This window comes from Xenopus laevis, chromosome 7L (genome assembly GCF_017654675.1).
Source record: "Xenopus laevis strain J_2021 chromosome 7L, Xenopus_laevis_v10.1, whole genome shotgun sequence".
Classification (NCBI taxonomy): Eukaryota; Metazoa; Chordata; class Amphibia; order Anura; family Pipidae; genus Xenopus; species Xenopus laevis.
The window spans coordinates 5,752,333-5,821,392 of NC_054383.1; the positions used below are offsets into that span (position 1 = coordinate 5,752,333).

The window sequence follows — 69,060 nt, forward strand, 5'->3', positions numbered from 1 at the left end:
ATAACCATACATAAATCTGATGGCAGGCACTCAAATAAAGGCAATCTTCCAATAAATTGTAGAAATTAAGTAGAAAAGATTTATTGTGTCCTCCGCTTTACACGTTTCGTGTTACAAACACTTAATCATAGTGATTAAGTGTTTGTAACACGAAACGTGTAAGGCGGAGGACACAATAAATCTTTTCTACTTAATTTCTACAATTTATTGGAAGATTGCCTTTATTTGAGTGCCTGCCATCAGATTTATGTAAAATTCTGTTATAGCCTCTAATAAAAATTTTTACTGTCAACTTAAAGCCATTCAGGCCAAAACTTTCAGCTTTATATCACATGGGCTCTGCTTGATGACTTCTATTTGCCTCCAGTAATGGCCCTGTAGATCAGCTGATGGCTCCTGAACACTTTCTGTCTTTTTTTAAATGTACTGAACTATGGGCAACACTTTTATGATTATTTCACCTTTTCATCCTTGCTCAATCATGTTAGATACAATCTAAAATGAGTTAAATTTGAGTCCTGTATTGGTGGTCCCTTCCCTTTGGCTTTTGGGGCTCCACCAGCAACCGTGTAAGTCATAAAACCTAGTGGTGGAACTGATGCACAGACAGCATGGTAAATAACATGACAGCTTTTTGCTGACCATTAATCAATCATTCAGTCTAAGGGTGTTGTATACTTCCAGTATTAAAGGGATGTCCTCCAAGCCCTAATTCCAATGCAAATGGCTACACTTCATTCTGGGAAATTCTCCATGATAAAGTTTACTGAACTTAGAACATACAGCAGCGCAGTAAAGGATATATAAATAGATCACTGTTGCTTTTTGTTCATTGGGACCTTCCAAGCAGCATAATAATTTGGGATGCACCAAATCCACTATTTTGGATTTGGCCAAACCCCCCGATTCCTTTGTGTAAGATTGGGGCGAATACCTAACCAAATCAAAGCCCTAGTTTGCATATGCAAATAAGGGGTCGAAAGTAAAAAAAAGAAAACAACGCATGGCTAAATATGTTTCTACTGCCGTGTTTTGTGACGATAAGTCACATGATTTTAAGGATTCGGATTTGGTTCAGCCAGGCACAAGGATTCGGCCAGATCCAAACCCTGCTAAAAAAAGGCTGAATACTGGATTTGGTGCATCCCTGCTAACAAAAAATATACAGTATATGGGGTTAGACCAGGTGCATACCTACCTCTTGTCATTCCCAAGATCCTTTGCATCCTTCAAACCAATGCACAAGTCCCATCATTCATTTCAATAAGAAAACAATTCTTTAGTAAGAGCCAGAAGTCTGAAATTCCATCTGCAATATCTCCTTAGGTTAGACACCATTGCACCTTATGTATTTCTTTTTCTCTTTATATACAGTATGTAACACCTATTTGGGCTATGCTGCCAATAAAGAGTTAAGGGTGTCCAGCTAGTGGAGTGAGCATGGGTTACATGTGAATCTACACCCAGGGCAGAGCCTTCGCCAAACGGAAGCTTCCCCTTTAAGATGTTGTAAAACTACAACCCACCTGCTAATTAGTGCAAAAGTAGATGAATTGGACACCAGAAGATTCTTGGATAGTAAAATGGGTGAACAGGTTTATTATGCCAGAGGCAAATGACATCCGGTTTACTCACAAGCACTTGCAGGATACAACAGTGGACAGAGTAATGATCACAGTCAGGCAGATGTAACTCCTTAAGGTATCAGCAGATAGGTGTACATCAATTCTCTTTTAACCGACGTTGCCAGTGAGGGGATCGGGATCGATCAGGTAGGGTACAGGTAGTCCTTTGCTAACCTAGATGCCTGAGTTCCCTGCTCTAAAGGCAAACAGGCCTTGTGGGAAAGCTACTTCCTTCTACAAATCTTTGTTGGAGCGACAACTGCTCTTACTGCTAAACCTCTCTGTCTCACTCTCCTAGAGAGTCTATTACAGGAGCTTACAAGCTAGCTGTTCCTCATTCATGGTGTTGCCTGGTCCCCGACTTCAGCACCAAAGGTGTCAGATCCCTCTGGGGTAAATGGCTTACTGGGGCCTATGGTAATCCCAGGCTCAATGGGGATTCACCTAGCAGCAGCACCAGGAACCAAAGAGGAAGAGACCACTCCCTGCACAACACTATATAGCAGTGTGGCAGGAAGTGGTATTACACTCTTTGGCCTATAGCTGAGGTTGTTACACTTAGGGGCAGATTTACATATGGTCGAATATCGAGGGTTAATTAACTTTGAATATCGAAGTCGAAGGATTTACCGCAAATAGTTCGATCGAACGAACGATTTTTCGATTTACAAAGCCTATGGGGACCTTCCCCATAGGCTAACATTGCACCTCAGTAGGTTTTAGGTGGCGAAGTAGGGGGTTGAAGTTTTTTTTAAAGAGACAGTACTTCGACTATCGAATGGTCGAATATTCGAACGATTTTTAGTTTGAATCGTTCGATTTGAAGTCGTAGTCAAAGGTCGAAGTAGCCAATTCGATGGTCGAAGTAGCCAAAAAAAACATTTGAAATTCGAAGTTTTTTGTTATTCTATTCCTTCACTCGAGCTAAGTAAATGGGCCCCCCAAACTGTTGCTTTGCCCAATAACAAAGGATAAGAGAACTACATAAAGAAGGTAGGGGATTAACTCTATAGGGATAGGATATCCTATAAGTCCCTACAGTATATTTGTATGTTTTAGAAACCGAATATTGTTTCTTCTTGATTTGTTCGTCCAAGCTTCTATGAAGGTGTTACTGGCTCCGTTTGCTTTTTTTAGGCTTTCCTATATTATTCACAAATTGGCTGGTCATCAGAGCCTTCTTCTCCCATAACCCTCCTATACTGTTATAATGCTCTTACCCAAGGCCAACAGGGGGCATTAGATATTGGCCAGGATGGAATATGATGTTAGTAGTGGTGGCGGTGTCATTTACAGCCATAATTCTCTATATATATACAATATAACGGTATAACCCACAAAAATACATTACAGAGAGACACAGTGCCCATATAACTGTATTACCCCCAGAAATACATGCAGAGAGACATGGTGCTAATATAAATGTTTAAATACAATGCAGAGTGATATATTGCTCTTTTAAATGTAAAACTCCTCGTTAGCACATCTCAGAATGATACACAAGTTATAAATGGTATTATATCTCCAGAATGACTCATTAAATGGATGTTTCCCCATAAACACATGGCACAGTGATGCAATTACATAAAACAATAATTCGTCAGACACACAGAACAGGGTAACAGTGACCCATTTAACATTTTAAAGGTTTCCAGAAGGCATGAGGTAAGGCCCACATCCAGGCTGAATGCATTTATTGCGACATCCACCAGACTAGCATGCATGTGGTGTGATAATGGCAGCAAAAACAGCCTCCTATTAAGCATTACGTAACAGCTCAAAGTGCCCCAAAAATGCATTACATTGCAAATACAGTGTCCTGAATGTACATTACACGCCATGCTATTCACCAGGAATGCAGAGAAATGCATAGAGAACTACTGTTGGAAAAATATAGAAACGACCCACATTTACTGCTTATTCCAGGAGTACAAAAAACAAGTGAACTGTTGCAATGCCCCCCAACCTCCAGATGGTCTTAGGAGAGGGAAGGGGATATCAGATTTAAAAGAGGCAAAATCTTGACTCTAGGTTCACAGAAAAACTGACTTCATATTAAAGCATCAGGCACAAACCACAGTGAATGACTTTGTGGTGTCCTCATAGGACATGTAATAGTTTGGGTGGGGTTTCTTTACCCAGTACCAACCAGTACCAACCAGTGGTTCTTAATCATAAACTGAAAAGGGTACTTCCTCTGTGCAATAGATCCAGCAATACAAGGTCAGGCATTATTAAATATTCACACACCCAGTAAGGTTAGAGACAGGTTGGACATCACATAGCATTAGAGTCTCCACCAGTAGAAGACTATTAGGGAGTCCCTTTCCAGTTGTGGTTCCTACACTAGGTGAGTGTCACCTGGGGGAATATTAACCCCACTAATTCTCCTTGGTGGAGCACAGGACTGTCTTGCTGACTAGCCCTGACTATCTTATGCTCCCTGGGTGTAAAATCACAGTCAGATTTGCTAAGCCTCGTTAATGGGATCCCTGTTACCCCAACTTCATTCATTATGGCTACCTTAGGTCATGGTCTTGGAATTCTGTACTATGGCCTACCTCCACCTCAGGCCCTCTAGTCAGGGAGTCCCCAACCTTTATTACCATTGAGCCTCTATTTTATGCAACCAAAAATTGCTTCCAAACCATAAATTTAAAAATAAGTACCTGCTTTGTGACCACTGAGAGCAACATCCAAGGGGTTGGTGAGAAACAGGTTGAAGAGCAAATGGTTGTGGATCACTGCTCTAGTCCATCCACTTCCTGCTACAGTAGAGTATAGAATGGGAGAAAGCTCCATCCTGTTATATAAATTGTGGACAGAAGCTGATTCAAGATCACTGGGATAACTGTGAAGACTCACCAACCACAGGACAAAACTAGAATTTCCTAAACAGTAGGGAAGATCAACTCTTTGGTCCCCTACATTTACAAATGAATGCAACTTTGCCACCTAAATATTAGTGTCCCTGGTGACTAAAGGAGTGGGCTGAATGTTGCATCAAATTGCAGCAGGTCCAGTGCCACTATAAATGGGGTACTACTTTGACTGCTGCTAGTAAATAAGACAATCATCTCATATTCATATGCCTGTGTAATTCCCTGAAAATGTGCATCTTTGGTGGGTCTTGTTAGTTTAATCTGGGACTTTTTATGATCAAGAAAGACCAACACAATGTAGAAGTGGAAGGTACAATCATACTATTATGTCATGGCCTTCTGGTAATAGAAGACCTAGTGCATACCTTAAACAAACCACCCATTAGATGAAAAACAACTGATGAATGAAATACATTAACATAAATTAAAAGGTGTCCTTTTCCACCTTCTCCGTTCCAACATGACGAAAAATATCCTGTATTCTGCAGCTCCACCTTGTTATATAAAGTCCACATCTGTTCTACACTTTCTGTTGCCGATTAGTCACCATTATCAAGGCCAGAAATAGAATCTATTTTTTTCTTGTCCCAAAAAGGGTACTTCACTTCCTCCAGTGTTTCTAAAACAGGTCATTCCCATTAAATATGCATTCTGGGTTCTCAACACAATTAAGATGCCTCCCTTTTTTCAGGTATATAAATACATGTGGCATTGGAGCACAGAGTTGGCACAGGAACCAGCAGAGACTGGCACCATGTTGCAACAGAGGCTTCTAATGTGTGTTTGCTTTCTGGGTCTCATCACTGGAGTAATATCAAAACCGTAAGTGGCCAATTAAGGTTTCTCTTCAATATTATAGTAGCTAAGGTGCCCACTTTTGCCTATATACATGTAATGCTATGTCATGCAGTGTGTCATTATTATTATTATGTTCTCATTGCTCTTTCCTCCCTGTATCATATCTATTATGCACCCTGTTGTGTTACAGTATGACTGCCTGATGGAAACATCATTAGTTCTTGTTCAGGATGAGTAGTGCAAAAGAGAAAAGTGTCTGTATCTCTATGTATAACAATATGTACAATATGTACTATATACATTAAATGGACCAATGATAAAGCTGGAGGTTTGGGATAGAAGGTAGGGTTATGCAAGTAAAATGAACAAAAATAAATATAGAAAGGCTGCATAATAGAATTAAGGTTCGTTGTAGCCACACACATATAATCCAACATTTAAAATAACAATTATAATCCTGGCAGGGAAGGGCACCCAGTATTACTTGTCTGGCATCAATGACTGTATTACATAATGCTGGAACAGACCCAAAGTATTATCCAAAGAAATTAATCAAATGAAACTGGGTCTCATAACCAGGGGTGTCTTTGGTGGGTGGGGTTCATATAGCAGCAAAAACTAGTCCTGCACATACTACATCCTGTAAAGTGGAGTGAAAGTGACATCAATAGCAGGGCAAGATGGAAACATTAACACTTAGGGGGTTATTTATGAAAACTCAAATGTTTTTGGCTGGGGAAAACTAAAAAAAACTCAAATCTTTTGAGATTTGATACTCCAGGGTTGCTAAATGTCTGGATCTGAATATAATCTATCTCAAGTCAATGGTATATGTCCTTTTTTCCAATGTGATGATATCATGGTCTGTGCTGGGTTTGGTAGGATAATCCAAAGAATTCTGGCTTTTTGGGCAATATCCTGAAAAAAAATCAAGCGTTTCCGTGGTCAAACTCGATAAATTTGTTTTTTTTTTTGCGCGATTTGAATTGACTCTTACATTTTTTGAGTTTTTTCTCAATCCAATTTTTCAGTTAAATTATTAGTAGATAAGACAATTTCATGGATGGGAGTTTGGCCGAGTTTTTTATTCTTAGAACACGAGAAAAATTTGTATTTTAGTAAATAACCCCCCAAGATTTGCCTGAATCCTAAGCACCTCCTAGAAATATTGGGTTCTGTCAAGACCAGACCTCAGTCCTGGATATGGTGCATCTGTAAAGGAGAAACAAGATTCACATGACTGACTTACGTGTCTTAATGGGCCAATGCATTGTGTTATACAAGTTACTGTGACACCCACTTGGCCACCCCCCTGGTGCCAAGGTTGTACCATGCTTACCAACTCAGGTCCTGAGTTCCCTTTGCAAGGTGAAAGGTACTGGGAATTCTTCTCGTGGCAGTGCCTCCACCTAATGCGGGAATGCACCTGTGGATGGCCCCATTAGGAAACATTCAAAACTCACACTTTATTCTGTGTAACAAATAACTCTCTACAAGATAAGTGCAGATTTAAAGGGGAAGTAAAATTCAATCATATCACAATATGCATTTAACTAGCATGACCCATTACCCTGGGAATCCTGTGCCATCCTGGCCCTCCATGCCAGGCAAAGTCCTGCACTACTCATTGGCAGATCAAAGACTCACTTATCCCAAATGAGCACACTTGGTCCCAGGCAGCACTAGCAGCCCAAAATACCTTTCCCTCCGGTTAGGTACTGGCTCCCACGTGGCAGGCACACAAAAAGCCTGTGACACCATGGAACCCCGCTGGATCCTTTCCCTTTCCTCTACTCTCCCCAGGCAGACTCACCCGAGGGCTCACTCCTTAGTGAAGTACAATCAGCAGAAATCCTCCAGCAGTAATGGCTGTGAGCACATGGCAATCTCCTTTTATAGGGTGCAGCAGCAACACCTAGTGACTTCTTTTGAGATCTGATATGCTGCACCAACACAAGGGCTCTGCCCCTTAGGAAACCCTGTAGTTAGTCCCAAACAGGGTTTCTGCACCATGAGGCTTTGACCGGAGGGGAATTAACCCTAAGGGTTACCAAGATAACCAAGATAAAATGTGGCACCTGGACTCAAGGAAATCATTAAAATGTAACATGGAAAGGGGTGATCAGACATAATAATTATTTTAATATGCTTGCATGCCCTTAACATGAAATAATATGCACTAGGCTCTGTTGCAGAACGATTGCAACTACTCTTCTACATTCACAGTCCAGAGCCTTCTACATCGGGGTCAAGAAAGAGGGACAATATTATGGAAGGAATTTGCCCTGGGCCCATAATATTTTCACACTGCAAATGTCAAATATACACTTTATTGTGGTCTATAATTGGCAGCTCGCCACATATTGGGATTTTTCACCCTACTGAAGACCCCTTCTTCTATATCTCCCATACTGCCTGATGGTTTACTATAAAGCTTCCCTATGTGTGTGTTTGCAGAAAATGCCATACTTGCTCAGGGGTTTGAAAGGATTCACTAAAAAGTAGATGGTGCTCTGTTCCATTATTTGGAAATGTTGAGATTGTGAACCACAGCCATTTCCAGAGTTTATATTGATATCAAACCAGTAGATATGTATCTTATACCAAACAGTTCCAGAACTAGGAGTAAAAAACTGGCACCATTGACATTCCTATCTGTGTATTTCTTTATATAAATAACCAAATTATAAATATTTTATTCCTTCTTATGCACAAGTATCAGGCTTTGGGGCAGAAAACAATAAAATGAGGATAAATAAGTTTACAATAAATATAAATATACTGCAGTGTTTAGTCATAATTAAAGAACATTTTCACAATAAAGTGACACGATCTGTGGCTACGAGAGTGTTTGTGAATGTTTGGCCAAAGGCATAAAGCAGCTTTTACACTCCTTCAATCTGTCTGTCCATTTGTTCTCAATAAAGAGACCCCACCTACTTACTGTACATGGCATTATTACATTCAGTTGTGCCCCATTGTGTAACCTCATTAATGAAGGAGCTCGTCCCTACCTGTTTAGTTAGTCTTTGGACTTTTGCCCAAAATCGTTCTAGTGATAGAAGCCATTTCTATGAATTCTTAGCAGTACCTAATTACGTTGTAGTAAAAGAGAATCCCAATTGTTACAGTTACTTGAACAGAATTCCTGTTTTTATATATTAGTGAACAGTATCACATTTTAATTTGAAGTCCATGTGGGCCATTCAATGTGTCTATATCAATGGTGCTTAAAAATTGCAGTAGATTATGATCTACCAGTTGGTGACTAGTAGGACTTAAAAGTAAAACATTGGCTACAGACAATTCCATTCAATGAATTCAATATAAAATAGGCATCTATGAAACTATACAGACTCCATAAGCAGGGTTTAAATCCAGCATTAAACATAAAACATACATAGACCTCTGAAAGTTAGTGCCTACCATCTACTGTCTGGGCAATGACTTTGCTGAGGCTTTCCCTTGTTTGAGGTTTCATTAATACAATATAAGGAGAAAAAAATCAAAGTTTTCACATTGGTTTTTATATGATTCCATGTTAAGTTGTGTTTGTTGTTGGTCTGTGTGCAGACGCTATGCGCTGTCGGTCCCTGTTGTGCTAAAGAGTGAAGAGAACACAACGGCATGCATCAACATTTTAGATAATGAAGGTCCTTTGCAACTGGATGTTAATATTGAGGTCAATGGAGTGAACTACACCATCTTCAGTGAGACAGTCCAAGCCAACACAATCTTCAAATGCAAAGATTTCCCGGTGAGTGAGGGCTTTAGTTAAATTGATTGTGCCACAAAAAATGAAATATTTACCAGGGAACTGAACTGAAGAATCTATGTTTCCTATATGACGTGTCTTGATGGACATGGAGTCAAAGATAGCTAGAGAAAGAGAAGGAGAGAGAGAGAGACATAGATAGACAGAGATAGATAGATAGATAGATAGATAGATAGATAGATAGATAGATAGATAGATGATAGATGATAGATAGATAGATAGATAGATAGATAGATAGATAGATAGATAGATAGATAGATAGATAGATAGATAGATAGATAGATGATAGATAGATAGATAGATGATAGATAGATAGATAGATAGATGATAAATAGATAGATAGATAGATAGATAGATAGGTAGATAGGTAGATGGTAGATAGATAGATGATAGATAGATAGATAGATAGATAGATAGATAGATGATAGATAGATGATAGATAGATAGATAGATAGATAGATAGACGATAGCAGATAGATAGATAGATAGATAGATAGATAGATAGATAGATAGATAGATAGATGATAGATAGTCAATAGATAGATAGATAGATAGATAGATAGATAGATAGATAGATAGATAGATAGATTTGCAGTTGACAATTCCTTTGCCTTAATCTGATCTAGATATTTTGTTCCGTTTTGGAGCCCTTTGTAAGATTACTTGTTTAGCAGGATGTGTACTTTCTTACTATTTGTTTTACTAACAAACACCATTGCATATGGATCTGACCTCCCATAGGTCCCAGCTGTGGCCATGATAGTCCCAGTATTCATCACCATGGTGGCTACTGGCCAGACAGACACCTATGTGGAACGTAGGGCTGTGGTGATTGATAAGATGGAAAACATCTGCTTTGTGCAACTGGATAAATCTCAATACAAGTCTGGACAAAAGGGTAAGCATGGGGTTTCTTATCATACAGCCTTGTCTTTCTATTAGATAGAACTGGCCTGAGGCTTTTAAATTATGGTAACAATTTCATGGTCCCATATGTTTTTCTGTGGAGTAGCAAACTAATTTGAATTTCAAACTTTTTAGTCCTTTTTATCCCAGTTGGCTTTGCTGTTTGAAGACAGATGAGAACGCTTTGGATTCAGAACCACAGTGGGGCTCATTTATAACCACTGGCCAAATTTGCACCCCGGCAGTAACCCATAGCAACCAATCATTTATTAGCTTTTTTCAGCCACCTGCAGGTTGAACATTGAAAGCAATCATCTGCCTTGGGTTACTGCCCAGGAGCAAATTTGTCCAGTGTTTATAAATGTGTAACAGCAGGAAGACAATTGTTGGGAGGACTAGCCTCTGAAGTGTCCACTCCCCACAGTTGTATTGAGTATTAATGGACCTTTAATATTTTGCACAAAAAGGTTTTACTAGGTCCACTGTCCCAGGGACCTACATGGTAGCACATCGAGAAGCACATGGAATTAGGGACATGACAAGGCTAGATATTTTCTTTGCCCCCTTCTTTTTTTTCCTTCTTTATTCCAATTGGCTCTTTTGGAAACAATAACTCACATCCACTTGAACAGGCTGGGAAAATATAGGACTAGGTATTGTGCACATAAATTGTCATCTTCTCACAAAGAGACCCTGTTTTTTTCTCTGCAGTGCGGATTCGTCTTATTTCACTAAATCCTCAGTTGCTTCCAGTGCAAGAGACGGTAAGTGCAAATTGGCTTCTCATTGGCTGCTGGGGAAACTGTACTGAATTTAGCAATACCTGCTTTTACTCATGTTGTTGGGAGGTCATTTTGTATTTAGCATTACTTCCTGCTTTTACTCATGTTGTTTGGAGGCCATATTGTAGTTAGCATTACTTCCTGATTTTACTCATGTTGTTGGGAGACCATATTGCATTTAGCATTACTTTCTGCTTTTGCTGTAGGGACGCTATGTTGGGTTTAGCAATCATGTGCATAAAGGCAGATTATTTTCTATGGAAATTACAGTACTTGTTTATTTAAATACTCTTCTGGTTGCTAATAATGTATTATTTTCAATTCTAGTACCCTGCCATCTATGTATTGGTAAGTGCAATCATTTCTATTAATTTACAATTAAAGAACCTACTTATCACTGCAAAGATATAAACATGTGATCTTGGGGGACAGAAACAAATAAATATCTAGTCTCCCTATTTTCTCTCTTCTAGGATACTTTAAGGAGTCGAATGTACCAGTGGCTGGATAAGACCCCAAGCCAAGGAGTGGTGGCCCTGGAATTTACTCTGCTGAGTGATGCACCCCCAGGATTGTATCAAGTAGTAGCTGAAAGAACATCAGGGACTGCAGTTTCCCAGACTTTTGAAGTGGCTGAATATGGTATGTATGTAGAACAAAATCTTGACCATATTAGGGACCATTTGTTTTACCATCCCACACAATATTTTTATCGTTTGTGAATTTTTTTTTAATATAATAATAGGATATGTGCTGTCACTTTACGGAATGTTTAGATAGGGTCTTCGGTCACCCAGTTTTATCTTATATTTTGCAATCTGCTGCATGAGAGAAAAACTATATTCACAATCTGTTATCATGTAAGCCTAATAGAGTCCACTGGGAGTCTCAGCCAATGAAATCAAGTGTTGGGTTCATTGGAGATGCATAGCACAACATGTTTCGGAATATCTCAACATAACTTTATTTGTGTGACACTATATTCAGTACCCATTGGGCAGCTACTGGTAGACCAGCCAACAAGACCAAGAATGTCTCTGCTGATAGCATCCATCCATCCAATAGCCTACATGCAAAGCCTCATTTTTGCCAAAATTTTACACTGTCCCTTTAATGCTATATCCTTGCATAGGGGCTACTGTCCTTGGGAAATCCCTACCAGACTCCCTTACTCTTTCACTTTACTTTAAGAAGACCATTGAGCTAATTATATCATGAAGTTAGCAGATAAAGAGATGATGTGTTGTTGGCTGCAGGCTCGCCATCAGGGGGGCACAGGAGGTACTACTGTAATGGGCCCGTGCCTAAATAGCCGTGCCCACAGTCTTCTGTTGTCCCGAACCACCAAAGAGCCGAAGTCGCGAACAGCCGAAGTTGAAGTCCCACAGCCTTGAAACGACCCGAAGTCAGGAAAGGAGCCGAACTTGAAGTCCTGAAGCTGCAAAAAGACCCGAAGTCACAGAAGGAGACGAAATTGAAGCACTGAAGCCGCGAAAAGAGTCGAACTTGAAGTCCCAAAGCCGTGAAAAGACCTGACGTCACAAAAGGAGCCAAAATTGAAGTCCTGAAACCACAAAAAAAAGAATCAAAGTCACGAAAGCAATCGAAATTGAAGTCCCGAAGAACCGCAAAAATACTGGAAGTCACGAAAGGAGTTGAAATTGAAGTCTTGAAGCCACGAGTTCAGTTCTACTGAACACCACTGTGTGTTTTCTTCTTTTATAAAACCCCATGGCCACCAATGTATTATTTTAATACTCTATAGGCCCCTGCCTATCTTCCCTGGGGCCCGAATGTTTCATTTTAACTTGTAAGGGGGGCCCTGGTGCCAATGTTTTTTTTTTTAAAAGAAAACTAATATGGAAGGCCCTGGCATCAAATTTTTTTTTACATATGGGGGGCCCTGACCACAAATGATTTTTTAAAAACTTTTAATAGGGGCCATGGCACCACAGTTTTTTTTTTACTTATAAGGGGACCCTGACCATCAATGGCTTTTTATAACCTGTGGGGGGGGTTTCCGTTTTTAGCACTGATGTCTGTGTGGTCTTTTAACTATGATGTGGAGTGGGTGGGATCTAGAGTGGGGCTTGGGGGCATGTACTGGGCCCACGTGATTTCTAATGGCGGCTCTGGTTGGCTGAGAGGGCTACCCCAAATATATTTTTTGCCATTTATAACAGTAGAGTTGGAAGATATCAGTTGATTTAAGAAGAGAAACATGGGTTTTATGATGTGTTGCTTTTTATTTATATATCTTATTCTATATCTATTACAGTGCTGCCCAGATTTGGGATGACTGTAGATGCTCCCAACACTATATCCATACTGGATCAGACTATCACATTTAAAATCAGTGGCAAGTAAGTCAGTATTACTATTTAAATGTCAGTGAAGTAATGTTGGTATAATAGTTGCAAAGAGTTTAAAGGGTGTCCAATTGCAGGGTTCATTAAAACACAGAGTTTCTCTCTTTGCGGTGGGGAGCGATGGAGAACCCTAAGCACTGCAAAGTGCCTCCAGCTCATGGACTACCAGGATAATATGCAAACTACAGATCATGAATCTAACTCCCACAGCCCAAAAGCCACTGCCCTCCTTCCTTTTCAATTTAAAATTGTGCCATATATCCTGTGTTTACCAGAATCACAATTCATGATGGCTTCATCTATAGCTACCTCATAATGCTATAACTTCTTTCCTGTAAGCAGAGGTGTGTCCTTTTTTGCCCCCTCATTGGGTCACCATATATTTAAGAAACTTGAAGCTTCTCACTGAACAAGGCTTTGAACTGAAACATATGCTCCTCCAACTGGCTTATTTGCAGGGTTCCTTATTACTGCATTTTGCCTTGCCTGTATGTTCCCTAACTCCTAAAGTCATTCTGATTGAAAGTCCCCTGAATTAACTTGCAGTTGAATAAGTAGTTCCATGTACAGATCTGCTGTCTCAATGTTTTTAAACATTTCCATATGCCCCCCCAAAGCCTAAAGTTTAGACACCATCATTTTCACACAACCCCAGAACTGCTTTCTCTTAGACTTGTAGGTTTTCTGGACAACCCAGAGGCTTCTTCTACAGCTCATCAGGTGGCTCATCTTCTTCCTTATTTCTCCTGGCAGGTACACCTATGGCCAGGGAGTGCCAGGGAAGCTGTCTGGCAGACTTTGCAGGCAATATAGTTCTTCTTACCCTGAAAACAGCTGCAACAGGAACCCTGAAGGCCTCTGTCATTACATTGTTGAAGATGTGAGTAGTGTGCCTGAATAGGTCTTCTTCTGTTGTGTTTATAGCCCTACAGAAGAAATATTGCCCTTAACTTTAAAACATTATTTTTTTTCACTATTTTTATTTCCATTATGCCTAATGATAAGGCAACCAGAATAATTACAAACAGTGAACATTTCCATTAAATATTCATGTTTCACCTGTTTTGACTGTTGCTAAGAGTAGAACTATGCTGGGGGAAACCTTTTCAATTAAAATATTAATTGAAATTATAATATTTTATTTGTAAAACAAAACAAAATTGTGCCACAAAACACATAAAGCATAGGGTTCCATTTTACTTACTTTCTCATACAAAATGTTTTAATATTTTGCAAATAAAATTTGATATTTTAGCTACAGAGCAGACACTTCGGTGCTCCATAAGATTGCCTCTGCCACAGGTTAAGCAACACCACCTGGTGGCCCAGGGTAATACTGTTGGTGCCAGTTTGCCCATTGTAGAATAGTTCAGGGTAATGTTCTCATGCAATTCAGTATCAAGTTCCTTCAAACATGAAATAATTGCAGTAAATATATAATTACCGATTCAAGAAGACCATTCTGCATTCCAGGTGGATTCCAGTGGCACATTGAACTACACTGTTGACTTGGCCCAGTTCCAGTTGGATCGGAGTGAATTTTCCATGGATCTGAACCACCAGATCACACTGACAGAGAATGGCACAGGTAAAGGCCTTGTATGAAGTTAAAATGAATTGGCCGGAGGCTACAGTGTCAGTCCTGGGGGAGAAAGTTGCATTACCATTTGTGCAGGATTCAGCCAGTAGAACTGGAAGAGCCAATAGGAGTAACATACAATAATAGCAGCCTCGTACTTACTGTCTGTTCAAGTCAAGTACAAAGTACTTCAAGTACTACAGGACTGTAGTGCACCAGAGCACCAGTTGTATGTATCAAAGCAAGTATAAACAACAATAAAGACACCTAGGTTAAAGCACACTAGTCAATGACAATATGCTAGATTTATTTTAGTGCCTAGTCTCAGCCTCTTTCCACACTGGATTCGATATTTACTGTGCTCAACTCTACTTCTCTGTTGCAGGAGTCCAAGTTACAGAAGCTGGTTCTGTTTTCATAAGCAACCAAATAGCTCGGGTTTCTTTTGACAACCAAGCCATGCAGCCGTATTACAAGCCAGGAATTCCTTTTGGTGTTGCCGTGAGTTACTTTCCACTCTGCTTTGCTATAAAGTCATGCAATACCCCAGTGCAATACTACAGTGATGAATATGGCAGAATATGAACAACATCTTGACCTTGTCCGTTTTTTTTATGACAGTATATATGTCTCTGTGGTTGAAAGGAGAACTAAAGCTTAACAAAAATGTAGGGTAGAAATGCAACACATTAATCCTGTACCAGCCAGAGGCCTCCTTTATCAGTAAATATCTGTGCCGGGGAAGATGCCCCAGTAGCTCTCCATCTTCTTCATTATTTATTAGGATCAAGGTAACATTGATACAATATAAAATATGATATATTCTACAGTATTTGTAATGATACAGACAAGGCTGGGCTTTCTCAAACAAACATATTCACAAGCTGGACACTTTTGCCCATTTCTCCAATCCACCCACCACACCCAGTTAAACAGACATGAATTTAATTCACCCAAAGCCCCACCCATTTTGGGGTCTACAACTGGGAACCGTCCATTGGATGTATGCTCTATATGCATTTTGGGAAACACCCTTGATGTTATCACCCAAGGTTGTCATCTGGTGTGTGTATGAGCTAGAAATGGCACTAAGCCTCACATTAACTGCTTTCTCGGCATTACTTAAGCAATTCAGTCAATAAATGGTGGCTCAGTGAGTGCCTACCCTAGTGTTTCATGTCTGTGTTTCATGTCTGTGTTTCAGGTGACTTTGGTGAATGCTGTTGGAGATCCTCTCAGCAACAAAACCATAGAGCTCCTTGTCAGAGGAAATATTGTCCAGAATCTGACCACAGATAGAAATGGCAAAGCTTGGTATGAGATTGATGTGTCCAGCTATGATCAACCTCAGCTGGATATACAGGTGAGAAAAACACATGCACACACACGTCTACTATCTCCTTAATTAAATTCTTGTTGGGATTTAACTCAAGCTACAGGCACCTATCTGCCCATCCATTCCTTATTAGCTGATTTCAGACGTCTCTTTTGCCTTGAGACTATTTCCGATGATATCTATCTCCCCATCCATTCCTTGGTGAATGAAGAACAAGTATTTATATAAATATATATTTGTAAATAAATACTTTGGGTAGTAGATGGAAACAGCCCTTAAGACGGGTAATGTATGGGAAACCCCTGGAAGTGACTAGAGTGAGGGAGACTCCAGGCTCTGCATCAGATGTTTGTTTTTAAAAAAAAGTGACTAGTAAATACAATTGGCTGCAAGGGGCTTGACATTATCATTTTGCCCTGTTAAACAAAATCCGATACAACTGAACAGGGTTGAGGGCACATTTTCTGATAGGAGTAAAGGATTAACATACATATATATATGGTATCTTTTAAATTTAATTTCTAGGTCTGTGAGATCCTGTGAGGTCAGCCCTCACTACTTAATGTAAATATATGATCATCATCATCATGGTCAATGCTTGACTAGTTACCATTGTATACTTTGCACAGCATATAAGTCTCTTTCTGTCCACTTTCAGGCTATTTATAAGAACACTGAGAAGTGTCACGACTCCAACTGGGTGATGCCTGTTAATTCAAATGATTTTTACTCAGTTACACGGTTCTACTCTCGCACAATGAGCTACGTGGAGATACGTGCTCCTCAACAGGAATTGAGCTGTGGGAATAGTTACTCCATCAAAGTCTATTACGCCTTCGGCCACAAAGTTAACATCGGCAAGGTTTCTTTCTACTACCTGGTGAGTGATGAGGAATGGGGAGACTGAAAATAGTAAAATAAGATAAGAACCAGAAACCAGTCTGTTGCTGCAAAACTAACAGTGAATCTGCTACATACTGTGTAACTGTTCTGTAATGGAGGCCCGATCCAACAGTGTTAGCAGCTGATATAGAATCTGGATACTTTTCTAACATGTTGTCAAGAATTAAAGTAGTCTAATAGTGACAATGACATATATAAGAAGCTATGAAATGCTGCTTGTATATTATGGGTTGAGGGTATCTATTACTATATGACTTCAGATAAATATTGGGGTTGTCTGATGCGTAACTTGCCTTTAACACTACAGGTAATGTCCAAATCCAAGATCGTGAAATCTGGGGAAGAGTTGGTGACCTTAAATGGATGTGAGTATCCCTGCCTAGAACTCATATTTACATACCTTTTGGACTTTTCTTTTCTCGTGCACACATAGTGGACATTAACAATAACGAAGATAACCCTAAAACTTGAAGTGACATTACCAGTGTCGGACTGGCCCACAGGGATACCAGATTCCTGGTGGGCCCAGGTGTCAGTGGGCCTCTTGCTTCTAACCATTTGGCCTATTTCATGGTCATTCTCTATTTCTTTATGAGAACAAAGAGACTTAATAATGGAAGAATAGAGTATAGTATGTAGAGAAAAGAGACTAGTAGAATAAAGAGGTTGAATGAAGAGTTGAGGTGTAATAGGTTGGAGAGTGGCCCTCAGCCTAAGGTTTTCTGGTGGGCCCCTGGCATCCCAGTCCGACACTGGACATTACAACATGCTTCTTATCTGGGAACATTGAGCTCCCTTCTGCATACTGCTAACTAGAATTGCTTAAGATTTTGTCTGGCTTTCTATCAGTTCCACCTTGTGGGGTTTGTTCTGGGACTCATTTGTAACTTTTTCTCAGTGTTTTTTTCTACTTGACCATGGTGTCTAGCTTCTAGAATCTTCCTTCTTCACTTCTTACCTGATAATAAGTTTTTTTTGGAGCATATTTAAATGCTCTTAGCTGGAATAAAGTTGTATAAAAAACAGGATGCCCCATAAAAATGACCTAACATACATAAGTTTTTATTAACTACGTTGGTTTCTGTCTTACTAGACTTGAATTGGTTCCTTCTCATAAAACGCATGGACTTTGTGAGCGCCAATAAATTGCATTCATTTGGTGTAAAATTTTGATGTACAAAGCATGGGCTTTGTGTGAGTTTTTCTGCACTTTGGATCTTATCCCACTTCACACTGCAACTCTTTGTCCATCCAAAATGTTCTATGGCATGTCCATATGCCATCGACTTCCCAGGACTTGCTTCGGACTTGCATCTTAAGGTGGCCATACACAGGCCGAAAGTCGGCCAGATCTCGATCGGATGGGACAAAAAATCCCGTTGCATCTATTCGTTGATGCCCGTGATCCGACCGCCCGTTAGGCATCGTTAGGATCCGATCATTGGGCCCTAGGGCCCACGATCGGATCAGCCCGATATTGCCCACATATCGGAGGGAGATCCGCTCGGAGGGAGATCCGCCAAACGAGCTGATCTCTCCATGTAAGGCCTCCTTTACACAGTTAAAATATTGGTCCTCCCACTTTACCCATGGAACTCGCCATTGTTAGTAGTTGCATTGCCCTGTTTAATTTATGAGGCAGTGTTTTAGTGGTCATTCATAGGTTGGGGTGTATGACTGAGGCATCGATCACAGTGGCAAATTACATGGTGAAGCATGCCTAGATAATAACAGACTTGCAAATTCATTTTATTTAACTATGTTAAGCGCTGAAGGAAAACAATAATTTCAGAATGCTCATTGGTTTCACAGAATCCTCATTCAATTGCCTCTTTCCCTCTTGTGACAGCTCCACATGGCGCCTTCAGTTTAAACCTTACGGTATCTCCAGAGTTGGCTCCTGGTTTTGATGTTATTGTATACATCATGTTGCAATCTGAAGTCATAGCTCACAAAATCAGTCTTAACACAGAGAAGTGCTTTAAACACCAGGTAGGCAAACAAGCACAATGTAGACATGTACTGCATGCCAGATTTTGGTGTTTCTTTGGGTCTTCTTTCCAATTAACAATAAACCAGTAAGGTTAGTAGTTGTTAGTATTTGTTAGTATTAGTATATGTCCTTTAAAATGATGCTGATGACATCATAGATATAAAAGCAGAGGTGTTAGCAAAGTAGGTGTTAGCCTAAAATAGGATAGCTGGAGTTGATAGCATGTAAAGAAAATTATAATATAACTGGTATTACTGGTGGGATGAACCATGTGACCAGGTTAAGAAATAAGATGGTTACACTCTTTTGAGGAGGGACAGAGGGATTAAAAATGGTGAAAATGTTTATCTTTATGTAAAGCCATACACTATACACAGGCAAATTTCAGCTGCCGATTCAGTAGCTTATCTGCCAGTGTATGGGGCCCTTCAACGGGCCTCCCAGACCGATATCTGGCCAAAAATTATCCAGATCTCAATGGAGGAACACATCAGCTATTTGATGTAGTCCTCATCCCATCAGATGGTATTCCCATCATTGTAATCTGATAATTTAGCCATTGGGCCAAACAATTGGATTAGCCTGATATAACCAACCTTTTGGTGGCCATATTGGGGGAAGATCCACTTGTTTGGCAACCTTATAGTGTTTGGTCAGTTTAAGGACAGCACTAAGGAGGGTATAAAGGCTCTATGGATAGCGAGGTGGACATTTTCCAGGTTTGGAAGATATGAGCATCAATTATGTTTAGAGGGCTGTATTGCAGGGGAACCACCCTGGAGAAAAAAAACCTGCAGATTATAGGACATACTACTAACAAACTGCTAACATGTAAACTCTTCTCTACATTAAGGTTTCCCTGAACTTCTCATCCTCCCAAGGAACTCCAGGATCCAATGTGAACTTAACACTAAGTGCAAATCCAAGATCCCTGTGTGGGCTCCGAGTCATTGATTCCAGCCTTCTGCTTCTTGGACCAGACAAGCAGTTGACAACTGAGCGTGTGAGTGAATGAGATGGAATTGATGTATAGGAGAAAAGAAAGAAAGTATCCCCGTCTTCTTAATCAGAAAAAACACAAAAAGTTATATATAATCACTGTGTGATTTGATTTCAGTTAAACCGTCTCGTGATCCGGTAACTATAGGTTCCCCCCTTAATAATTCATCCCACAAAGTGCTAGTGCTTAACCTCAATAAAATAACATTAAATAGGGTAAAACTAAGACACAATTAATTTTCCTTTTAAATATTGTGTATACTTAGTGATTTCTAACTCATAAACAATTCATTTAACATTAATTAATGAATTACTAACAACCAGCTAAAACACCAATGAGGATGGTAAAGTGCCACCAATCTAGGTATACACAATACTTAAAAGGAAAAATTAATTGTGTCTTAGTTTTACCCTATTTAATGTTATTTTATTGAGGTTAAGCACTAGCACTTTGTGGGATGAATTATTAAGGGGGGAACCTATAGATACCGGATCACGGGACTAAATGGTTTAACTGAAATCAAATCACACAGTGATAATATATAACTTTTTGTGTTTTTTCTGATTAAGAAGACGGGGATACTTTCTTTCTTTTCTCCTATACAAAAATTGAACACTGACAGAAGTCACATCCCCTCTTTTTAGCCAATTTTATATATCTGAAGTTAGATCATTCCTTTTTTATTGAGATGGAATTGATGTTTGTCCAAGCTGCTCCTGGATCATTTTGCTTTTAACAGAAGAAGGTTTAGTTAATCAGAAAATCTGTGACTGACAAGTTTAAATCAAGCTCTCTACTACCTGGCTGATAGGATTAACCATAAATATGTAAAGGAATGTGCATAAACGTTTTCCCATAACTGCCATGAAGAGCAATCTGGTAGGGTCCACCACCTTTTCAATGGTGATCCAATAGTAGAACCTTTAAACCTGTACTTGTTCAACCTCATTTTTGTGACTTAAATGCAGGTACCTCCAGTCACCAGTATAACAACAGTCCTCTGTTCATCATCCAGCTACAGGAACACAGAGTATCCCTTAGAGTCCTTATAGGGGATTCTACTATAAGAAGCACAGTCAACTAGTCTTTAGTTCTATTCCATATAACACATATTGGACTGCAATGAAAAATTGTCAACCATGGCAGCTTGTTGGTCACATGAGGAAATGAACCTATCACAGGACCATAAATTCTATTTATTTATTCATTTATTTTTAACAGATTGAAAATATAATAATTTTATTGTTGTGCTCTTTCTGTTAAAGGTGTACAATGCTCTTCGATACCGCAACCTAAATGGATATTACGTTGGACCATATAATGTAGAGCCACCAGCACCACTGTGCATTGATGTCAGCCAACGAATCTTAGATGATGGTTTCGTTTACCAACCTGTAGATTTCCCAGGTCAAGGAAACACATACAATGAATTCAAAGTAAGTTGATGGCTTGGATCAATATTGACCACTCCATGAACATCTCACTGCCAATAACTGCACACAGTAGGGTTACAATAGTATTGTGAATGGATCTTCAGCCCTATGAGGCCAGTTGCCACGGCTGCAAAAAGGTGGGAAATGTGCATATTTTTTACAATTTTCCACTGCAAATGCCATTTGGTAGGAGATATCAAAAGGTGAACATACCCTTTAAATCAAGCAGTGAATAGCTAGAGCATATTGATAGTAACACCCCCAAGTAATCATGAAGCAGCGAGGCTATGCTTCCATTCTGTAGTCCTGGAGGTTTTGTGCTGGTCTTTTTATCCAATCTGAGCATGGCATGATCCTAAGCAAAGGAACAGGAGAGAAGGGAAGTCAAGAGTAGTTAGGACTATAAGAGAAGAAGGGTTATTTGTTTCTTTGTGGGTCCAGATGACTTTATTCAGATACTGTGCAAGAATGTGACAGATGTACTGGAGCTAAAATGCATTTCTTCACCCTTTCAATTTTGCTTAGAGCGTTGGCTTGATGTTTGCTACAAATTCATCGATGTACAAACCTGAGCGGTGTAGTCACTCTTATTTTACTACAGCAATATTCGGTTTAGACAATTCCGGTAAGATCTCTCAGTGTGCATTATCATTCCTTATCATGGGTTTCCCGGGGGGGGGGGGGATACATCATTCAAATACCACCTGTTTTTTTTGTAGACTACCACAGTGAAATACATGACCATCTTTAAAATATTTTCATCTCGAAGAGAGTTTTTGGTTTGTTAGCAAGTGGCAGCCAGTGGGACCAAAACTGGCAGAAGGTAGGGAGAAGGACCAGTAACTTAACTAGAGGGGGGACGCGCGCGGGACGCGCAGCCGGGCCCCTGCCGCCCCCTCCGTATGCCCGGAACTGCACGGGATTCATTGTGAGTGAGCTGCCAGGGGGCCCTGAGGGGGTGCGGGCCCTGGCCCAATCGCACCCCCTGCTCCCCCGGTAGTTACGCCACTGAGAAGGACTGTCAGCTGTCAAGTAGGGCAGCTACTGAAGGGGCATAACTTGGTGTAGCTGGGCCCCCCTAATGTAAGATTACCAGGTGAAATTTACCTAAGGTGCATTATGCTTTTGGATATTGCGTTAACCATGCCCAATTGTTGACCACTAACCCCCCCCCCCCCATTTACGTTCACAACTCATAATTGTTTTTCTGATTTTATGGGCATAATGGCTGAAATAAAAGCAGCTCTATGCAAATTACTCATGTTCAAACCATAAAAAATTAGGGGTTATGGTAGCCATTCACAAACATACAGTATGTCCTGATGGAGCACTTTGTCATTATTAAGTGCCAACTTCACTTGGGGAGGCACATTGATCAAGGGCCGAATTTCCAATTCATGTGAGTTTTTTTTAAACATCCCATAAACTCGAAGTTCAATCAATCAAAATGTATTAATAAAATCGAATTTTCTCAGCTCGGACGAATTGAAACTACCCTAAAATTCCCCTTTTTTAAATTAAAAACAATAAATAAAGATTTAAAAAAAAAAACCATCAAATTTCCTTTGAATTAGAAAAACTTGAATCAAATGAAAAAACTTGAATGTCAGGAAGGCTGCAAACATCACCAAATTGATCCCTGGACCTCTCCCATTGACGTAAACAGCAATTCGGCAGGTTTAAGGTGGCAAATAGTCAAATTCGAGTTCTTAAAGGGCCAGAGTATGATAAATCTCAAAATTCTAATTAAAACTTGAATCAAGTTTGGATAATTCAGTTTTGACCAAAAAATAATTAGAAAATTCTAATTCTGGTGCGTTTTGAAAAAAACATGTTTTCCCCTGACAGTATCCCTTTAAAGAAACCACATTTTAAAACACAGAGACCAAATTATGATCAATAAAACTGTCAACTTGAAGGCAGAAAAAACTTGCAGGGCACAGGGGTGAAAAAGTGGCGTTATCACTGTAAGACCCAGATGGATGGGAGTCGTTACCTCATTATTCTTAATTTTCCCCACACCCTGTCTCTGTTCCATTAAACCCCACTGCGTCACTTCTTTTGGCGCCTATGATCAGGACTAGCCCTTCAATAAAGGGTCGGGTGACATGGTGAAGAGTACCATGTATAGCTTGAAAATAATGACAAGCCTTGATCCAAAGGCTACATCTTGTAAAATGCAATCAAAATACTTACAATTAAGGTATTGTGTGTGAATAAAAGTGGAGTGAAGTGTCACTCAATACATTGCATAAGCTGCCCTAATATACAATGAAGACTTTTTGAATGAACTCTTGTATTGCTGTCACTTGTTAGAATACAGAAGTTAGTAGCTGCAAAGCAGGGTGCAAAGTGCTAGGGTTGTCTAGTTTTTACCCACACAGTCTGTTTTTCAAGGTTGTGTTCAAACAACAGTATAAAGAATTCTGAAACCTGGACAGGACTCTGCCCTGATTGGTGTGCAGTTCATCCAATCATGGGTCAGTGTCATAGCCCTATACCTGATGATCTGCCCCTTTAAATGTTATTTTTCCACCCGATTGTTATCAGCACCACACTTGACATCACCCACTATTTCCTCCCGAATTTAAAGGAGCCAACCGTATGTAAAGCTCATCCAAACCCCAGATACTCAGGCCTGGATTTGTGGAAAGGCCACCTAGGCCTGGGCCTAGGGCGGCGGGATTTTAGGGGGGCGGCGTGCAGCCCAACCACACCCACTTTGGTTCAAAAACACGCTGGAGATACAATATTTTTTAACATTTCCCATGTGCCAATCCCCATTGCTCCTGTCTCCCCAGAGGGGACAGGGGCGACAAACGGTAGTGGGCCTAGGGGCGCCCACTATGTAAATCCGGCCCTGCAGATACTCCTTAATTTAGCATTAAGGGACACACTTTTACACTTGAAACCAGGGTCTCCATAAATGGCCCTAGCGTTGCTTGCAATTCTACTTACATTAAGCAAACCCCTTCACCAGCCATTTATAAAACAGCTTCCCTATCTCAGGCCTGGAAGCCCCTCTCTTTGTAAACAGTAAAGAGACCCCATTCCTACAGTATATAGTATGTTGCACAAATACTCTGATTCCTCCTCAGTCTAATATTTTCATCATCTAACTTTGTGTATACTGAGTATTTGCTTGAAAGGTTTCTAAATATTAAAAAATATATATATTTTTTAGATCCCAGTGTAACTGTCAATTTTGTCACTACAACACTAACTGTGCCAGAGCCGATTTCAACTGTGAGAAAGACATTCCCTGAAGTCTGGAATTTTGATTTGATGTCTGTTGGGTGAGTCTGTCTAATCTTTATGTTCCAACTAAGTTGGTGTAACTAGGGGAGCGCTCACCAGGGCAACACAGCCGCAGAATAGATGGGATGGGTATATGATACACCTAACAAGTACAGTATATTAAGGGCCCCTATATAATTAAAGAAATCCCTGGTAGTAAAATGGGGAGTGATGTTGAAGAATTGGTGGAGTAAAAAGGGCTTACAGGACAGAAAGAGAAAGAATAAAGAAAAAAAAGCACAATGGAAAAAAGTCAATGTCAGACAGCAGAAGGGGAGCCTTTTCCAGGAGAACTTTCATTTTGCTTTCTGATGTTCAGGAGGATATTCAGGATTTGGCAGAGAATGATGGAGGATGGAACATAATATAGATAATATCATCAGTGCATCCCAATAAATGTGTTTTAAAGCGTATTTATATTTTACACAGTTAATGCTTAACTTTATGTAAAAAGCCATTCACTTTATTTAATTCTTTCCACCAGTGAGACAGGACTATCTTCCTTAACACAAAAAGTCCCAGACACCATCACCCAATGGCAAGCTTCCATGGTCTGCCTGTCAGAAGAGAAAGGAATAGGGATTACCAAATATCCATCCAACTTCACCTCCATCCTCCCATTTTTTGTGGAGGTCTCTGTACCCTATTCCTTCACTAGAGGAGAGACATTGCTCCTGAGAGCCTTCGTGTCCAACTACCTGAATCAATGCATCAAGGTAATCAACCGTAATGGCTACACAACATTGATTTCAGTGGCATTCCTCTGATTGTGGCTTATCTATACCATTTTCAATACTTCTACACAATACACAATACCACCATTGGTTGTCTAACTCAACCATAAGATGTACTTTACATTTTACTTACTGCATATCTGGTCTGGCAGTGATATTTTAATCAATGGTCTTAATAAATAGTGGCAAATTATAATAAAGGAATTGAAGTTGTATCAAAAGTCAATGGAAGTGGGTATTTCCACCATTTTGACCAACTTGATCACATAAATTACAACATGGGAAGCTTAACTTACCAACATTCTTATATTATTGTGGATATATGATCCCTGGCCAAACGGTGGACAAGGTCACATGCCCAATAAAATAATTTGGGAGATTGCTTGATGACCAGATCACGGCTAGTTTGGCTTAACAATTAATTGGAGGTGTAACTGAAGACTACTGAGACCCCACCACCACTCGCACCTAAAGGCCCCATTGCCAGATTCAAGCCAGTGCTATGGATCCCTGTCCAGAACACCACCTTCTCATCTGAGAATACATGGAGCCGCACACACTCAAGATATGCAGTTGGGGAGCTTACCCCATTTATTACTTCATCAAAAGTATCAATGTTTTGGGAAGGCACACCCTCTCTTCGTCAGGATGAAAGGCGGTGTGCTTTGCCCCCTCAAAATGATGATACTTTTGATGAAGCAATAAATGGGGTAAGCTCCCCAACTGTATATCTTGAGTGTGTTTGGCTCTGTGTATTGACAGATGCTCACGGACCAAGCCAGTCGGTAGATATCCAGGACCACCAGTGCAGTGTTTGAAATAACAGGTGAGTGGAGAACTTCCTACACAGAACATCACCTTCACCACTGCTTTGCCCCCTCTGCCGCAGATCGCATAGTAAATCCAAGGGGCTGGAATGAGGTGCCTGGGGTGGGGGTTATTGGTTCTAACAGCACCTCTCCACAGTCACTGCCCCTATAATTATGGCTACTATGCCTAGCCATATAGGACAATGAACATTTTCACACCAAGGGACATCAGGTCTTTGGACTATAAGATGTTATTTATAAGGTTATTCTCGATACATACTGAGGTCAATTCAGCAACTGTCGTTTTTTTCATTCAGGTACGTGTGACACTGCAACCATCCAGGGATTACACAGCTGATCTGCAGGAGGGGACCCAGGACATGTGCGTGTGCCCCAAAGGCAGAGCCTCCTACTCCTGGAACGTGACTGCTAAATCAATAGGTAGGCATGTTCATAAATCTTTCATGTTTTTAGCAGAATGTCTCATTAAAAGTTTACACTTTTGTGAATTCACAGTTATGGCTGTCACCCAAAAGAAAATATATCTTCATACATTTGTTATCTTTTTGCCCTGCTTATGATTTTGGCAACTCTAAGTCAAGTGGCTACTCTATACACAGTAGAAACGCATTGTATAAAAATACTGCAGCGTATGAAGCCTTGCCTCTTCTTCTCTATACAGGGGTGATAAGTTTCAATGTGACAGCTCAGACGACTTTTATTGGAGCCACGTGTGAAGGACTTCAGGATCTCAGCCAACCACCCCGCAGTGATACTGTCATAACAACTGTTATTGTAGAGGTGAGAATCCAGTAGCTATCCCATTCATTGTGAGCAGTTGTGTCAGGCTCATTAGAAATTCTGCCTATTATTAGGGTAGTCTGGATGCAGCAGAAGGCCCCGAGACTAATCACTTACCTACTCTTCTTGACTTCCCCTCTTCGTTATGGCTGGGGTAATTGCATCCTCTCTTATTTGCTTCCTCTCTCCCATTCAGCCTTCCTCTCATGCACATGTCATACTGTCAACGGACAAAAGGTCCAGCTGTGTAGGGTAAAAAGAGAACCACAGTCCTGGTACAAAGAATAAAGGAGGGTAGATTAAGGGCCCACTTGAGTGATCTTTTCTTAAACTGGTGGTCAACTGTCTGGTAGTAGGGATGCACCAAATCCAGGATTCGGCCTTTTTCAGCAGGATTCGCCGAATCCTTCTGCCCGGCCGAACCGAATCCGAACCCTAATTTACATATGCAAATTAGGAGCAGGGAGGGAAATCGCGTGACTTTTTGTCACAAAACAAGGAAGTAAAAAAAATTTCCCCTTCCCACCCCTAATTTACATATGCAAATTTGGGTTCGGATTCGGCCGAATCCTTCGCCAAGGATTAGGGGGTTTGGCCGAATCCAAAATAGTGGATTCGGTGCATCCCTATCTGTAAGTGAACTCTATGTTTTCTCCAAGAGACAATATTTGGGTTTAAAAAATGTGAATTTAGCTCTTAGCTCTAACCAAAGGTGAGTTTTTCCCTGGTTCTCGTCTTGCCTCATAGAAAAATTGTCCCCAACAACAATAACATTATGAGACAAACTTATTAAAGTGTTATATTTTACACCAAAAAATTGAAATTCACATGTTCCAAATGTTCTTCCTCAACAGGCTGAGGGGATAGAGAAGGAAGTCACATACAGTAACCTGGTGTGTGTGGAAGGTAAGTCCATACTTTGAACCCATTGACCTCCCCAGCAAAATAATTCTTGTTTAGGCCTCCTGTCACAAACCCATCTATTGGCCTCATTGGGAATCTACCCTTACTGTAATTTTGTTCTGTTATACCGCCATTAATGTTGCTCCTGGAATTCTGTACATCATCTTGTTTACTTTTAAGATGGAACCGAGAGACTTATTAGTGCCATAGAATGGGCTTAATATAATAATTATTAGATATTTGTAACATGTACCTAATTCCTGTATTTGGACATAGTCATCTCTAAATCCAGCCTTGTATCTTCTTTTTTTTGCTATAAAGCTGAACTAGATATAATAAAGTTGTTATTACCAGAACCCTACATCCTCTTTATCTCCCCTCTACGCCATCTTTATATAGGCAGCAACACACAGATTCCATTCAGCATCACCCCACCGGCGAACATGGTGAAAGGATCAGCCAAGGCTTCTGTGACTGTGATTGGTGAGTAACACAGGGAATCCACTGAACTCCACTGACTCAATGAGCAATAGAAAGAATGTATTGTTTATAGAAAATAAGACGTGGGCTTGTGAAGTCTAGACTCATATTTGGAAGTCCATGATGTAAAATAGCAGTGTTGAGGAGTCATTGTGTAAGTATGAACTCAAGTTCCTTACCATCTATTGAGTTTGAGATATTATAAGTAGTGATAGGCGAATTTATTTATTTATTTATTTGCGAAAATTCACCAGTGAAAACTCGCCGGCAATTTTGACAAAAGCAGACGCTGGCGCCGTTTCGCAAATTTTTCACGGGAAATTCACAATTTTTTCGGCAAAGCGAAACAGCATTTCTGGTGGTTATTAAATCACCACCTACTCTCAGGATATTCTGTATTAAATGTTCTTTGTGTTGTTGACTCGTCTTCTCCCATTTCTAGGGGACCCACTAGGCCATGCAGTTAACAATCCGGATTCTTTGATCCAGCTGCCCACGGGCTGTGGCGAACAAAATTTGGTTAAGCTGATGCCAATACCGGCTGTTCTGGCTTATCTGAATTGCACCGGGCAACTGACCAAGGAGATCCAAGACAAAGCAGTTCAGTACATATCAACGGGTGAGAGATCTACTGATACACATATGAACATGGCACCAAAAATATTAACAAACGTATTGACTAATAACTTGTTATTTCATCCACCATAACTGTAACACTGGTACCTGCCATGAACCCTAGCTATGAAGATGCTACTGGTTGCTTTTAAAGATGGTGTAACTCTTCAAAATCTCCCTTTTATCACTATAACTACAAAATAATTTTACACATATCCCCAATTTAAGAAAAAAATCAACATTTTGTCAAATACAGTTTACCATGAATGGTTCTCAAAACTATCACACATGGAGTGGTTCCCCCCATACAAGTAACATATTGAGATATTTGATTCATCCCACATTGTGGACTTTGGGTTAATGGTATTGGTGCAGAGTTTATTTTTTCTTTTGTTTTGTGTGTGTGTGGATTCCTTCCTGTATGTTTTCTATTTAATTGGCTTCTTATAGAATTGATGTCTATGAGTCAGTGGAAGGCAAGAGTGAAAGCTCCACTGGTGCACAGATCCATATGAATTTTTAAATACTTTAAGGAAAGTTCAGCATAATATTGGTTTCTATCCTCTGGTGTGTCCTAGGATACGTTAGGCAGCTTGGTTTCAAACGCTACGATGGAACTTTCAGTGCTTTTGGACAAAGCGATCCTGAGGGAAGTTCATGGTGAGTAGAGCTTGGGAATGGTGAGAAACGGTTGAGCAATTGCTGTGGGATAGCAAGATGCCAATGACACTTTATACTAACATTTCCTAGCCTGACAACACTTCACTTATTATTATAGGAGTATAAATTCCAATACCCTTTGAAAGTGGAAGACTACATTTGTGGACAAAAGCTGAACATTCCTATTTCATATCAATTATAGCTCCAGCTAAATCTGAATTACGTGGTCCCTGCTACTGTTAAATATATCATTCTCCTAGTCCTAAGGGTATTATAGAGGTCAAAAAATACCTCAACATTCTAACTAAAGTTTTTACTGTGTGATTTGCTATTTGTTCTTTACCCCAGGCTGACAGCTTTGACTTTCTACACCTTTGAGAAAATAAAGCAATATACTCCAGTAGATCCAGCAGTCATGAATCAGGCATTGGTTAGCCTTGAGAGAAGCCAGGACCTTGGGTCTGGATGTTTTAAAGCCATCGGGACTCTGTTTAACAATGAGCTCAAGGTAAATTTTGGTGTCTGAACAGAGTGTGGCTGGGGAAGTGGTGGTGAATGTCTGAGTGGCAGAGGGTTAGTGGATTTCAGGGTGTCAGTAGTTCTTTCAAGGTTAGAGGCAGTGTCGGACTGGCCCTCCGGGATACCAAGAAAACTCCCGGTGGGCCCAGGTGTCAGTGGGCCTTCATGCTGCTAAACATTTGGCCTATTTCATGACCTTTTCTGTATTTCTTTTAAGGGGCTTAATAATGGAAGAATAGAGTATAGTATATAGAGATAAAAGACTAGGAGAATAAAGCGATTAAGTGAGAAGAGGAGGAATAATAGTTTGTAAAGTGGACTTTCAGTCTAAGGTTTTCTGGTGGGCCCCTGGCATCCCAGTCCAACACTGGTTAGAGGGATAAGGCAGAAGGAACGGATTTGGTAGGGGTGGGGTAGTTTTGCATATTGCCCAAATAGACAAAAGGGAGCCAAGTAATGGAGATTGGTCTGGGCCTTCTTGAGCTCACCAGAGAACCAGATATTAAGAGCTTATAGATAATGCTAAATGTTATACAAGTTACATTTCTAATGTAAAAAATAATCCATATAACGGACCCTAATCCTTTGTATCATTTCAATTTATTTTTCCTTGACTAGACTGCGGTCATAACCAATTCTGCTGTATTTGAAGGAGATTCCATCTCTGTATGTCAAGGGAGGTGGATTCCATCCTGGCTCCACAGCAATTGGAATTGGCTATATAAATATAAATACATGATAATAATAATAATAGAGCTATGTCTCACCTGTGGATGTCTCCTAGAGACACAATCAATTATTGCCTTTATAGGACCCGTCTGTAATATATGAAGTTTATATATGTCAATGAGCCATTCAGTCATGTATTGATCTGGGGGAGAGATGATTTGGACAGTAAGGGAGGTAAAGCCTTTTTCCATATAAATGCTAATTTATTATTTTTCCTACAGGGTGGTGCTGAGAATGAAATCAGCTTTACTGCTTATGTTGTTTCCGCTCTGCTGGAGACCAATTACCCAGGAGGGGTAAGTGCCCAATGTAATTGAATTTCACATTAAAGGACCTCTTCTCAAACTGTGCATTAGTTCATCATAAGCACCATTTATAAGAATATATTCATAGATTCTAAATATTCATAGATAAGATAAATCTTATATATATGATAAATGTATATGATCCTCCAAAGCCACAAAGATGCTGTAAAATATATCCTTACATAAGGAGCATAGTGATGTCATCACTTATAATCTGCCCAATTAAATAACTTGTGTCACACGGCCCATTAAAACTTGTTATCAAATGATGTTCCTCCCTGGTCAAAATATTAGGATATTTGAAGTCAACTCAGAGTTCCGTGGTCTTCATGTGGTCATGGAACACCTCAAAGTCTTCTGATATCTGTATATTTTACAATTGGTGGAACATTACTGTCTATATAACTCAGTTCCAGACTAGGGATGTAGCGAACGGCGGAAAAAATGTTCGCGAACATATTCGCGAACTTGCGTCAAAAATGCGAACGGTTCGCGAACGTCGCGAACCCCATAGACTTCAATTGGAAGGCGAATTTTAAAAGCTAGAAAAGACATTTCTGGCCAGAAAAATGATTTTAAAGTTGTTTAAAGGGTGCAACGACCTGGACAGTGGCATGCCAGAGGGGGATCAAGGGCAAAAATGTATCTGAAAAATACATTGTTGACACAGCGCTGCGTTTTGTGCTGTAAAGGGCAGAAATCACACTACGTCACTCAGGTGATGTTTCTGGACACGGAATGTGAAAAAGCTCACACAGCGAGGTGGCACTTGGTTAAAGACTGGGCAAACAATGCCTGCAAGGGCAACGTATACAGTAGTGGATACGGAATATATTATTGCTGCTGTATCACTCAGGTGATGTTTACGGACACAGAATTATTATTGTTATTTAGACAGAATGTGAAAAAGCTCACACAGCTAGGTGGCACTTGCATACCTCCCAACTGTCCCTCTTTTGACCACTCAACCCCCTGTCCCTCTTTTGTACTGGAAAGTCCCTCTTTTCTCTGAACTGAACAGCTAACTTAATTAGCTTTTGGCAAAGAGCTCAGAACAGCTAACAGGTGCAAATAAGATACTTTGTAACAATTTTGACTCTGGTTGGTGCTGGTAGTGGTGAACTACTAGGAGGAGCAGCACACCAGTCCCACTCCCCAACACAGCTAGACTAATAGCACTGGGCTCTTATAGTAGCAAAGTAAAAAAACAAAAAAGAAAATAAAAGCAGTCCTTACAAGGACTATTGGGTTACAGGCAGCAGTCAGCAGATGAGAGATCAGCAGCAGGACAGCTGCCCACAGCAGCTACATACAGAGCACTGCAGTAGAAGGTAGATTACTAGCCAGCAAAGCTACCTAACCTAAAATGTCCCTCAAATCCCTGCAGAGTTCTGTCCCTACAATACAGAGCAGTATCAAGTAGATTACTAGCCAGCAAAGTTACTATCAACTGTCCCTCAAATCACTAACCAGCTCTCTCCCTACACTAGCTCTTCCAAGCACACACAGGCAGAATGAAAAAACGCTGCAGGGCTTCAGTTTATATATGGAAGGAGAGTGGTCCAGGGGGTGTAGGGGTGGTCCAGGAGGGAGAGCTTCCTGATTGGCTGCCATGTATCTGCTGGTCTGGGGTGAGAGGTCAAAAATAAGCGCCAGCTAAGGCGAACCCAAATTGGCGAACGTCGCGCGACGTTCGCGAACATTCGGCGGACGCGAACAGTCGATGTTCGCACGAATTAGTTCGCAGGCGAACAGTCCGCGACATCCCTATTCCAGACCATATGTCCACAAACACTAATACCATCATCCTTGTCTTTCCAGCAAACCCTTCTGCGTAACGCATTAGGCTGCCTGGACGCTGCATCCAGGAGAGAGCAGTCACTGTATAATATGGCTATGCTCTTCTACGCATTCAGTGTATCTGGGAATGAAGAGAGGAGGAACCATATGTGGGCTCAGCTGAAGAAAATGGCAATTCAGAAAGGTAAGAATTTCCCAGGGATGTTAGATTATCAGATCTCTGGATTTTCTTAGATCCACGGTGAAATAGAGTAGAACATGTTGAAAGGATTTGGTTTTAGGGGTAGGCTGGGTAGGGTTAGGAAGACCAGAAGATTGGGTGATGGATAGTAGATAGCAGCAGCTTTAATAGATAAGCATGTTAGAATCCATAAATGGAAGTAGGATTAATCTCCTGGAGATGGGTCTTAATTACTCATTGATTGAGTAATCCTTATTTTTATAAACCAGTGATGACACTTCCATACCTCTCAACCCAACCTAGCAGTGTCAGACTGGGACACCAGGGGCCCACCAAAAACCCGTAGACCAGGGGCCCACCCAAACACCTTTAGACCAGGGGCCCACTCTAAGTATTATTTTCTTCCTTTACTTAGTCAACCTCTATTCTCCTATTCTCTTTTCTTTCAATACTATAACATATAATTCTATCTATTTAGCCTCTTTATTCTCATAGAAATAGGGAATGGCCATGAAATAAGCCAATTTTTAGAAGCAGGAGGGCCCACTGACACCTTGGCCCACCGGGAGTTTTCCTGGTACCCGGTGGGCCAGTCCGACGCCGCAACCAAGCCATGCCTAGGCAAATTCCTGATCCACCTGAATCCCCACTAACCTTCTTTTAGGGTCCACAATTCTGGTGTTTTCAGTCCCATGCAGTGAGTGGTTTATGTAACCCTTGTGTATCTGTTTCCCACTAGATGGTGGCATCCATTGGGAACGTACCAACAAGCCGAATGCAGAGAAGTACCCATTTTTCTATGCCCCGGCTCCTTCTCCTGAAATAGAGATTACGGCCTATATCCTGTGGGGGTTGACTAAGCGACCCAGAGCATCCCAAGAGGATAAATCCTATACGACCCAGATTGCAGTATGGTTGGTCCAGCAGCAGAATTCTCAAGGAGGATATCGGTCAACTGCGGTATGAAGTGTTTTCTGTGTATGGGACAAAGAGTGGGACCTGACATAAAATAACGTGAAAACCAGACATTCCTTTTTCAGTTGGTTATTCATTAACTTGTAACTGGGTAAATCTTTCCTTATAAATTCCTCCCTTTTTTCCAGGACACAGTGGTGGCTCTTCAGGCTCTGGCTGCATATAGCTGCCAAGAATACAAGCAAGGGGCCACCAATCAAGTAACAGTGACTCTTGCGAGACGAGTGATTGCCATGTTCAATGTGCAACCAAATAACAGGCTTCTGGTACAGAGACGCATGCTGCCGAGCACAAGTGGAAACTATGGGTTTGCAGTTAGCGGCAATGGCTGTTGTCTGATACAGGTAGGAACCCCCTGGTGCAAGTAACAATGTCCCATCGGAACATAAATTCCCTACTGGGGAAACAGAGGATAATTATTTCAGCTTCGTTCCTGGTGATCTCTTTCCCCAGAGCACAGTCAAATACAATGTCCCAGTGCAGAGCAAGAATTCAGCTTTTTCCCTGTCTGTAAATACATCATCAGGAAACTGTGTCAACGGAGTGGCCTTCACCTTCCCCATCAACATCACTCTGAGGTACGTGTAATACTTCATCTTCCCTCTGTATATTTGCCATTGACTTCAAATTCATGTTAGTTGTACAAAATCTATGTTTAGAAAAAAGCCAGTATTGTAGTCGAAAACATCTACAGGATAAATGAATCCTGGGTACAAGAGATGCTGACACGAAGTTGGGCGAATGTACTCTTTTGTACCACTTGCAGCTTTGATGGTGTAAGTACAGGGGTTCTCTTGTACCCTCCTTCTAACTCCAATGTAATGGCATGCTGCTAAAGGACATATAGTGAATGTGAACATTAAGGGACCTCCTAAGTGCTGCCCCTTGTGCAGCAGACTCACGTAAAGAATTAAAGTGTGATGTGTTACGTAATACAGGGTGTCAATGCTACAATTATATGAGATTTAACAACATTTTTTAATAGTTCATGGGCAATTGTTCATACACCTTAGGCTTCCATCACTTACATAGTCACATATTAAAAGGGTTGTTTTAGTTCAGTTGCTTTCAGAGAGTTTACTAGACATAAAGGGACAAATTTACTAAAGGGCGAAGTGACTAATGCTGGCTAAAATTCGCCAGCGTGACGTCATTTCGGAACTTCACCGGCATAACTTCACTAGCGAAGGAGATAGACTCTAGCGGTGCTTTGCTCGCTAACGCCAGGCAAATTTGCGCTCTGGCGAATGGACGTAACTACGCAAATTCACTAAGATGCGGATTTTACTGAACGTTACCTCTTGCGCCAGACTTACCTTCACCACCTGAGACCAGGCAAAGTGCAATAGAGTAGATAGGACTTCCTCAAAAAATAGTTGAAAATTTTCCCAAAAAGTCTCAAAAAACGCTGGTGTCTTTTTTCAGGGTGATAGGCTGCAAAAGAGCGTAAAATCTTTTTGGGGTTACCAGCTTCCCCCCTACATTTCCTAACATATGGCACATAAACTATACACTGGGCTCATGTGTAGGGCAATATAACAATTTTATTTTAATTTATTAAGGTTTCCCTGGACTTGTGTAATGTAATGTATTTGCTGCAACATATACGTCCATTCAACTAGCGCAACTTCACCAGCCTTCGGCGCCCTGGACGCAACTTCGGATTTTAGCGAATTAGCAAATTGTTTTGCTTTGAGCAAAGCCGTCGCTGGCTAATATTCGGAGATACAAAGTGAATTTGCCCCAAAGACTTTTTCCAATCACTATTTACTATGGGGCAGATGTATCAAGGGTCGAATATCGAGGGTTAATTAACCCTCGATATTCGACTGCCGAATTAAAATCCTTTGATTTCGCGCAATTCGTTCAATCGAACGATCAAAGGAATAATCGTTCGATCGAACGATTAAATCCTTCGAATCGAACGATTCGAATGATTTTAATCCATCGATCGACGATTATCCTTCGATCAGAAAATTGTTAGGAAGCCTATGGGGACCTTCCCCATAGGCTAACATTGGCCTCGGTAGGTTTTAGTTGACGAACTAGGGGGGTAGAAGAAATTTTTAAAGAGACAGTACTTCGACTATCGAATGGTCGAATATTCGAACGATTTTTAGTTCAAATCGTTCGATTCAAAGTCGAAGGTCGTAGTCGATGGTCGAAGTAGCCAAAAAAACATTCGAAATTTGAACTATTTTTCCTCTATTCCTTCACTTGAACTTATTGAATGGGCACCCTATGTGTGATCGTTTTTCTAATATTGAACTGTAAATTTTCATGGGTGGGGCAGGGTCGCTGACCCTGTAACTGTTCTAAACTGATCCATTTCTTATTTGTCTCTGCTGAGCAGAATCGCTGGGTTTTCATTATTGCAATTGATACAATAGTTGCTAATACTCCAGAGATGCTGCTCAAAAATGTATCAGCTAAATGTTGCAAAATTATATTATAGAATTATTGAGCCGTCAGACTCAAACACCAGGGACAGGGGCAATAAAACTTTAAACTTAGATTTTGAAAAAAAACGTAAAAAATAAAAGATGGAAAGTAATTGAAAAAAGTCTTTATTTCTGGGGAACAATCTGAAAATAATTGAACTGAAAAAACATGTTTGGAAAGTGAACAACCCATTAAGCTTGGTTGAAAAAAGACACACGTCCTTTAAGTTCAAACTTTTAAGTCTATATATAACCTGCCTAACTGCCAGTTGATCCAGAGGAAGGCAAAAACCCCATCTGAAGCCTCTCCAATTTGCCTCAGAGGGGAAAATTCCTTCCTGACTCCAAAATGGGACCAGTCCCTGGATCAACTTGTACTATGATCTATCTCCCATATCCCTGTATTCCCTCACTTGCTAAACACCATCCAACCCCTTCTTATACCTATCTAATGTATCAGCCTGTACCCCTGATTCACTTCCCAGCTCTCCCTGTAACACCCCTTTCCCTCCTCTAATCTCATTGGCTCCCTCCTGTCTGCTGGGAGGAGCTACTGGTGAATAAAGCATCCGACCCTTCCTTATACCTATCTAATGTATCAGCCTGTACCACTGATTCAGGGAGACAATTCCACATCTTCACAGCTCTCACTGTAACAAACCCCTTCCCAATATTTAGCTGGAACCTCTTTTCTTCTAATGGGAATGGGTGACCTTGTGTCAGCTGGAAAGACCTACTGGTAAATAAATCATTAGAGAGATTATTATATGATCCCCTTATATATTTATACATAGTTATCATATCTCCCCTTAAGCGCCTCTTCTCCAGCGTGAACATCCCCAATTTGGCCAGTCTTTCCTCATAGCTAAGATTTTCCCTTTACCAGCTTAGTTGCCCTTCTCTGTCCCCTCTCTAATACAATAATGTCCTGTTTGAGTGATGGAGACCAAAACTGTACAACATATTCTAGATGGGGCCTTACCAGTGCTCTATACAGTGGGACCCCCTCCTCCCGTGACTCTCTGCCCCTTTTAATACAACTCAAGACCTTATTTGCCTTTGCAGCTGCTGACTGGCATTATAATGGCACTTACAGAACAAACTAATATTGGCCCCAGTGCAGGAATATTTTTAGGCCCTTACTATACAAAGAGCACTTGTAGTCTCTCCTGTCCAGTTTTCAGGTAATCAGGGATGCTCAACAATAAGCCTTCTAGATAGCACTGAACTATATCTCAAGCATAAATGTTTAGCAATTTCTGATGCTCCATTACTTTTACACACTATAAAGATAAAGAAAGTTGATGCTTGATTTCCTCAGTGAGTTCTATCTGTCACCCTCATACATTTCCACTGGCCTCTGACCTTTTTTCTCTGTTGCAGTTACAATGGAATAAGAAATCAGTCCAACATGGCGGTTATAGACATGAAGTTGTTGTCAGGGTACACAGTGCAATACAAGTCACTTTTCCAGGTACGAGATAAACTCCAGCACAAGGTTATTAAGGGGCAACCTATGAGATATAAGTAAGAAATGCCATGGGTATGTTGAAGTGTTTCGAAGGAGGGCTTAGAAAGTTGGAGCTTTGCTAAGGGTTCAGGGTCAATTCTAGCAGTTCTAAGCATACTTGCTTGTGTCCTACTATGAACTGACACCTCCAGACTTTTTAGGTTCAAGACCCACTTCAACATTTGTTCATTGCTACTCTAACTAATAACTAAGTTAGAGGTGAAGCTACTAAACTTTTACCTCCATCACATAGGGGGTTATTTACTAAAACTCAAGTTAATTTCATATTTTTAGGTTCAAGACCCACTTCAACATTTGTTCATGGCTACTCTAACTAATAACTAAGTTAGAGGTGAAGCTACTAAACTTTTACCTCCATCACATAGGGGGTTATTTACTAAAACTCGAATTAATTTCATATTTTTATTAAACCAAGCTCAAACCATCAAACTCCCATCCACGATTTTATCTTATTGATCAATAAAATAACTTGAAAAAATCAGGTTGGGAAAAAAACCCGATAAAAATTGTACATATTTTTCAGACTTTACTCTCAATTCACTTAATTTTTTGGGGTTATTGCTTGAAAACCCTGAATTTTCCGATTTATCTGGCTAAACCCAGCACAGTCCACAATATCTTCAAATTGGGATAGAGACATCTGCCATTGACTTACAGTATACATGACCTTGACAGGTTTGAGATGGTGGATTTTCGGATTCTGCCTTTTTGTGGCTTCTGGTTATAATAAATCTCAAAAAATCGAGTTTAGTAAATAAACCCCCTAATGTTCTTCTCTCCACAGCTGAGACAGAAGGTTTCCAAAGTGGAGCAGATCAATAACCATCTGATTGTGTACCTGAATTCTGTAAGTCTCCTTATCACATTACCAGTCAACTGTATATCAAATCTTATTCTCCCAAAAGTTTACCCCACTTTTCTTCACACCAGTATTTTTTTAAGTCTGGTGTGCCCTTAACTCTTTACAGATCCCAGCCTTCTTCCTTTACATAATACTTATTCTGTACCATGCCTGGTAGCAGCTTATAGCTTCCTACCATGTTTATATTAGAAAATAGTTTGCTTCTATTTGGCTCCTTTAATTTTGCATTACTTCTGTTTGGCTTTTGCCTTTCATTGGTATCTTATCGTATTCTTCTACAGGTACAAAGAGAACCCATTTCTTTGTCAGTGACTCTTGAGATGGGCAACAGAGTGCAGAATTTCCAGCCGCAGTCAGTGTATGCCTATGACTACTATGAGCAAGGTAAAGCTAAATTTGGTTATGAACAGTTTCACTGTAGTTGAGTTTAAGAGGGACACAATGGGGATTAATGTTATGTGTAAAAACAAACATGTTCCCTTCAGGTTTTTTTCATGTGGTTTTCTGATCTCTCTTACAGATGAGAATGCAGTTGCTGGGGTCAGGCACCCGTGCTCTCTCTAGTAAGCTTTCAGGTAATGTCATGGCAGCCACTCTTGACTTTAACCAATGTAACCCTGAGGATAAGATCTCCAACAACACCAAAACTCATTATACATGTTATCTTCCTTGGAATGAAAGCCAAGCTGAAGTGTTTTGAGTGTGTAGGCCCCAGAATGTTTGGTTTGATATTTGATGATAATGGCACTAATGTCATCAAATATCAGACCATAGATTCTGGGGCCTACACACTCAAAACACTTCATCTTGACTATAGTGAGTTTTGGTGTTGTAGGAGGTCTTATGCCACACTTTAACAACCAATCATAATCAAAGAGCAGATGTTTCTTGAAGTATCATGGAAATATTTCTGCTCTTAGTACTTGTGAAAAGTGTTACAGGCTCTATTATCAGCCAGTTAACTCATTCCATAGAGCAAACGCCTCAGCCATTAAAGGAAGTTCCATTGTTCTTATATGTCCACCTCTTACATGTCAAGCAACATTTAAAACCAGGTTAAAAATTACATGACTGATACATTGGATTAATCAGCAAGGATTATAGATTACAATTTTGTTCTGGATCCATCAAAGTTGATCAGATCCTATAGTATTAGATCAATTCAGAACACATTCTTCTGAATCCATCTTATAGTGACTGGTCTTCAAAGAATACTTTCATTTGATAAATATTAATCAACATCAATGTCTATGGATTAATTGAGTACTTTTTTTAAAAAAAAAAAAAATCAATACCCAAGGTCTTCTATGGGATTCAACATCCTAAACCAATTATAATTTTGTCTGGTTTGGGATCAAATCTTGAAGGTTCTAGCAATGATATATATGGACGATTTATTGAATCAATAAAAATGATCTGCTCCATTTCCGAATGAAACTTTGATCAATCTGCACTTTAATAACATGATGTTATCTTCTGAATCTTTCACCTTGTTTGGCCCTTTATAGAAGTGGATCACACATGCCTGGTCTATCAGCCATCAGTGAATGAAACAGAGGAAACATTGGTTATTCTGACTCTGGGATACTACTACTACTACTACTACACACTAGAAAACATTGCTCACCTGCACACCAACTTTTCAACTTGAACAAGATTTGTCAAGGAATAAATAACTGATAGTTTCCTCTCTATTTTTTTATCTGAAATAAATATGTCCAAGTAATTAAAGAATGTGATTTTTGGAGGACTGGAGATCTGAAGAATTGACATTCCTTTAGTAGTGGGTGGGTCAAAGAAAAATAATAAAACTATGTCTAACACTAATCCATATTTGTTCAGTCTTGATGTACATCCACCTTAACTTTTTAGGCAAGCTATGTTTGTAGTCCAGCTACAGCCAACTAAAGTGGTGCTGGTTATGAGGTTATATGGTCAGTTGATCATGGTCAAAGCATTATGGTCATAGCTTTTGGGCAAGTAATGTTTGAAATCCAGTTACAGCCAACAAAAGTGGTGCTGGTCATGAGGGTATATGGTCAATTGACTCATCGGTAATATAAACAGGACCACTTTGATCATGTAAGGTAGACAATAAAGTTAGCAAGCAAAAAATCTTGTCATTTTCAACTCATTGCTGGAAACAAACAAGACAACCCTTTTTTAAGACCCCACAAGAAAGAGACAATACCACTAAAGATTTAAGTTTTTATGAAAAAACATCCATAAGTATTTAAAGCAAAACAAAATTAGTATTAATGTAAATGTAATGTGAAGCTCTTCCTGGAATAAGGAAAACAATTAAAAACATAAGTAGAAAAGTAAGACAACACGGCTGAGGGAAGTGGACAATCATGAAAGCAGCTTAGGTTTCGAGGAAAAGGTGGTGAAACTTCCACCTATCTATCAATTGTAGGGGGCTTGGCCACAGAAATATGTATTTGATTTTTCCATTAATTTTCATATAGGAGTCCAAATATGATGCAAACATTAGGGCTGTGTGTCATGTGATGCTGCTGGAGAGAAGTAATGAGGGTCATTGAAACGAGAATAGTGGTTGGTGGTTGGAAGCAGAGGGGCAGAATTGTAAATGAAGCCATCAAGAAGTGGAGCCTGAAAGAGGGAGAAGTTATAGGAAAAAGGTTAAATAACCAAAGGGATTGGTGTGTAAATAAGAGAGGTACAATTAAAGAAGAGGTGATGTCTCTCATGTACCGATTGCCATTTTGTAGTCCAGAAGGAATTTTTTCCCCCTCTGAGGAAAATTGCTGAGGCTTCAGATGGGGTTGATATATTTTAAATAATGTGGGGTTATATAGAATATGCTGGAGTTGTGATGTGTTTCATACAATACAATACATAGGCAAGGTGCTTTCTTTGCAGAAGGTGAATTGGCAACCAAGAAAATTCAGACGAACTTTGGGGTCCCTACAGGCCATCATATTGTTCATTAGAAGGAAATACCAAAATGGCTCTGTTTTAAAGTGGGTGAAACCAGAAAGTGTGGGTGTGGCTTATAATTGTGGGAGTGGTGTATTTTTAGCACACCATGCTACGTGGGGCACACATAGCATCCCTCCACTTTTTTCACCCCAATTCTAGCACTGATCCAATGTAAAAAGAACATTCCTTCAGGTAAAGGGAACAAAATGAAAGTCATGTGGTCAGAAGTGAAGTTTCAATTAAAAGGAATATTATTGATATGTATTTTCTGAAAGGAATATTATACCTTTCCGCTCTTCATGCACTGAACCCGGATTTTCAATTGACGGGTGACAAGGACCTGTATGGTCAGAAAGAGAGTGTTCATGTGAAATTCATCTCAGTGGGCAGAAATGTCAGGTGTTTTACCAATATACAAAAGATAAGGGCTTCTAAGGTTCAGTCTCTTTGGACCCTACTTACTGGATGGGGTATATGGTGCTAAAAGTCTAGGAAGGAAGGCCTTAGAAGAAGAACACAACCTATAAGGTGGTACTAGATACTGGTAAATACAATGAAAAGTGTTTGCCGGCCATGATGTCTTCTCTGTGCAGTAGGAGCCAATTGGAAGTTAACTTAGAGTGTCACCATGATTAGGCATAATGCATCCCTAAACTTTGGATCCCCTCACACCAGGTCTTGAATGAGAATTAAAATAGGCCCTGGCATTACAGGTACACAGAGGCCCAAACAGCCCCCACCAGCCCACTAAATACTGACTTTCTATGGCACCTTATGGGAGCCCCTCTGGCATTTGCCAGACCCACAGATTGCCAGTCCGGGCCTGCCTCACACTAGCTCATGTAATGGTACTACAGTTGGTTGTAACTAATACCCTGCCTGTAACACAAAAAAAAAGTATTTACCTTTTTCCTCAGGACACAGTGGTGGTGGCTCTCCAGGTGCAGCTGCTTTATGTACTAGCATGGGGCCAATAACTAAATCAGGGTGATGCAGCTTTAGAAAATGCAGAGATATGGTGAAGAAGAGTCCTACTACAATCTGTTTTCTGCAAATGAACAACAAAAGGAGTGTAAATTGGCCAATATCATTAGCTTGTTGTTGTACTGTCACCATGTTGCCTTCCTTTGCCAGTCTTGCCTTACTGTCACCATATTGACTTGACAGTTTTTCACTCTTTTTAATGACTCCTACTATGTTTTGGGCCTGGAGCAGTTGGTGAAAACCTCTTCAGCATCCATGCAACTTTTATCCATGTCCCTCTGTAGCCTACATCAGGGCCAGAAGTGCCTAGACAAGATATCATTGTAAGGAATCATTTAGACTCTGTTACCAATATGGTTGCCACTTGGAGTTCATTGTGTCTGTTGGTATGTTGTATGCACTCCTTATATCTTCAGCAGAATGTGGGTTACAGTGGACATTTTATACTCAGCTTGGGTTATCACCATAAATGTAGAGGAGGAGTATATTTTATCACATCTTCACACACACACACACACACTTGTGCGTGCAGTTGTCTGCTCCATAGGTTGTTAAACAAATCCACCTACATTTTAGCAGTCAACAATGCAGCAATTATGTGGGAATTAATTACATGTTGGGCAACCACTGAACCTTCCATAGGGAGTTAATTACTAACCAAGTCGTTAACTCTCAAGTCCTTACTGGTGATAGTGACTGTAGCACTATGATGCTACAGACCCTCTGACATTCCTAGTTGGGGGTTATGTGTGCACGGTTTACTGTCTCTCGTTATTTGTGCTACTACAGAATCTGTAGCCCTAAAAATCAGTCAGGTTCTGGGCACTCAACTAAAAAGCACAGGGCATAAATTAATTTACATGTGTGGGATCTATTACTGAATCTGATTTCTGGATAATAATATTTTAATTTAGACATCCTATACCAATACAAGTCTGCCCCACCTTTACGTCCTACTTTAGGTTACAAAATATACAAGTGAAGTTTTTCCACATTTCCAAAAACATTTTGGTTGTGTAGATACCCGCCCCATGTGAAGCCAAAGGCCCAGACTGGCAATCTGTAGATTCTGGCAACTGTCAGAGGGGCTGCTCCCTCAGGGCCCCGCCGGCAGCTCACGCGCCAATGTCTTATACGCCAGGACCCGTCCCCCTCTAGTTACCCGTCCCCCTCTAAGGGCCCGAAGGCTCAGTATGGAATGCGGACCAAGGAGGAGGCAGTTCAACAAACAAAGTTCAAGGTACAAAAGGGTTTGGCAATAGAATGGTCAGAATCCAGGCAGAATAGGGTCAAAACGATTAAACAGGCAACGGTCGGTACACAGGAATCAATAAACAATACTAGAATCACACCCAGGAATGCACAAAGCGAAACCTATATTTGGGCAATGTTGCAGTCTTCAGGCTCTTTTAAATAGGTCTCCTTTGGAGCCAAAATTGGACGTGATGACGTCATGACACTGACACTGGTGTTCAAACGCTGGCATCACAGTGCTGCGACCAGGAAGAACCATGTGGGATGACAGGGCACCGCCATCTTGGATCGAGGAATGGCGTCGGTGAGTTGTTTCCCTTACAGTAGGATCATAAAATAAAAACAGCATTTTGTGTTAAACTAAGAATTTCAATGGCTGAGGGGGAAAAAAAGCTCTGGATTTAGTACTAGATTTCATTCCAAACTGAAAGATATTAAAGGTATTCTGGGAAGGGGGACAGTGAATATGCAAGTAGGAAAAGTAATTGAGATAGTAGGTCAACAGAAAGAGCAGGGGACGGAGTCATAGTCAATGTTATAAGGAGAAATCATGACAATGGTGGAGAAAATCAGAAAGTAGGATCAGTGGATTGAAAAGACTAGGGAGTAGGAGACAGAGCATGGGAAAATAAATGTTAGTGAAAATGTTAGGAAGGTCTCTTAGAGCAGGGCTCAGTTAGGTTACCTGTCTGTGTAAGGAACTCCCAGAGGGGCTGTGGGTGCTGCCTGTCACTGCAAGTAGCAAAGGGAGACCAAGCGACTGACAGTCTAAAGTGATTGAGATAAGTCAGAAGGTCAGACAAGCCAGAGGCTGCTAAGCAGATATCCCTGGAGCGGAGAGTCAGAAGGGCTTAGTGGGAAGCCCAGAATATTCCAGAGTGTGGGAGCCTCCCTATATGCAGAGAACCCCAGAGTGGGGTAAAGTCTGGAGTGTGTGCTGTTGAATTGTGCTCCTTTGACTTTATGTTGAGAAGAGTTTGCTGCAATAAACCTGTGTTTTTGCGTGAAGACGTTGTGTCCCTGTTCCCTGCTACTAATCCTACATTTACCTGCATACAATAGATAATTTTTCCTAAAATTACATGTACACACAGCCAGCTTGTCACAGTAGCCAAATAAAGAAACAGTGTCTTTAGAAAATACCAAAGCTAAGCTAAATAATAGAACTGCATGAGACCTTGCATGTCCATCTTAGTTAAGCACTTATACAAATATGTTTATGAAGATAACAAATACACCAATTGTATCTGCATTGTATCAGCCCTCTGACCCATATGCACAATCAGAGGCAAGAATATCTCCAGAATAGTTCCTCATCCAGCTCAAAAAACAGAGATAAATGCAGATTAGTGAACATTACTGCAACAGACACCCAACTGAATCTGTAACAAGAAACAGCCTGTGCTATTAAAATGTACTGTTATTAATCCTCTAACAAAAAAGGCTTTAGTATTAAGAAAGGTTATGTTTTTACTGCCAAATATCACTGTGTCATTCAGAAACCCTGCTGTTCAGCCAGTTCATCTATTCCATTTGCTTCTGCTCATGGACAGAATGTCCTGATCAAGGGTTCCAGCTCATCTGACGTTGCCCAAATCAAAGATCTGGAAGGTGTCAGAAAATTCATTGGTTTGTAAGCTTGATCTATCATCTATCATCATCACAACATACTCATTATTAATTTGGTTTGATAATAAAGGCATTACAAATACAGATACATCAATTAACCCTAGGTAATTAGAGTGACAATGATTGAGTCCTGGTTTTTATAAAACCTAATTCCTTATCCTCCTGCAGCATGGACACTGGTTTAGCTTGGGGGAATTTATTTGCTGGAGGGGTTGGACCACTACTTGTAGTCTATTGTTAAATATGGACTAAATGGTATAAGTTTCCAGATTTGTATAATGGAAAAGCTTGAGCTAATGGCATTGAATGATCAGTATCAAGTTATTGGTGTTACTGGGACATGGTTGTATGACTGGACATCACATAAATAAGGAGCAGCTCCATCAAAGGTCAGGATGTTCTTTCTTAGCTCACTTTGACTTATGGTGGACATGCATGGGTCAGTAAAACCAGACTGATTTGGCAGCTTATTTGCCCATGTATGGTGGCCTTCAGCAGGCTTCCCCGACCAATATCTGGCTGTAAATCAACTAGATATTGATCAGGCAGGTTTCAAAGTCCCATCTAGGCGAGGACAAGATCAGCTTGTTGATGTGGTCTTCAATCTGACCACCTATATCTCCTTCATTGTGATCTGATCATCCCACAACTGGATCAGACCTATATCGCTCACTTCAAGTTAGGGTTATCAGTAAAAGTTCACCTGAACACAACTTTTGTGCTGCAGATTGAAATTACCAGTTTTCTTGTGTTTTTCCTCTGAAACATCATCATTACATAAACACCAACATACTATTTATGAATTCTGTCTTGGTTATATAGTTAATTTGAGATGATAAAAGACAATCAATCAAGTTAAAGGGCATGTAACGGCAAAAAAATAAAATCCAATTTTTACTTTCTTTAATGAAAAATAAATCTATCTCCAATATACTTTGATTAATAAATGTGTACCGTTTTCATAAGAAACCTGACTGTATGTAGTGAAATTCTCCCTTCATTTACTGCTGTGGAAAGGAATTGTCAGATGGTCCCTAACTGCTCTGCAGGAAAACAATCATACTTATGTACAGCAGGGGGAGCCCCCACCTTACTTCCCAGCCATGCAGAACTCAAGCTTGTCCTGTATTGATAATTTATGACGATCCCTAAGCAGCCCAGATCACACTGAGCATGTGCACAATCTTGTCTTGCAAAGATGTATAACAAAGTTAAAAGATGACAGCCCCCTGTAGCCAACTTTGAAAGCATAAATCATTTGTTTGATTAGGCTTGTGGTGCAGTAAGTTAATGTTTATATTTAGTATACAAAATACAGCATTTCTAGCCTTATTCTATTTTAGACTTTCCTTGTCCTTTAAACCCCTCCAGATTATTCCCAGATATCTGAATATGCATACATGTATAGACTTATCAATGCACTCACATATATATATAACTGCAGATGTCAACATTACAATAGCCTTGGAAATGATACCTGTCAAAGAAGTCATCCACTTAACTCAGTTGACTAACTCAAAAACTCTTGGCATAACAAACCAGCTCAGTAGAAGCTTTTCGGCAACTCTTGGGAGGTTTAAAGAAAACAATGAACAAGTTGGAACACAGAGGAAGAGAGAAATTTCCCTAATGTTGCAATATCCAGAACAATTACAACACCTATCAAATACCAATGGCAGATAATTAGGGGACATTACTTTTTGCCAAGTACTGATAAACACAATAATGACACGGCCCTGCCTCTTAATTGCATTGTATTGTATGGAAGGTGTAACTGTTATAACATTTTATAATAAATCTTAACTTAATGCCATACAGGGTGCGACTTTTGGCTGAATATCACATGGGTCCTGCTTATGAGATGCTAATTGAGACTTTTGGCCCTGCAAAGGATCAGCTGATGATTCCTGAACATTTTTCCTAAACACCAGGCTAGCTACCAGCAGAAATCCTGGTTCAGCAGTATTTTATACAGTTCCACTAGAAGACTTCTTAAGTTGCCCATTTACAGTAAGTCAGACGTCTGGTAAGCAGTTTACTTTATCAATCCAATAACATTACCCTACTTAACTTTTAGTTAAAGGACAGTGTTGCACTTACCTTGTTCATCTGTGGTAACTCAAGTCTACCCAAGATAAGTACAAACACATCTGCACAAAGTGCACCATTATTTTTAATAACGAAAAGATATTGGGGCCAGAAGTCTAGAAACCATGAAGCGTCCTGTACAACCACAACCACAGTTGTTGGGAGAATCAACTCCATTCATGAATGGTCCAAAGCTGCTCCTTGCACGTCCATATGGTTCTTCTATGGTTCTGAATTGTGAGCATTTTCATGCATTAGAACCCTGGCTCCCATTGCAGCCTGGGTCACTATGTGCACTGCTCGGAAAAATCACATTCAGGCATAATGTTAATGTCAAGTGTTGGAAATCTAGAATACTGATTCACGGTGGTGTTGAAAATCATTGACAGCCATAATGGATTATAAAAATCTTAAGGTATATCAAGAGTGTAATAATAAAGCTATGTTACCATACAGCATAAATTCCTATAGGAAGATTATAAAAAAAAATATTATTTACTGCCAGAAAAGTACCAGTTTACTGTATATAATGTTCCATAAAAAATTGTAACACCTCATAAAAAACAGAGGTGTTCATCTGAGAATTTATTGAAAGGATTTCTTTAATGTATAAAGAACGTGATCCATGGCAGAACCAGGCAAAGCTATTCTGTCTGTGTATTATACAAATATGAATATTGGCTAAAGTTTCTGGCAATAAAATACTATTCCTGGCTGCTCTGATGTATTTTCTCAAAGTTAGAGGCTGTTGACATAGTCCTTACTCTAGTTACACTTTTCAGGGGTCAGTGCACCAACATCTGATAAAGAGACAAGAGCTGGCATGCAGATCCCAGGTATAGTTACCAAATATACCCATTTATCAACAGTCTCATCTTAGAGTTCTTTAAAACCAAGAATAAATTCATTTTCTCTAAAACCACGAATGCCATGAAAGTTATTCAAAGGTCTGAATTTAAAAAGCACAAATGAAAAAATGGGGAAAAAAAATGCTGAACAATGAGCTAAGAAAAACAAATAACTCAGAAATTCCAATTTCTGAATTCATTAAAAATGGTCCAATAGGAGCAGTGCAGCTCCCATAGGACCTTTTAGGCTTTTACTTGGCAAATTTTTGTATTCAAGTTTTCTGTGGTTTTTACACTTAATTAATCTTAGATTTTTAAAGTTTTAGAAAAAGAAAACAACATAGATTTTTAGGGATTTGTGTGAAAAATAGAAATTTGAGTGTTAGTATATAGGCCCCTAAGTAAATATGATTTCCTTTACTTCCGCATGGCAGCAGTCACTACTGGTTAATTTCCTTGCGCAGAGAAGGACAGGAAGATCAATAAAAGATACTCCCCAATTAATGATGGGCGAATTTCTCCCGTTTCGATTCGCTGGAAAATTCGCGAATTTGCCGAGAAATTCCCGAAAATGTGAAAAGTTTGCCGCCGGCAGCCTGCGACAATTCTGACGCCTGCGACAATTCTGACTCCCATTAAAGTCAATGGGCGCCTAGAATTGTCGCCCGCGTCGGAATTGTTGCAAGCATCAGAATTGTCGCAGGTGTCAAAATTATTTGGACGCAGGCTAATTTTCGCGGGCAAATTTTTATGGCAATTTCACAAATTTATTCGCCGGCCGCGAAACGTGGAAATTCGCAGCGAATTCTTGCCTGGCGAATAAATTCGCCCATCACTATCCCCAACTCCCTTACCCCATCTCTTTTTTCCTGTCCTTGCGAAGAATGGATTTCCCCTGTCGATCCGGTGTGGTATCTCGTTGCCCCACTGAAGCTGCCGGTTCACAGTATAGTCGGTAGGTGCCTTGTAGCTGGGTGGTGTGCAGTAAGACGCTCCAGGTGCAGTAAGACACTATTAAAGGTAAGCGGTTAGGGGTGTGAGCGGCGCAGTGACATCATCATTAGGCGCACCATAGGTTAAGTGCTGGGACAGACGAGTGGCGCTTGCTTCTGCTGCGGGAAGGTGTGTTTACAGCCTGAGCTGTTTGCTGTTTTGGGGAGCCTTTATGAAGTCAGGCAAGTGCTTACAAATGGATTCCCCCTATGGCTGCTTATATTTAACTCCTCTTTTGCAGAGTATGAGTTCAAGGAGCCACAGGTCTCGGTCATCCTCCAGTGGGTACATTTCTCAGAGAGTGTTCCTTGTTAGATCACCAAGGAGACATAGTCATCATTCCAGGAGCCATGGAACGGGAGTGCTCTGTATGTGACAACCCAGCGATGCATAACAAGAAGGTATGCCTAGTGTGCTGGGAGGCGATGGGTCCTAAAAGAGCAGAGGATTTCTATGAAGGACTGGTTTAAGGATTATATGTCAAAGTCATTGAAAGATCTAGTAGGAACAGTGATGGAAAGTGTACTGCAGAAGGTAGGACCCACTCCATCAGAAGTGGCTGATCCTAAGACGTCTACAGAGGATATTAGCCGTCAGCCAGAGGTAGCCAGTCAGCTAGTTCTGATGAGGATGATGATCTAATTGTTTTGGACGAAGATTCTGCATTTGACATGGATCTAGTGGAACCACTAATGAAAGCAGTCCGGAAAATCTTGGAACTGGAAAAAAATATTCAGTACCTAGACACCTTAAGAAGATGTACCCGTATGCTGAGGGGGATGTGAGCCGGTGGACAAGCCCTCCTAAAGTTGATGCTGCCATCACACGAGTAGCACGTAAGACCACATTGCCTGTGGATGAGGGAGTTTCACTCAAAGATCCAGTGGAAAGAAGCAGGATACATTGTTAAAGGAAGCTTATTTGGTTTTAGGGTTACTTTGTAAACCGATTGTGGCAGTGAAATGTGTGGCAAAAGCATCAGATATGGCTTCAAGGAATTGAAACAGAACTACAGGGTGGCATGGATAAAAGCAAAGTAGTTCGTCTGGTTGATTTTGTCACAGAAGCATCGCTGGATATTCTAAAGTTGGCAGCCAGAAATATGGGATATGTGGTGGCAGCCAGAAGAATGTTGTGGCTGAAACACTGTGAACCCAACCAAGTTTAATTTGTGCACACTTCCTTTTGAGGGTGAGTTGCTGTTTGGCCCAAAAGGGCCTTGTATGGGGCATGAAGCTTCTAAACATGTGATTGCGAGCTGGATAAAAGGATGTATCAAGAAAGCGTATTTAGTTAAGTCTATGCAGGCTCCCCATGTGAAGGCTCACTCCACTAGAATTGTGACAGTCTCTTGGCTCTTGGGCTTTCAAAGTTTAAGCCACTTTTGTTTGTGTTATAAGCTGGATGTTGTTTCTGCAAAGAAAGCTTCTTTTCCTCAGTTCAGCATAATAAATAATTCATTCCACCCAAAAGTCTGATTACTGCTAGGAGAATTCCCATTAGTGACTACTGCCATGCTGAAGAAAAGGAAAATGGGAAAATTCATAATCACCGTCATTTTTTTCCCCTGGACTGAAGTGTGGCAGTAGGCACAACCCCCAGGGCCGGATTCCTTGGGCAGGCGCTCGCACTCCCCCCCCCGACGCTTAAGCGACGGCAAACGGGGAACGCACAGGTCCCCATAATGCAGTGGGGCTGCATAGTGTCCCTAATTATTATTGAGCTCAGACAGGGTTAAGAGATGGAGTAAGGGAGTTGGGGAGTAACTTTTATTGATATTCCTGTCCTTCGAATGCGCAACGGAATTAATCCATTGGTGCCAGGAAAAGAAAATTATGGTAATTATGATAGAATTTTCCCTTTATATATGAGCAGTAGACTGGAAAGCAGTGGCGGAACTACTGGGGGTGCAGGGGGTGCGATTGGACCAGGGCCCGCACCACCTCAGGGCTAGGGATGTAGCGAACGGCGGAAAAAATGTTCGCGAACATATTCGCGAACTTGCGTCAAAAATGCGAACGGTTCGCGAACGTCGCGAACCCCATAGACTTCAATGGGAAGGTAAATTTTAAAAGCTAGAAAAGACATTTCTGGCCAGAAAAATGATTTTAAAGTTGTTTAAAGGGTGCAACGACCTGGACAGTGGCATGCCAGAGGGGGATCAAGGGCAAAAATGTATCTGAAAAATACATTGTTGACACAGCGCTGCATTTTGTGCTGTAAAGGGCAGAAATCACACTACGTCACTCAGGTGGTGTTTCTGGACACGGAATGTGAAAAAGCTCACACAGCTAGGTGGCACTTGGTTAAAGACTGGGCAAACAATGCCTGCAAGGGCAACGTATACAGTAGTGGATACGGAATATATTATTGCTGCTGTAAAAACATCACTCAGGTGATGTTTACGGACACGGAATTATTATTGTTATTATTTAGACAGAATGTGAAAAAGCACACAGCTAGGTGGCACTTGCATACCTCCCAACTGTCCCTCTTTTGACCACTCAACCCCCTGTCCCTCTTTTGTACTGGAAAGTCCCTCTTTTCTCTGAACTGAACAGCCAGAAAAAAAACAGTTTCTAACTTAATTAGCTTTTGGCAGAGAGCTCAGAACAGCTAACAGGTGCAAATAAGATACTTTGTAACAATTTTGACTCTGGTTGGTGCTGGTAGTGGTGAACTACTAAGAGGAGCAGCACACCAGTCCCTCTTTTCTCTGAACTGAACAGCCAGAAAAAAAACAGTTTCTAACTTAATTAGCTTTTGGCAGAGATCTCAGGAGGAGCAGCACACCAGTCCCACTCCCCAACACAGCTAGACTAATAGCACTGGGCTCTTACAGTAGCAAAGTAAAAAAAACAAAAAAGAAAATAAAAGCAGTCCTTACAAGGACTATTGGGTTATTACAGCAGTCAGCAGATGAGATCAGCAGCAGTGCCCACAGCAGCTACATACAGAGCACTGCAGTAGAAGGTAGATTACTAGTCAGCAAAGCTAACTAACCTAAACTCACCGTCCCTCAAATCCCTGCAGAGTTCTGTCCCTACAATACAGAGCAGTATCAAGTCGATTACTAGCCAGCAAAGTTACTATCAACTGTCCCTCAAATCACTAACAGCTCTCTCCCTACACTAGCTCTTCCAAGCACACACAGGCAGAATGAAAAAACGCTGCAGGGCTTCAGTTTATATATGGAAGGGGAGTGGTCCAGGGGGTGTGGGGGTGGTCCAGGAGGGAGAGCTTCCTGATTGGCTGCCATGTATCTGCTGGTCTGGGGTGAGAGGTCAAAAATAAGCACCAGCTAAGGCGAACCCAAATTGGCGAACATTCGGCGGACGCGAACAGTCGATGTTCGCGCGAATTAGTTCGCGGGCGAACAGTCCGCGACATCCCTACTCAGGGCCCCCGGCAGCTAGCGCACCAGGGCCGGCCTCTAGTTACATTACTGGTGAAAAGCCCAATTCTACTGTGCATGCGTCTGCCCCGGGAAATTTTAAGAAAGAGAAAGCCGAAAGAGGATCACTCCGTGGTGCCCTCTGGAACCCCGTGTTGGTGTAAATTTCTCCTTATAGGAGCACCGGCCCTTGGTTTCAGGTGAGTAAATACAATCACCTGGGGGTGCCTAACCCCCAAGTGGAATACAATTTTCCTTCTCCTTTAAGCAGAATATTGTCCACTCAGTAGACGAACAACAAGTGATTAATGAACTACATCAATATTCATTCATTAATATGAATGTATATACATTAATGGAGTACCTCTCCATTCCAACATGATAAAGGGTATTTTGCACCTTAAGTGCAGCTCCACCTAGTTATATAAATATATATAATACACAAAAGCCATGAATATGCTGTAAATTATATCCTTATAAACGGTGAGTTCTGATGTCATCAGTTATAAACGGTGAGTTCTGATGTCATTTCTGTCACATGACTCACTGAAATTTGTGTATTATAATAAATAAAGTGCCCCCAGTTGTAAAATATGAGGATATTAGAAGTTACCTCGGAGTTCCGTGACCTGTATAAAAACACTCGGGCTTCGGCCTCGTACTTTTATATGGACATGAAACTCCTCGGTAACTTATAATATCCTTATATTTTACAAGAGGGGGTACTTTATTCACTATATATCAGTTCTACACTTTCACAGGTACCAAGGCCATAAATAGAATCCATTTCTTTGTCATTTATGTTCCCCATACATTCCTACCAACCGTAGTCTGGTCTGGGCAGTATTCAAACTGGAACAACAGGGGCCCAAAAACCTTAGACCAGGGCTCCACTCTCAGTACTATTATTCTTCTTCTCCTCACTCAACCTCTATTCTCCTATTCTCTTTTCTTTACATACTATAATCCACTATTCTATTCTATTTAGCCTCTTTTTCTCATAGAAATAGGGAATGACAATGAAATAGGCCAAATGGTTAGCAGCATGAGAGACCACTGACACCGGGACTTTTCCTGGTATCCCGGTTGTCCAGTCCGACACTGGGTCTGGGTCCTAATTACAAGCTTAATTAAGATAAGGTATATTAATACATGTTCTATTAGTAGGAAGGAGTTGGTGGCACAGAAACCAGCAGAGACTGGCACTATGTTGCAACAGAGGCTTCTAATGTGTTTTTGGCCTCTGGATTTCATCGCTGGAGTGACCAATTAAGGTTTCTCATCAATAATGTAATAGCTACTATACTCACTTATAAATAAACTGCAATGTCACATCAGCCATTATGCCATTTTTTATTATATTCTGATTGTTCTTTAAACTGTTCTCTTCTATGCACCCTGTTGTGTTGCAGTATGGCCGCCTAGTGTATATAATGGTATGGCAACCAGTAACGTAAATGAAGGGGGACGGGCCCTGGTGCGGGACGTGCAGCCAGACCACCGCCCCCCACCGTACAAGATTATCTGCCCCGAAATCGGCCGATGCGGCCGGGAAATCAGCAGTGCGCGAGCTGCCGGGGGCCCTGGCCCAATTGCACCCCCTGCTCCCCCGGTAGTTCCACCACTGATGGCAACACTTAATTAGTTCTAGGAGGAGAGGTACTGTATGTGTATCTCTGTGCTTAGCACAATATGGAGCACTATATACATTAAAGGGAGCAGTGATAAATCTGGAGGTATGGGAGAGAAGGCAAGTATCCTGTAGGGTATGTAAGTACTAGAGAAAAATTTTCAGCTCCTATCAGATATAGAAAGGCAATAAAATGGAATGAAGGTTCACTGTAGCCGCACCTATATAATCCAACATTTATTATAACAATTATAATCCTGCCAGGGTAGGGCACCCAATAATACAAGACTGGCATCACTGACTGTATTACAAAATGTTGGCACAGACCCAAAGTATTTTCTGGAGAAATCTGAATTAAATGAAACATTTTATAGCATTCCAGGTTTGGGAGTTTCCATGATATTAAACCAGGTTTCCCAACCAGAGGTGTCTTTAGTGTTGCATATAGCAGGGAAGGCCCTGGGCCCACACAAACGGCATCATGAAGAGCAGAGCAGGGGGCATTGTGGTTAAAATTGGACAACAGTAGGACAAGGTGGGGAGATAATATGAGAGTTGCCAAACCTGCAACCCTATTGTCTTAGCTCTAACATTCAGCAACCACCAATATCTAAATACTGTCAGGATGTTCTGTGAGTTGCAGTTGAAAATCAATTGAAGTCTGGCTAATGAAACAATGGGGTCCCTCAAACTCTGTTTTGCCCTTCTCCCACCTCCACGTGCTAGCTTTATTTAAAATGTCAGCTACTGTAAGAAAACCTTTGTCTTTATGGGTCCAAGGCATTACAAAAGACAACAAAAGACAAGACACTGAGGAATCCTGTGAATTTGCAACAAATCCTGGGTTTTGTCAAAAAAAATATACTACTTGAAGGTGAAAAAGAAGGGATGGAGTCCCCTAGGTTTTTTGCACTTTGCTCCCTGCAAATAAAAGATAATGCTTTTCAATGTGTGTTGTAGAGAATCCCATGCTTGCTCAAGGGCTTGATTGGATTCATTTAATAGTATAGGGTGGCCATTTCCATTATTGAGGGATGTTTGGATTGGAAACCAAGGTAAATTCCAGTGTTTGTATTGCATCTAAGCCAGAAGTTGGGTTGTTACCGTATGCTCCAAGCTGGGAGTTACTCACACCATTGACATTCCTGTCTTTCCTATTTATTTCTCTGTTGAAAATTAAACATTTTCAGATATATAAATATTTTATTCCATGGCATTTTTGGATCTGCAGGCGTGAGTGAAACTCTAAAATTAGGCCATATATAAATACAATAAATGTAAAATTACAATAAAGTGACGAGTCTTGTGCATACGTGTATGTTTAGGTATTTGAGGCCAAAGGCATCAAGTAGCTTTTACAGTCCTTCACTCTGTCTGTCTATTCATTTGATGACAGTAAACAGGCTCCACCTGCTTACAATACATGCCATCATTACGTTGGGTTGCACCACATTGTGTAACATAATTAATGATGGTCTCATTCCTACCAGTTTATTAAGTCACTGGACTCTTGCCTGGGAATGATCTAGTGGTAAAAGCACAACCAACAATGTCTATGAATTGCACTTACACTTACAGTACATCAGTAGTAGCCGTGTACTGTATCTGTAACTATGTACCTGTAACTATTGTTAGAGTCCATACAAGTCCTTCCATGTGTCTTTATCAGTGGTACTCAAAAGCTGCCTGATCATGATCTAGCAGTAGATACTGAGGTGGTGGCTAATATAACCCAAAAGTAGAACATTGGTTTGAGACAACTCCATCACTTTTTAATTTAAAATCCACATGAGTCCTTCCATGTGTCTTTATCAGTAGTGCTCAAACGCTGCTGTAGGTCATGATCTACCAGTAGATATCGAGGTGGTGACTAGAAGAACCATAGAATAGAACATTGGCTAGAGACAACTCCATCAAATTTTAATTTAAAATCCACGTGAGTCCTGCCATGTCATCATCAGTGGTGGTCAAAAGTTGCTGTAGATCATCATCTACCAGTAGATACTAAGGTGGTGGCTAATAGAACCCAAGAGTGGAACATTGGCTAGAGACAACTTCATTCAGTTAATTCAGTAAAATATAAAAATAGGGATTTATGAAACTATGCAGACTCTATGAGAAGGCTATAAATCCAGAGTTAAACATAAAACATACATAGACCACTGAAAGTTAGGGAACTACTTCACCTACAAAATTCACCATAGTGTAATCTGTCACAAGAAGACACGTTGAAGTTGGGAGGACTAGCTTTCAATGTTTTGCCAAACCTTAAATAATAAAATGTCCAGTGTCCCAGGAACCCACAGGGGAACATAGGGACTTAGGGACATGACATGATTTAAAAGGGTGCTTCATCATTTCCTTTTCCCCTCTTTGTTCTGATTGGTTGTTTTGGAAAAATACATCATGGCCAGTTGGGCAGATTGAAGAAATACTCGGCTGGGTAGCATTTTCTGTTTAAGGCAGCCAAGTGAAGCATTCGACCCTCTCTCCCTGTTGCTGGTATTTCGGAACAGTAATAAATTGGGGGTGGAAGAGTCTGATCCAATGGCTATGTCTGGAAGGGAATTTTGGGATTAATGATAAGCTTGCAGTTCTGGCACCTCATGGGTAGATGTACACCCAAGGAGGTGGATTTAGTTGGGGGAGGAGGAGCTTTGGCAGGTTGTGGCACAGGATTTAGATTGGACTGTTAAATAGCTGTTAGGGTTATAGGTTTATTTACCAGTTCCGTGTTTGAGATACAAACAATCACGTTATGTTTTGCTATGTGTATTACAATACATGCATTAGATATGCATCATATTTCATGCAATAGTGTAATTGTTCTTAATAAATGTTCTGCGCTCTCTTCATGGCAAACAACCTGTAGTCCTATCCTGCTACTGATGGAAATATTGCAAACTGTTTTCCACCTTTTTTTTGGTGCTACAGAAGTCCTGTGCCTCCGCTACATGGGAGAGCAGGTACACTATAATTTGGCGTGCCTCTACCCAGGGTCAGGACAATAATACCCCTCCCTGGGAACTTCTCTGATCCAAAATTACACACAGAGGAAAGGTGGATAGGTTTATCCACAGGACACTGTACCTTTAAATAACTTTGATCGACTTTGCGAACTCTACCATAAGACTCCTAACAAACAATGATAAAAATAACCTACTAAACCAACTCTGGAAACATAAAACCAAAAAACACTCAACTTCATATATTTACCAAACTATTAAACCATTAATAGACTTGGACAATGAAAATAAACCCAACTTCAATTGGATTATGGAGATACCTAACACCACAGAATCAGATATCTTGAAACAACACGCTAAAATTATGACGCTTCTTCCGGCAAGCAGATATCAGGAAATGTCGTTGCAAATTCTCCACAACTCATAACCCCGATTAAAAGATTTAAGATGGGAAACCTCCCCTCAGACGAATGCTTAAAATGCCGCACTCCTGAAGCGAACTTAATACATACCATATGGTCATGTCCTTTAATGCAAGTTTTTTGGAAGGAGGTCATTTCATATGGTGCACAGATGATTGGGAAATCCCTCCAACTACACATAGAATGGGCTTTATTTAGCAACACTACTTCATTCACACAAACTACTAAAACCGAAAAGCAGCGGCCAGGAAAACAATACTGCAACAATGGCTACACACTACACCTCCACCACTACTGTTGGTTAAACAGAAACTACACTACATTTTCCATATGGACTGGCTGGAAACTTGTACTAAAAAAGAACATAATACATCTAAATTCTTTAATACCTGGTCGACTTACATAACACACCTCCCACAACGAATCAAATGCCTCACAGTCTACACCTTTAGGCACACCTCATGGTACGACATGGAAGCCTTGAAGGACCACCCTTTGATCATGGAATCATCCCAATATCTAGCAACGCTACAACAGGAACAATTGCAGCCTGACATTGCGCCTCCCAGAACTCATCAGACTAACAGATTGCTAACCTCTTATTTAAACTAATCTTCGTTGGACCCCCCCCCATGCTATGTTTTGAACTGTATATCATGATCACTATAATGCCTGCTTCATAGAAATATGTGCAGTTACTTCATGTGATTATACTTTGTTATCGTATCATAAAAACAAGTTATAAAAAAAAAAAATAACTTTGATCGATACAGTGTGCCATCCGGGAGCAATTTCACTTAAGTTGTTGTTGTTTTCTCTGCAGTGCAAATTCACTTGATTTCGCTAAATCCCCAGCTGCATGCAGTACAAGAGACGGTAAGTGCATGTTACCTTCCCACTGGCAGCATGGAAGCCATACTGAATTTAGCATTAAAGGGGTGGTTTACCTTTAAGTTAACCTTTAGTATGTTACAGAATGGCCAGTTCTAAGCAATGTTTCAATTGGTCTTCGTTGTTTATTTTCTATAGTTTTATAATTATGTCTTTTTCTTCTGACTCTATCCAGCTTTCAAATAGGGGTCACTGACCCCATCTAAAAACAAATGCTCTGTAAGGCCACACATGTATTGTTATATACTTTTTATTACTCATCTTTCTATTCTGACCTTTCCTATTCATATTCCAGTCACTAATTAAAATGTATGCATGGTTGCTAGGGTGATGTGGGCCTTAGCAACTAGATAGCCACATTTGCATAATGGAGAGCTACTGAATAAAAATATACAAAAAAAGCACAAATGATAAAAAATGAAACTCAATAGCAAATTGTCTCAGAATATCACTCTGTACATCATACTAAAATGTACTTGTACAAACCCTTTGCTCTTGCTATAGGGGTGCCATACTGAATTTATGAATCATGTGCATAAATGCAGATTATGTACTTTAGGTAATACAGTATTTGTATATATGAAGTAATCTGCTGTTTGCAATGAGCTTTGTCTAAGCCCTAAGAATGTGTTCTTTTTATTTTTCAGTATCCTACCATTTACTTATTGCTAAGTACAACAAATCATATTCATTCTTTTCTTTATGTAACACCTATTTGGGCCATACAGGGTTAATTCACCAGCTAGTGCACTAGAGCATGGGTTACACGCGACTCTTACACTTCAGGTTAGGGCCTTCGCTATATGGAAGTGTAGGGCCCTATAGGGATACAGGCCCTATAGAGTTAATCTTTTCACCATTTCCTTGGGTTATTGGGTAGAATCCCTGCTACAAAATAACCTTTACAGTGATAGGCTGAGAGATTTGATGACACTGCTCTGACTCACTCCTATATAGTGTGTGTGCAGGGAGTGGCCACTTCCTCTTTCTCCTCTGGGTGCTGATCCAGCTGGGTGAGCTCAGAGGGACTGAGTGCAATAGGCCCAGAAGAAGTCATGTGACCAAGTCGGGGACCAGGTAACCCCGTGAATGAGGAACAGATACACTAGGGCAGACTTGTCATAGGGGCAAATTCACTAAGATTCGTAGTTGCGCCAGGCGTAACTTCGCCGCACTTCGCCAGGCGTAGTTTCGCCAGCGCTCCGCAAATTCACTAAAATCCAAAGTTGCGCACAGGGGTAGCATAAGTTTGCGAAGTTGCGCTAGCGTTGATTCGCTAAGCGAAGCGAAGTTACACTAGCGATGGTTAATTTGCATATGGCGCCAAATTCAAATTTCAATGGAGGAATACGTATCAGCACTACAAATGCCTGGGAAACCTTCAAAACATCAAATAAAATTTTTATTTTGCCCTACACATGTGCCCACTGTATAGTTAAGTTGCCATGAGTCAGGAAATGTAGGGGGGAAGGAGGGGAGCCCCAAAAAATTGTTTTGATCTTTTTCAGCCTATCACCCATAATATAGAAAAAACACCAGCGTTTTTTGGGACTTAGAAAAAATTTGAACTTTTTTTGAAGCAATCCCTATCTACTCTATTGCGCTTCGCCTGGTCTGAGGTGGCGAAGGAAGTCTGGCGTAAAAGGTAGCGTTCAGTACACTGCGCGCGTTAGTGAATAAGGGTGCGAAGTAACACTAGCGAATTTACGCTAGCGTTCGTTAGTGAATTTGCGAAGTAACGAAAATGCCCAACCCTAGCGAATTGACGAGAGAAAGAGCAGCTGAAGCTCCAACAAGGATTTGCAGTAAGGGAGGAGCTTCCCAGAGGCTCTGTGTGTTGCCTCCAGTCAGGGACCTCAGTGAAGAGGGACTGTAGGGTACAAGCTGCTTCCTGACAACTTCCAGGAGGGAAAGGTTGTACTGCATTTGCATGTGTACTCTCTGTGTGAGCCTGTCTTGTTCTGTGTGACCTCTCAATATGCTGTTTTCCTCAATCTCCTGTGTGACTACTGAAACCTGTGGTCACTTGCCTCGTGCATAGTAAATAAACCGTTCCTGATTGTTAAGAACCTCCTGGCGCTGTTGTTTTTGTGTGCACAGTAGCCTGGGGGGGATGTAGTTGCACTACACCATAGAGGGAACACTTCCACTTAGCGAAGGCCCTGCCCTGGGTGTAAGTCGTGTGTAACCTATGCTCTAGTGTTCTAGCTGGTGGATTAACCCCGAGTGGCCCAAATAGGTGTTACAGAAGATTAAAGGTGTGGTGTAGTGTAACTACAACTCCCACAGGCTACTGTGCAATAACAAAAGACTTGGGCGCCAGGAGGTTCTTGCAGTAAAACAGAACAAGGTTTATTACTCTGCACGAGGCAAGAGACATCAGGTTTGTACTCAGGCGGGAGTTGAGGCAACAGCACATAGAGAGGTCACACAGATCTGCAGGCAGCTCACCTAGAGCAGACACAGGCGTTTCATGAGGAAGAGCCTCCATTAGGCATTTGCAGAATTCACACACATTCCCTCCTGGAAGTTGTCAGGAAGCAGCTTGTACCCTACAGTCCCTCTTCACTGAGGTCCCTGACTGGAGGCAACACATAAAGCCTCTGGGAAGCTCCTCCCTTACTGCAAATCCTTGTTGGAGCTTCAGCTGCTCTTTCTCTCTCACCTCTCTGCCTTTCTCTCCTAGAGAGACTATGACAAGTCTGCCCTAGTGTATCTGTTCCTCATTCACGGGGTGTCCTGGTCCCCGACTTGGTCACATGACTTCTTCTGGGCCTTCTGTACTCAGCCCCCCTGAGCTCACCCAGCTGGATCAGCATCCAGAGGAGAAAGAGGAAGTGGCCACTCCTTACACTCACTATATAGCAGTGTAGCAGGAAGTTGTCACACCTCTCCTGGCAGATCACTCGAAGAAAAAGGTGGGGGCCTTAAAGCTGCAGCGCAGATTAACCCATAGGGGCCCCTACAATTACATCTGACAATTTGTGGCACAGTGTCTGGGAAAACTCTGGATGGAAGGTACATACTCCTAGAATTATATAAGGAGCTCTCTCCCTAGGTGGAAGCAGGGAGTATTTACTAAGTGAGGTGATTGTGTGTAAAAACACTGGAGAAAATCAAGGCTGTTGTAAACAGATATATGGCATAACTACCCTAAGTGGTGCTAATGCTGTAAAGAGCAAGACCTGTGTGGCCAGTCTGTGAGTGGAATATGCTTTTCGGATTAATGAACATAATTTGTAACTTCAGAGATTAAAGTTGCACACAAATAGTTGTGGTTCCCTGGATGCTCTGTCTAGGGATGTAGCGAACTGTTCGCCGGCAAACTAGTTCGCGCGAACTTCGACTGTTCGCGTCCGCCGCAAGTTCGCAAACGTCGCGCGACGTTCGCCAATAGGCGTTCGCGTCAAAATCGTTCGACCATTCGACCATTCGGTCGCTAAAATCGAACGATTTTCGTTCGATTTGAACGAAAATCGTTCGATCGAACGATTAAAATCCTTCGATCGTTCGAATCGAACGATTTTCGGATGTTCGAAGTTCGCGAACAGTTCGCATTTTTTGCCGGTGTTCGCGAACGGCGTTCGCGAACACATACTCTGCGGTTCGCTACATCCCTAGCTCTGTCACTAACATCTGAAGGAGGTTGGGAACCACGTACAGAAGCAGAATAATTGTTGGTTAAACTTTTTTTGTGCGTCCACAAAACTGCACTGGTCCGGGGGTTATTCCAGCGAGCACCACGGATCGATCAGCTTTCTTCTTCTTCAAATTTCCCAGGGCAGATACATGCGCAATAAAACAAAATAGCCATGCTCACCTGCGTGAAGAAAGAAGAAGCAGGAAGAGAATCACTCTGTGGCGCTCGCTGGTGTCAGGTAAATCCATGCAATCACTTGGGGGTGCCTAACTTTTGGCACCCCCAAGTAAAGAACCCCCTTTCCTTCTCCTATCCTTCTCCTTTAAAAAGTGTGTAACATTTAATTTTTATACAAGCTTTAACAATACTTATATATTGGCAAATTTCAGCTCTTCCATTAATAGCTAAATCAGCACCATTCCCCCTCGAGTTGGCAGTGCAGTAAATGTATATGAATCTTTCAGACGAAGAGTGATTGATTGTGTCTTGTATGTAAAGAGACATTTACTCCATTGTAAACTATTCAGTTACTCAATGAGAGTCATGCTTTCCTCTCTAGCCAAGTACAGTGGCACTATAAACAGTATATTACAGTGATGGCCAGATTTGGGATGACCATGACTATCTCCATACTGGACGAGACCATAACTCTTATAGTCAGTGCCACGTAAGCCAGTCTCTGTTTCTAGCATGTCCGTGAAGTAATTTTGATAATTATAAATGAATATCAAACTTACAGGGGGTCAACTGCAGGGGTCATGGAAACGCTGAGTTTCTCCATTTGCTGAATTGGTCACTGCCCTCCTTTCTTTTGACATTAACAGTGTGCCATGTACACTGTGTTTACCAGAGGCATCATGACTTCATCTATTTCTACCTCATGATACTATAACTACATTCATGTAAGCAGAAGTGTGTCCTTTAGTTTCCACCTCATTTGGTTGCCATATATTTTAAAAACTTACAGCCTCTCTTGAGCAAGGCTTTTAAAATGAATGTCTTCTCCTCCAACTGATATCTCTGCAGGGTTCTTCAATAACAGTCAGGACCCTTCTCAAGCTCATCTATATCACCCTGCAGTTCACTTGACCATACACAGATCAAATGTCTCAGTCCCATGGTCTCTCTTCTAATCTAATCAAGTCCAACCCCCTTTTTTATTACAGACCTAGAATTGTTTTCTATAATACTTGGAGGATCTGTGGACAATCCACCAAAAATTATTGTTTGCCTTGTTCTCCCTCACTTTAATATTTATATGTTTCTACAGCTCATCAGGTAACTGAACTCCTTCTTTATTTCTCCTGGTAGATACACCTATGGTCAGAGAGTGCCAGGGGAGTTGTCTGGCAGACTTTGTAGGAAATATAGTTCTTATTATCCTGAAAACAGCTGCAACAGGAACCCTAAAGGCCTCTGTCATTACATTGATGGAGATGTGAGTATTGTGCCAGAATCAATAGGTCTTCTTCTGTTGTGTTCATAGGCCAACTGTAACACTTCATGTGCACCTGTATCAGAAATACAAACTGCAGAAGAAAATTGCCCATTTTCATTAAATATTCATTTTGCATCTGTGTTGACTATTTCTAGAGAGAAAAGCTCCTCAAATTTTTCACTGACAATGTTTGATGACGTTTGTTCTCCATGTAACCCTTGGAGACTTCTATTATTTTCTATATTAAGCTGAAGACTTTAAGGGGTCATTACACATAGTTATTGACCCATTTTTTTATTGTAGGTAAAATGAGACAATGGAACTGTAAAAATAAGACTTGCAATGTTTTCTGGTGGCTGGGGTCAATTCCCACAGACAAAGACAGTTGCAGGCCAGAAAGTAGCATACTAGGAAGGCTAATAATCCAAAATTAATTCCGATTAAAAAACGTCTGTAACAAAATAGTTGAAAAATTGCATATAATTGGTCCATCTTTGGCATGCAACAACATCTTGGCCACATCTATATGGTCTGGTTCATTGTAAATGTCTCTATGGTCTAATGACCAAGACAATGGTCACTTGGTCACTGGTGGGAGGCTGTTTGGGTCTCTGTCTACTTGAAATGCCAGGGCCTATTTTTAATCCCAGTCAGGGCCTTCTAACAGGCAGCCATGATGTATGAGGATCAGGGTAACAATACAGTAGACAGTGCAATACAATATACAGTATTAAGAACAATACAGGATTTCCAATCCAGGTTAGGCTTTATCATACCAACATTTGTACATTCACAAATGTGCACACCCCATTGCTCCCACCACACCCACGTTATATAATTATCCATCTAAAACCCCAACTTTTTGGGGGTTTGCATTTGTTACTATCATTTGTTTAAATAAAGACCATTGGATGGTATATTTTATGGCAGTTCAAAATGCAGGTTATAGGGAATGTGATCACAGACAGAAATGACAAAGCTCAGTATGAGATTGACTATGATCAACCTGATCTGCAGATACAGGTGAAAAACATATACTGTATATACCTTATACATTGAATCCCATGAAAGCTTTGAGTTGTTTTGCTTATATGAGGGTTGATCCTAACTCCCCATATATTAGGTGATTTCATATTCAGGCCATATATAAGAACACTTAGACATGTCACGACTCCTACTGGGTGATGCCTATTTATTCCAATGATCTTTACTTGGTCCCAGGGTTCTACACTTGCACAAGGAGCTAGGTGGAGATATGTGCTCCCCAAGAACTGAGTTGTGAGAATAGTTACACCATCAAAGTCTATTACTCCTTCAGCCCCAAAGCTCTAGAGAACATCATCAATTATATGATGTGACACCCTTTCTTATGCAAGACAACTGGTTTCTACAAAAAATCCTAGATCCTTCTCATTTAAGGAAACTCCCAACACACTGCCATTTAGTGTATAACTTGCATTTATATTATTTTTGCCAAAGTTCACAACTTGCAATTATCAACATTGAACCTCATTTTCCAGTTTATTTCATCTAATTGTGTATTTGTCACTGTCTGGAACAAACTACTTGGTGGATTATTTGATTATTTTTTTCAAAACTCCAAAAAGCCCCATCCACACAGTATTCCCCAGCTTGTTTTATACTGGGGTGCCCATAATTCCCATTCAGATGAACAAATACAATAAATATTTGTGCCAAAGTCACCTGAGACATGTGCAAGATACTGTCCAAGACCCTGAATATACAGTATAACATTCAAACAACTGGCTGTATCATGAAAATTACCTCCATTAGACCTACCTTCATGTGTGATATTAGTACTTGTGTGTATTACCACTCATCCCATTCCAGTACCATGGCAATATTTCTGCTCTCAGTACTTGAAGAAAGAGCATAATGGGCTGTATTACCAGCCATTTTACCAAAAAGGTGCATAAAACGTAGGGCAAACCCTTGTTCAGATCCATGTACCTCCACCACGTCAACATTTACCTAACCATTATCAGCAGAAGAAGAATGGTCACAGAACAACCCCTCAGTTCCCTGTATAACTCAGCCTGCAGCCTTGTGTCTTTATATGGTCACAGAACAACCCCTCAGTATCACTCATCTACTATACATAGAAGACAGGGGTGTAACTACAGAGGAAGCAGGGGGCCCAGGAGGTATAGGGGTTCCATGAGGCCCTAATACATTTTCAATTGCAGTAAATATTGGTAAAAGAAGTCAACCTGTAGACATTTTAGGGGCCTGAAAAATAATTTGCTGTGGGACCCAGTAATATCTAGTTACACCACTGATAGAAGACTCAGATTCTATTAAATGGTCTCAATGAAATAAATAGGGTGAGAATTGGGAGAACAGTGCAGGCTATATGAACAACTCACGGAAACCACCTGATAATGGTTGTTATAACTTGGAAATTGGTAAAAGAATAGGCAGGTTATTATACAGACCACTAGGTCAAATCAATATATTACTTATATGCAGGGCCGCCATTAGAAATCACGGGGCGCCGTACAACAAGATTTTTGTCTGGCGCCCAAGCCCCGCCCAAACTGCAGCACTGCTGGGCCCCCCTTCATGCCCGGACCTGGGACACTTTTCCCCACTGTCCCCCCCTGATGGTGGCCCTGATTATATGGCTTCTCTCTCAGAAAAGAACTGGAATGCCATGATCATCGGGTGATGTCAACCCAAGAGGAACATTCAACCAGGCAAAGAGGGAAAGTGCTAGTGGTCAGAAGTGGGACTGCTATTAAACAATGAATGGCATGACATATTTTCGGCATTATGCTATATATATATATATATATATATATATATATATATATATATATATATATATATATATATATTCACTCTCCCTGTCCTCTTTCCTGGTGTTGTGAATACAGTGCTGGATTTTCAGCAGGAAAGTGGCACTTCAAAACACTAGGACTTGTGGTTCAGGATCTCTTGTATTGTTCTCTCTGTGTTTACTCTGTAGGGAGAGTATAACTTTCAGCATACACAAATACAGTGTTTGTCTTGTATAAATTACTCACTTGAAGGTGCCAGTTCCCTTCGCCGTGACTCCCTGTCTCCTACATTGGCAGCCGTTTCACATAGTATTGGGTAACAGAGCCAGTTCATAACAAGGTTACAGATATATAGAAACATTGGGGTAACAGTCACCCTGCTATAGTTCCAGGGGTACCCAGGGCACAAATAAGCACTCACCCCAAATCTCCCCCTAACTGACCTTCAGACTGGGCCCCCTTAGCTCATAACAAGGTTACCGATATATAGAAACATTGGGGGTGTCACCCTGCTATAGTTCCAGGGGTACCTAGGGCAAAAATAAACACTCACCCCAAATCTCCCCCTAACTGACCTTCAGACTGGGCCCCCTTAGCTCATAACAAGGTTACCGATATATAGAAACATTGGGGTAACAGTCACCCTGCTATAGTTCTAGGGGTACACAGGGTACAAACTCACCCCAAATCTCCCCCCTTACTGGTCTTCAGACTGGGCCCCCTTAGCTCATAATGGTTACATTTGTGCCATAAACCATTACACACAGTGGGAATATTTTTGTCATTCTTATATTAGCCTTTAGGAAACACAAAAAAGCAGAATAAACAAATCTAGAATCTGCACATTTACTCCAAACTAGCCCTCAGTCCAGGACTCTGCACATTAGGAACCTCTTCTATAGACAAATATTTATGAGTCAGGTCTGGCTTTTATGTCACAGAGACCTGTCTGTGGTACAACAATAAAACTATCCCCGTGTGACACAGCCCTAACAATAACAAGGCTAATAAATATGTCTGAGTGACTCTGTATTCGCCCCACACCTATTGTCTCTCCAAATAAAAACATAGCGCTGCTGTATGATACTAATTTATTATATACTGGATGTTTGTATCAGATTTTTGTTTTTCTTTGAGGCACAGAAGGTTTTGACACCATTTCCCCAGACTTGTACTATAAAGAAATGGACCTGGTACTGTATGCCCTAAAGATTAAAGGAGAACTAAACCCTAAGAATGAATGTGGCTAAAAATGTCATATTTGATATAGTGAACTTATTGCACGAGGCTAAAGTTTGAGCTTGTCAATAGCAGCAATGATCCAGGACTTCAAACTTGTCACAGGGGGTCACCATCTTGGAAAGTGTCTGTGACACTCACATGCTCAGTGGGCTCTGATTGGCTGTTGAGAAGCTAAGCTTAGGGCTCGTCACTAATTATCCAGCAGAAAATGAGCTTCCCTGGCTGTAATATAAGCTGATGCTACAGGTTTGCTGATTATTCAATTCTGATGCTAATTGCACTGGTTTCTGTGCTGCCATGTAGTAATTATGTGTATTAATTACTAATCAGCCTTATATTGTGACATTTCTATTCTATGTGTACTGTATATTGTGAGTGGCTCCCTAAGCTCAGTAAGTGACAGCAGCACAGAGCATGTGCAGTGAATCAGCAGAAAAGAAGATGGGGAGCTACTGGGGCATCTTTGGAGACACAGATCTTTACTGCTAAAGGGCTGTGGTTGCCTTGGGCTGGTACAGAAGCACAAAGCATCATGTACAACATTTCTACCTACGTCTTTTAGTTAGGCTTTAGTTCTCCTAAAGAAGCACAAAACATCATGTACAACATTTCTAGCTACTTCTTTAGTTAGGCTTTAGTTCTCCTTTAAATTGCAACTAAAGTCTTATCCAGAGACCAGATGTATACTCCAGTAGGTGCTGAGCAAGTGGCATGCTAGGGATTTAACTGGGTGGGTAAGAAGATATGGATTTAACTGACAGCGGGTGCCTAACAAATTGGGCACCCATCCCACCCAGCGTTTTAAGCTTTCACCACCTTCAACAATGCTCCACTGTTACGCTCCACTGGTCCCATGCCATGCAATGTAATACGG

At 40.8% G+C, this 69,060-nt stretch overlaps 1 protein-coding gene across 1 annotated transcript; it reads left to right on the forward strand.

The window, feature by feature from the left end:
• Positions 1-5,221: 5,221 nt before the first annotated feature.
• LOC108695710 (ovostatin) lies at positions 5,222-40,850 on the forward strand. Its single transcript, XM_041570165.1, has 36 exons — positions 5,222-5,329; positions 8,879-9,062; positions 9,822-9,978; positions 10,698-10,750; positions 11,096-11,116; positions 11,242-11,410; positions 13,047-13,131; positions 13,891-14,017; positions 14,611-14,725; positions 15,102-15,217; positions 15,921-16,079; positions 16,711-16,932; positions 17,263-17,320; positions 18,805-18,947; positions 19,802-19,951; positions 21,214-21,384; positions 21,907-22,006; positions 24,566-24,677; positions 25,163-25,394; positions 26,539-26,662; positions 26,904-27,022; positions 27,877-27,928; positions 28,325-28,408; positions 28,848-29,024; positions 29,599-29,680; positions 30,029-30,188; positions 31,150-31,224; positions 33,055-33,217; positions 33,954-34,174; positions 34,318-34,533; positions 34,643-34,767; positions 38,014-38,104; positions 38,946-39,008; positions 39,305-39,407; positions 39,544-39,598; positions 40,532-40,850. The coding sequence occupies exons 1-35, from the start codon at positions 5,262-5,264 to the stop codon at positions 39,585-39,587; spliced, it is 4,341 nt and encodes a 1,446-aa protein (XP_041426099.1). The 5' UTR covers positions 5,222-5,261; the 3' UTR covers positions 39,588-39,598; positions 40,532-40,850.
• Positions 40,851-69,060: the final 28,210 nt, after the last annotated feature.

Excerpts from the sequence above, each read along its gene's own strand:
- LOC108695710 (XM_041570165.1), top strand. The coding sequence starts at position 5,262 with ATGTTGCAACAGAGGCTTCTAATGTGTGTTTGCTTTCTGGGTCTCATC. Across the intron at positions 9,063-9,821 it reads TCAAATGCAAAGATTTCCCG|GTCCCAGCTGTGGCCATGAT; the intron begins GTGAGTGAGGGC and ends GACCTCCCATAG. Across the intron at positions 11,411-13,046 it reads TTTTGAAGTGGCTGAATATG|TGCTGCCCAGATTTGGGATG; the intron begins GTATGTATGTAG and ends TATCTATTACAG.